Source organism: Ipomoea nil, unplaced genomic scaffold (genome assembly GCF_001879475.1).
Source record: "Ipomoea nil cultivar Tokyo-kokei standard unplaced genomic scaffold, Asagao_1.1 scaffold1562, whole genome shotgun sequence".
Taxonomy (NCBI): domain Eukaryota; kingdom Viridiplantae; phylum Streptophyta; class Magnoliopsida; order Solanales; family Convolvulaceae; genus Ipomoea; species Ipomoea nil.
Genome location: NW_017617990.1, coordinates 1,159,910 through 1,231,998, shown reverse-complemented (window position 1 = coordinate 1,231,998; position 72,089 = coordinate 1,159,910). Strand labels below are relative to the sequence as shown.

At 35.0% G+C, this 72,089-nt stretch overlaps 3 protein-coding genes and 1 non-coding gene across 6 annotated transcripts; 1 reads left to right on the top strand and 3 right to left on the bottom strand.

Annotated features, from left to right (window-relative positions):
• Positions 1 to 24,838: 24,838 nt before the first annotated feature.
• LOC109189628 lies at positions 24,839 to 28,743 on the bottom strand. Of its 3 annotated transcripts, XM_019340242.1 has the most exons (7): positions 28,260 to 28,743; positions 27,290 to 27,382; positions 26,668 to 26,736; positions 26,331 to 26,579; positions 25,740 to 25,765; positions 25,332 to 25,596; positions 24,839 to 25,209 (listed from the first exon to the last, which is right to left on the bottom strand). In XM_019340242.1, exons 1-6 carry the CDS (start codon positions 28,420 to 28,422, stop codon positions 25,564 to 25,566), a joined length of 633 nt encoding a protein of 210 aa, XP_019195787.1. In that variant the 5' UTR covers positions 28,423 to 28,743; the 3' UTR covers positions 24,839 to 25,209; positions 25,332 to 25,563. The 3 variants fall into 3 exon arrangements, 1 of the variants encoding a protein (XP_019195787.1); XR_002055604.1 differs by lacking the exons at positions 25,740 to 25,765; positions 26,331 to 26,579; positions 28,260 to 28,743 and adding an exon at positions 26,912 to 26,965 and having other exon boundaries at positions 27,290 to 27,379; XR_002055605.1 differs by lacking the exons at positions 25,740 to 25,765; positions 26,331 to 26,579; positions 28,260 to 28,743 and adding an exon at positions 26,912 to 26,965 and having other exon boundaries at positions 26,668 to 26,707; positions 27,290 to 27,379.
• A 12,269-nt stretch (positions 28,744 to 41,012) lies between these two features.
• LOC109189627 (probably inactive leucine-rich repeat receptor-like protein kinase At5g48380) lies at positions 41,013 to 43,147 on the top strand. The gene is made up of 2 exons (XM_019340241.1): positions 41,013 to 41,920; positions 42,177 to 43,147. The coding sequence occupies exons 1-2, from the start codon at positions 41,096 to 41,098 to the stop codon at positions 43,074 to 43,076; spliced, it is 1,725 nt and encodes a 574-aa protein (XP_019195786.1). The 5' UTR covers positions 41,013 to 41,095; the 3' UTR covers positions 43,077 to 43,147.
• Positions 43,148 to 43,976: 829 nt separating this feature from the next.
• TRNAD-GUC lies at positions 43,977 to 44,050 on the bottom strand. The gene has a single exon. It is a non-coding gene; the product is annotated as a tRNA-Asp (tRNA).
• A 12,166-nt stretch (positions 44,051 to 56,216) lies between these two features.
• LOC109189668 (probably inactive leucine-rich repeat receptor-like protein kinase At5g48380) lies at positions 56,217 to 58,257 on the bottom strand. The gene is made up of 3 exons (XM_019340281.1): positions 58,218 to 58,257; positions 57,234 to 57,320; positions 56,217 to 57,046 (listed from the first exon to the last, which is right to left on the bottom strand). The coding sequence occupies exons 1-3, from the start codon at positions 58,255 to 58,257 to the stop codon at positions 56,217 to 56,219; spliced, it is 957 nt and encodes a 318-aa protein (XP_019195826.1).
• Between the last annotated feature and the right edge of the window lie 13,832 nt (positions 58,258 to 72,089).

Sequence of the window (72,089 nt, the reverse complement as noted above, 5' to 3'; positions counted from 1 at the left end):
AAGGTTAAAATATATCATTACTTTAAAATAATAAGGGTAAAGATGGAAAAAAAAGTTAGGAAGCTAGGAGCTTATTTTGAAACGCTACCTAAAGTAGCGTTCCAAAATAAGCTCATATTTTAAGCTAGGAGCTTATTTTGGGAACATTACCAAACAGAGCTTATAGCTTATTAGTAGCTTAAAATAAGCTATAAGCTCCTAGCTTAGCGTTGCCAAACAGAGCCTAAAAGTCATGCGGTATTCAATCAAGATTTTTAAAGAGTCTTTAAAAGTTGTGTGGTATTCGATTAAGACTTTTAAAGAGTCTTTAAAAGTCATGTGGTATTCAAAAAGTTATGAACTTTTGTAGACTTTTTAGTTTTAAGACTTTTGTAGACTTTTCCTTCTCAAATATAAATAGTTGAAATCCAACCACCAACCTCAAGATTTCAAAATTTTCTTTCTTACAACTTTGAATGTTTTCTCTCCCTATTAAAACTCTATTTTTTTTTCTCCCTATTTAAACTTTATAAATCTCTCTAAATTCAATAAAATTATTTTTTATTCATTATCCAATATTTTCCTCATACATAAACTCTACTAATTTTTCTCTCTCTCCTAAACTTTACAATTTTCATCTAAAAATTTGAAATAATATTATTTTTATTTTTATTTTTTCTATGAATTTTTTATCCCTAACTTTCTCTAATTCCCTCTAAATACATGAACAAAGCAAAATTTTCATTGTCAAATTTTAGTGCAAGTTTCATTATATTCATATAAATACTTATATATTTTGTTTTTTTTTTATTCTTTTTATGCTTATATTCGTAATATATATTTTTCCTTTTTTAACAACAAGTTACTACGAAAGTACGAAACCATAACAATTTGGGGTTACAAACAGTAGCACATTGTTGTTGTTCGCAGTCTCAAATTGCTATTGCAAATAATAGTACTTTACGTGATAGATACCTAATAATATATCAAGTATAATTTATATATATATATATATATATATATATATATATATATATATATATATATTATTAATAATAGATTTTTATTTCTTTATTTTATGGAACTTGTAAATATATTTTTAAATATTTTATTTGATCAATTCTTTTATTATAAATTTTATTGTTTAATATTGTTATAACATTCTAATGAAATAGTTTTTTTTTTTGTTGATGTTTATTAATATATATATATATATATATATATATATATATATATATATATATATATATATATATATAAAGTAATTAGCATTTTTTTTTGAAGAATAAATAATTAGCATATAAGTCTCAACATACTATGGATAAAAATAATAATCTTCAGAATGTTGATGTGGGTGAAGAACTATATAATAAGAAGAATTTTATGATATATTATAAATGTTTTGTAAGAAAAATATAAATGATAAGAATCAAAATCATTGAAAGTTTGTAAGGATGTATTCAATTTAGAATTTCAATGACTTTTGTAGATTTTTTAAAATAAAAAGTTGATAAAAGTCTATGAATGTTTTTTATATAGACTTTTATAGAGTCTTATAAAGTTTTAAACGACTCTATGAAAGTCAATCAAAGTTTATTAAAATCTATCATTTTAAAAGTCTTTAAAACTCTACAAAAATCATGATTGAATACACTCCCCTAAATGTAATCAATCCTTATTACATGGACCATAAATAAAAAAAATATATTTTTAACAATTATTATTGTGTGGACCATGGTTCATACAAGTTGTGTGGATCATATTTTGTACAGTATAAAATAATGTACATTCAGTATAAAAGTAATGTACATTCAGCACAAAAATAATGTACATTGTATTCAAGAGATGTACATTATTTTTGTACTGAGTGTACATTATATTGTATGTATATTCTGTACAAAAATAATGTACATTTAGTATATTAAAAATGTACTTTTTGTTATGGTCCACATAACACTGTGTGGACCATGGTCCATACAATAATTTACCTATTTTTAATAGGAATAATGGGCAAATAGACCACTCAACTACGCACCAAATTACAATTGGGTCATCGAACTCAAAAAGAATGCAATTGGGTCCCTGAACAACGCAAATACATGCAATTCAATCCAAATTGACTTGTTTACCTGGAAAGGTGGTAATCGAATTTTTAAGAATATTTTTTTAATAATTTTAAATTAATATTAAAATTTAAAAAAAAAAAAAAAAAAAAAAAAAAAAAAACCCTCCGTCTCCGCCTGAGACGAAGCCACTTTCGGCTCAGGCCGTTTCCCCCGTCAAGGAGACAGCCTGAGACGAAGATCCCTTCGTCTCTGGCGGAGACGACGTGATTTTTTTTTTTTTTTTATAGATTTTTTTATTTAAAATTATTTTTAAAAAAATTTAAATTCGGTAACCGTCTCTCTAGGTAAACAGGTCATTTATGGATTGAATTGCATGAGTTTGCATTGTTCAGAGACCCAATTGCATTTTTTTTTAGTTCGATGGCCTAATTGCAATTGAGTGCGCAGTTGATTGGCCTATTTGACCCTTATTCCTTTTTAATATATTAAAGGTACATTATTTATATATGTAAAGGTACATTATTTGAGAGTATCTCTCTCGGTCCGCGTACAGTAACCCTAGGCGAGTTTGGCCGATTTTCTCGCGCCCAGGAGTTCATTCGAGGCGGCACTCCTGGCGGTTCACGGCGGCTTTTGCCGTCCAGCGTGGCGGGTAGTCCCTTCGAGGAGGCAGCGACAAATCCCAGCCGGGTCGTGGCGGCGGCAACGGCAGTAATGGTGGACTGCCAGTCAGTCAGATCTGTGGTCGTACGGGGCACTCCACTTTGGCTTGTTACAATCGTTATGATCCTCCTCCACAGGAAAATTGACATATTAGAATGACCATGCAGATCCTAATGGCTCTCAGACATGGATTCCTGATTCTGGAGCAACCAATCATGTGAATCCAGATATTGCGGCTCTATCTACATCAGAAGAGTACACAGGTAATGACACATTGCATGTGGGTGATGGTAAGACACTTTCTATTAGTCGTGTAGGTCATGCTTCTTTCAATACCCCATCTCGTTCCTTCCAATTATCTAATATCCTTCATGTTCCCAGTGCGTCTACATCTTTATTATCTGTTCAAAAATTTGTAATCGATAACAAGGTGTTTTATGAGTCTCACTCATCTTTTTGTTGTTGTGAAGGATATCAACACCAAGGAAATTATACTTAAAGACAATAGTCATAGAGGCCTCTATAAACTTCCAATTGCCACTCCGTCTCCCTCTGTCTTCCTTACCGGTCGTACATCTCCGCCAGTGTGGCATGATCGTTTAGGACATCAACATCATCGTGTTTTAATTCGTATTCTTCAGTCATGTTCGGTTAGTGGATCTAATAATTCTGTTCGATGTAATTCTAGTTCGTGTAATGCGTGTCAATTGGGCAAATCTTCTCGATTCCCGTTGTCACGTGTTGAGTCCTCTAGTTCTAGTATCCTTGACCTAATATACACAGATATTTGGGGTCCAGCTCCTCTTTTGTCAATTGATAGCTATCGTTATGGTTCTCAGGTATAGATTCCAGACACTGGGGCAACCAATCATGTGACTCTAGATATTGCAGCCCTATCTACATCTGAGTAATACACGGGTAATGATACTTTGTGTGTTAGTGATGGTAAGGCACTCTCTATTAGTCGTGTTGGTCATGATTCCTTTAATACATCATCTAGGTCTTTTCAATTATCTAATATCATTCATGTTCCTAGTTTGTCAACATCTTTTTTATCGGTTCAAAAGTTTGCTTCCGATAATAAAGTGCTCTTTGAGTTTCATCCATCTCTTTTTGTTGTGAAGGATACCAATACCAAGGAAGTGTTGTTATAGGGCAATAGCTCTGGGGTCTATACAGGCTTCCAATCGCCAGTTCATCTCCCTTCGCGTTTCTTTCCGCTCGCACGTCTGTGTCAATGTAGCATGATCGTTTAGGACATCCACATCATCGTGTTTTACTTTGTATTTTTCCATTATGTTCGGTTAGTGGGTCTAGCAATTCTATTCGTTGTAATTCTAGTTTGTGTAATGTGTGTCAATTAGGCAAATATGCTCGATTCACATTGTCACGTGTTGAGTCATCCAGTTCTAGTGTTTTTGACTTAGTATATACAGATATTTGGGGTCCAGCTCCTTTATTATCCATTGATGGATATCGCTATTTTGTCATTTTTGTGGATGATTATACCCGTTACACCTGGTATTTTCTCATGAAATTAAAATCTGATCTGTATGCCATCTTTGATAAATTTCGTACAATGGTTGAACGTTTTTTCACCAAGAAAATTAAGTCTATTCAATCTAATCTAGGAGCTGAATATAAAAAGTTGCATCATTCCTTTGCTTAATTAGGAATTATTCATCACCAATCCTGTGCCTACACTCATGAACAAAATGGTCTTGTCGAACGTAAGCATATGCATATAGTTGAAAAGGGTTTAGCTCTCCTAGACCATGCCTTTGTTCCGTTTAAATTATGAGATTTTGCTTTTGAAACTGCAGTTTATTTAATCAACAAAATGCCATATGTTGTATTAAATAACTCCAGTCTTCATTTAAAATTGCATAACTCCCATCCTCCCTACTATTTTCTTTGTGTCTTTGGGTGTATATGATATCTATATCTCAGACCATATAATCATCACAAAATGTCATACAGTTCCTCTCCATGTGTCTTCTTAGGGTATCATGAGTCATTCCGGGGGTATAGGTGCATGGACTTACAGACTAACAAGATTTATGTGTAAAGGCATGTGAGGTTTGATGAGATAGTCCACCCCTTTGCTACTAAAATTAATTTGCAGTCATCTCCTCCAGTATAAATCAGTCCGTGGGCTGAATCAGTCTTTTACCCTGTTGCAGTACGTTGTCACTACTCCGCCTGAGCAGCCGCCCGACAAAATCGACACTAGTTCCGGCGACGATACTGCCGCGCCACCGTCGCCTCAGCAACCCGCCGCCGAGCCAGCCGGCCTGCCCAAACATCAGCCAACGGACCACACCATCCAGTCGGCTGCTCAGCCTCGTGGACGTCCTCGAGGTAAAGCCGTGAAGTACACCTTTCGAACTCACGTAATGAGTACTCGAAGTCGATCTTAGGATCCCACTTGTTCCATTCAGACAGTTAAATACCCGGAATGGCGTGAAGCTATAGATCAAGAATTTAATCATCTTCTTCAAAATCAAACATGGTCTCTCGTACCATCACATGCAGATCTGAATATTATTGGGTGTAAGTGGGTCTTTCGTACAAAGCGAAAGGAAAATGGCTCCATTGAGAGGCACAAGGCGAGACTTGTAGCAAAAGAGTTCAATCAGGTGCCTGGACAAGATTTCTTTGACACTTTCAGTCCAGTGGTTAAGCTAACTACAGTCAAGTTACTTTTTTCTCTGGCTTTATCATCTAGGTGGACTATAAGGCAACTTGATGTTCATAATGCATTTTTAAATGGAAATCTATCTAAAACTGTGTATATGAAGCAACCACCTGGTTATATTGATGATCAGTATCCAAATCATATTTGCTTACTGAAAAGGTCTCTTTACGAATTAAAATAGGCACTCAAGGCTTGGTTTAATCGTTTGCACACCTTCTTACTATATATTGGTTTTGAGGCATAAAAAATGGGCGTGTCCTTGTTTTACTACTAACAGGGATCTGATTGTGTATATCTGTTAGTTTATGTGGATGATATACTTATGATGGGGAGTGATCACGATCTAGTTTCTCAATTTGAAACCATCGGTTTTTATTTCATCTAATTTGGATCTGCACTTTTTCGATTTCTTGAACCCCTTGTCGTTAAATTGATAGTGTTTGTGCCGGTTGAAGAGATATTGATTTCGTATTCTGGCAAAGTCGTGGGGTACCAGTCGCAATTGCTGATGTGTATATATATATATATATATATATATATATATATATATATATATATATATATATATATATATATATATATAAAAGGATGCACTCAGGTGTAAATAAGTGCCCAGGAAGGAATATGCGAATGAATCAGCGCGCGACACGTGTCCAGATCTAATAGCTTAAAAAAATGCGGTGGTATTTTCGTAAATAATTGAACATCGAAGTGCAAGTAAAATAACTTACAAGTGCACCTACTTTCACCTATAAGTGCATGTAATTTTGCCTTGTTAGCATTCACTTCCCGCAAACATTCATGTACCTAGGTGTGTTTATAACTATAGGTGCAACTATTTATACTATAGGTGCAACTACTTATAACTATAGGTGCACCTACTTTCACCTATAAGTACGTGCATGTAATTTTGCCTTGTTAACATTCATTGATCTGAGATCAGCGAGTAGTAATACCCCTGAAGACCATCCGCAAACATTCATGCACCTAGGTGCAACTACTTATAACTATGTGTGCAACTACTTATAATTAGGCGCTAGGCGCCATTGCGCCGCCGCGAAGAAGGCCGAAATCGGCCATCTCCGCGGAGCCGGCCGGCTAGGCGGTCTAGGCGGCCGCCTAGACCGCCTAGCCGACTGAACCGGCGCTTTTAATTTTTAATTTTTAATTTTTAATTTTTTATTTATTTTTTTTGCGTTTTAAATTGCGAAAACTTCGGGAAGGCATAACTTTTGACTCGGTTGTCCGTTTTGGACAATTTTTTTTCAAATCGCGTATTTTTTCGAGGTCCACTAATTTCTCAAAAAAATACTTCTTTAGCTCTTAATTTTAATTTTTTATGTATTTAGATGGTTTAAACAATCTTTTGAACACTTTTACAACCACTTTCGTAAATAGTTTCTAAGAAATAACTATGGAAACCTTATGTTTTATTACTAAATTTTAAAATTTTAAAATTTTTAATTTTATTTTTAATTAAAAAAATAAAAAAATTAAAAGAAAATTTAAAAAAAAAAACAAAAGCGGCGCCCTAGGCGCCCCCTTGGCGCCTAGGGGGCGCCTAGCGTGTTTTGCAACATTGCTTATAACTATTTGTGCAACTACTTATAACTGTTTGTGCAACTACTTATAATTATAAGTGCACTTAGTATTGATGCTCAGTGTAAATTTTTGCTTGCACCTATAATACATTTTACATGCACTTGTAATACATTTTACTTGCATTTCGATGTTCAATTATTTACGAAAATGCCACCGCGTTTTTAAAAAAAATCAGTTTTTCTCATCCATTAGATCTGGACACGTGGACGGACAGAATCCATTCTTATTTCGCTCCTGGGCGAAGCATTCACATGTGAGTGCGATTCTATATAGGGATGCACTCATGTGCGAATAAGTGCCCAAGAGGGAATATGCGAACGAATCAGCGCGCGACACGTGTCCAGATCTAATAGATTAAAAAAATGCAGTGGCATTTTCGTAAATAATTGAACATCGAAGTGCAAGTAAAATCACTTACAAGTGCACCTACTTTCACCTATAAGTGCATGTAATTTTGCCTTCTTAACATTCACATCCCGCACCCACTCATTCACCTGGGTGCACCTACTTATAACTATAGGTGCAACTACTTATAACAATAGGTGCACCTACTTTCATCTATAAGTGCATGTAATTTTGTCTTGTTAACATTCACTTCCTGCAACCATTCATTCACCTGGGTGCACCTACTTATAACTATAGGTGCAACTACTTATACCTACAGGTGCAACTACTTATAACTATAGATGCAACTACTTATAACTATAGGTGCACTTCGTATTGATGCTCAGTGTAAATTTTACTTGCACATATAATACATTTTACTTGCATTTCGATGTTCAATTATTTACGAAAATGCCACCACATTTTTTTAATCCATTAGATCTGGACACGTGTCGCGCACTGATTGGTTCGCATATTCCTTCCGGGAGCTCCATTCGCACCTGAGTGCAATTATATATATATATATATATATATATATATATATATATATATATATATATATATATATATTTATTTATTTATTTATTTATTGCCCTGTGTGCTTCCATGGACAAAGCTAAATGACAAGTAAAGTATGTGAGGTGTTGAAGTCTTGAAGATGGTTGAAAAACAAAGAAACTAATTTAATAATGACACCTAAGCATCTAGTTGCAATGGTAACCCATTGGAAATGACAAAATCGGCAAATAGGTAGGATTGTGGGAAATTGAGTTGTTTAAGGGGTTAATTGCAGTTTTTTTTAGTTGAGTGGCCCAATTGCATTTTTAGGTGCAGTTCATTGGTTTATTTGACCCTTATTCCTTTTTAATTATTTTTTCTCTTTTTTTTTTTGAAAAGGAAAAAAATCAATACTTTATTAAATCAAAGATGCAATACACGGAGGAATAGAATCCAACCAAATAGAAGGACCAGTACTAGAACGAGTAACCCTAGCCATAGCATGGACGAGCTTACGGGGCGTTTGGTTGGAAGGAATGAATTAGGGGGAAAGGAATTGTAATTCGGTGGTGAAAGAATAAGGTGAGAATAAATTCCTGCAGGGAGAAATAAGTAGGAATTCAAATTACACTGTTTGGTATGCAGGAATAAGGCAGAGAATTAAAAGGGAATAAGTGATACAATGACTGAAATGCCCTTATGTAATAACAACAACAACAACAACAATAATAATATTTTGCCATAGGAATACTCCATAAAATACACAACATACATAAACAAGTTCATCATCATAATAAGTTCAACACCAAACTTAACACAATGTTAAGCTTCTCAAAAGTGAAATTCAAATTATCTTCAAATACTAATTTTACAATATAAGTATATAACACGTTTAATAAAATGTTAAACTTCAACCAAAATATTACAATAACATACACTTAATAAAATGTAAGCTTATTAAAAGCTTACATCCAAAAAATATTATAAAATATTACAAATATTACAATACCACAAGCTTAATAAAATGTTAAGTTTATCAAAAGCTTACATACAAAAACCATCCTAAGATATTAATTAATAGTACAACATCCACATCAACCAACAAAGTCAATGTGCAACAAGAAAATCTCTCACCCATTCCAACTTTTGATCCGGTGGAAGGCTAAAAAACACAAGCATCTGATTTGGACGGTCGGGAAGTTTGACCAAAGCCATCAAATATTTTTCATTTGATAATCCATCAAGCTGAATTAACTCTTTATCTAACTGTTGCATGACATGTCTAGCTTGAATAATATTTGGAGGTGCGGAGTTATAAATATTATTTTAGAGTTAATTCCAACAATGGTCCTTGTACTATTCTGATTTTCCAAAATTGGTCATTGTTTTTAATTTGAACAAAATAGACCATTGACTATTAGATTTGTTCCACCATTAGTCCTTCTGTTAATTATTAGTTAGATAGGCGTTAAGTGAAGGGCTAAAATGGTCATTTCTTTTCTTTCTTCTTCCTGGTGAGTATGTGTATCTATTTCAAGCAGATGGCCAAACTCGAACCCAGCAAAATAGTTAGGTGAGTGATTATTTTACCTGATTGGCAAATCCGATACCCAAACCCAGCAAAATATGGCAGATGATCAACATCCCGACATTCTGAGCAAAGCCGTTGGTCAGAGCTCCGGCGCAGAAGAGAACACCTCCGAACAACATGGACAATCTCCGACCTAGTTTTCTAGTGACCCAAGAGGCAACCAGGGAAGAAAGCAGAGCGGCCAAGTAGAGGGACGAGGTGAACATAGTCAAAGTTTTACTATTAAACTTGCAATACCAATTCACATCTTTATGCGTTCTTCTTTCTATAAACCTTCGGAAAGAACCTTTCCAAGAATGTGTCCATGGAGGTCATCAACAACAAAGAAACAACATTATGAATTGTCAAAAATAGTTTTCCTCTCTCCCGATCCCGGACAATGTGCGGAACTGCAAACAGCGGTGGAGCCGTGCAGTGACGATGCCATCCAAACCGGCGGTGGACTGAGGACGGCTGAGCTGAGATCTGGCAATAATAGCCATGACTACGGAAGAAACATCAAAGAACAATAAACGACCTCAAGTGGTGAAGCTGGACAGAGCATTCAAATTGGCAGAACAATGGGTTAATAATATGGGTAAATCATCATATGATGATAAACCAAATGAAGCCATTCTAGAGAGTGGGCCTCCTAGGGTTTGGAATTGGTGCAATAGTTCCTTGTGAATCTAAACACCAACCTTCATATGATCCCATAGAAAGAAAATTGTGCGCTACATTGAATGCCAAAGAAAGGAAAGCTGAAAGGAGGGCCGACGAGCGTACAATATCTGCCAATGATAAAAAGGGATTATGAAGACAGTAACGACAAGGAATCTGAAAACAAAACCAAAGCATTTTCCAAAAAGAGACATGCAGTTCTCCCCTCTCCTCTCATAGCTGGCCCCTCACCGTCTTCGTCATCATCTTCTTCCGAGAAACCAAACAGTGACGACGCGGTGCTCATTTATTATTCCTTCGGCTAGCTCATCCAGCTGTAACTTCTAAAGAGATAGGGTGAGAGGAAATTATGTTTGTACCCCATTTTTAACGCCTATCTAACTTACGATTAACAGAAGGACTAATAGTGTAACAAATCTGATAGTCAAGTGTTTATTTTGTCCAAATTAAAAGACGATGACCAATTTTGAAAAATCACAATAGTAGAAGGTTCATTACTGGAATTAACTCTATTATTTTAGTTTGGTAGAAAGTTAATTGAAATACATCAGGTGGAGAATGAGTTTGCTGGAAGGGCTTTGACAGAAGGCTTTTTCCATTCTCAAATATTGGAAAATGTTTCAGTTGGAACTTTGTCCATTTTCTAATATTGGAAAACATTTCATTTGGAGATTTGTCCTATCCATTCACCAATATTGAAAATTGTTTCAGTTGGAGAATGAATATACAACTCGTGAGCTTTCAAACTTACCAAACTTACATGCAAAATTGTGCTAGCAATTATAGTATATATAAATATATTATTCTTGCACAGTTATTTGCATGTGGTTCATAACCTTACAAAGGTTCATAGTTACGTATATATTCATTCTGAACATGATTTACGTAATTAATTTTCTCATTTTAAGATATATTTTATGGAAGTTGAGTTTTTAAAAACTGCAAAAACTTCAATGTAACTTCTCCAACAACCATATTTGCATCTATAAATGTTTGGAGAAACATCTGAAAGTACAGGCAATCAACTTGCATTGTAGGACACTGAGATATTTCATTCTTACAATTCTACATGAAATTCTCAAACAAAGCAACTTGAGAATTTCATTCATGTTCTTGTATCCCATAAGATTAAATCTTGAACCTTGTTGCTTTTATAGAGGCAGATTTAAAGCTTATAGGAAAGTGATTACACACCTGAAGATATCAAATGAACCAGTTTTGTTCCCTCATTTAAGTCTGTATTTTGTTGTATCTCAAATGTATTACAGAATACAAGCACTTTTTCCAATAATCTATAAGCTTTAAAGTTTCTAAACCTGTGATCATTGGTTTTGTCTTGAAAGTTTTGAAGACAAGATGTCAGGCATGAAAGAACAAATTCCTATCATGGGAATATTTCACAAAGAGAATTTTGAATTTGGTGGTAAGGATGACAGAAATCACTTTCGTTTATCGTACAAGAATATTTTCATGCAGTTTTTGCATGGTGTTCGTGGCATGTTATGTACATGCTGTACATGTGGTTTTAATACATGCTATGAAGTATAGTTTCCGTCTTCACTCAGAATCATGGGGCATTACTTATGCCAAGATGATTAGTAAGATGTGTAAGACTGGTTTCATAGAAATAAATCATGTTAGTAGCCGTGATTTATTTGTTAGAAGAAGATTTGTATTTTCCTATGGTGGGTGGACTAGATTGATGCATCAAAGGTCGTAAGAGATGAATCAAAGCAGATATAAATTATAGGATATAATATTTCTTCCTTGACAATCATAGTCTTCCACTCCATTGATCAGATCTACCGCCTTCTTGCAGTCCGACTCTACAATCACTCTTCGGTACCCGAGTTCCCAGGCCTTCTCGATCCCAGTATGGATGTTCCGCTTTGAGAATGCTCCCAGGAATTCTCCATGGCCTCTTCAATCTCCTTGAACTGAGTTTGTCTAAACCATCATATCCTTTAAATGAAAAAAATACCTACATCACATGCACATCAAAGATTCTAAATCGAATTGAAGTCCCAACTAAGATTGTTCAAAAAAAAAAAAAAAAACAAACAAACAAACATTGTCATAAAGAAATCAAAGTCTCATATGTTCTTTTGTATTCCAAAGCACTTTTAGTCTTTTCCACTTCTTTCTTCCAAGCATTGAGCTCATTCTCAACAGAAACAGCCTAACAGTTTGAGAGCGGGCAATTGCATTTTCTTTTCCTTCAGTTCTTTCTTAATATGATTTATTTTAGTTAGCAACTATTTCAATTATGTTTCAGCAGTTGTGCAGACTACAACACCATTTCGGGCAATTCCTGAATCAGCAAGGTATCGTATTGAATCAATTGTGTACCCTTTCCTGAGACAGTTTCCCTAATCAAAACTATCTATATTTTTAGGCAGCATTTGTGTAATACTCTTTATTGGCTTCTGTTTCCCAGTCAACCTCGCCAAAAGGAATGCTTTTGATGTGTTCTTCAACATTTTGTTTTGCAGCCAAAGCCTCCAAGTAACAACAAAATTCTTTTGTTGGATCTGCAATTGTTTGATTTTATTGTTACTTAAGCCATATCAGTAATATATTAGCAACATAAATACAGAACTAGAACAATAATTATTCTTACTCAAGTAAGAATCTGAAGGACTTCTAGAAAATGTCTTTGGGATTATCAGATTATAGTCCTAAACGGAGAAAGAAAAATAAAATAGAGTATCATTAGTTAGGCCAAATTAGAATAATATACCACATAATGAAAACAAAGTTGCTACTTACAGGATTTAGTAACGATTTGTACTTAGTATCATCAATGGGGACAGTGTTTAACTCATTGTACCTACTAAACTTCTTCCATACTTCCCTCAAATCTTTATACATTATTTTTTTTATTTGAATTGTTAAAGACACAAGTGTTTGTTATTATGCAATGCTCTTTACCCTGCAAAATATAAAATAAAATGTTACAATAAAAAATGTTATCAAGAGATAGGATTTTTTAGGTTAAAGAAGAACTTACCCATGTAAACTTGAAAGAACAATCAAGTTCATTCACGGCGTTTATTAGCAACTCACATGTACGATCGACATTATGTTAATCTTCGCATTACCAAATTGCAACGTCTAATTTTCTTACACAAAATTACAGAAACTCCTTGTAAAATGGTCAGTAATGTGTTGAAATCCTAGGCCTGTTAGGGGTGGGCCCATTAGGCTATAGCTTTCTCTGCATAAATAATTGTAATTTGTACAACACTAGTATGAGAAATAGGTGAAACCTTTCATTCTTTCGCATGGTATCAGAGCTTAAACCCTAAAATTCCAACCCCTTTTTCAGCGACGGGGCCCATTAGGCTATAGCTTTCTCAGTATAAATAATTGTAATTTGTACAACACTAGTATGAGAAATAGATGAAACCTTTCATTATTTGGCATGGTATCAGAGCCTAAATCCTAAAATTCCAACCCTAAGCCATATCAGTAATATATTAGCAACACAAATACAGAACTAGAACAATAATTATTCTTAATCAAGTAAGAATCTGAACGGACTTCTTGAAAATGTCTTTTGGATTATCAGATTATAGTCTTAAACGGAGAAAGAAATAATAAAAAAGAATATCATTAGTTAGACCAAATTAGAATAATACACCACATAATGAAAACAAAGTTGCTACTTACAGGATTTAGTAACGATTTGTACTTAGTATTATCAATGGGGACAGTGTTTAACTCATTGTACCTACTAAACTTCTTCCATACATCCCTCAAATCTTTATACATTATTTTTTTATTTGAATTGTTAAAGACACAAGTGTTTGTTATTATGCAATGCTCTTTATCCTGCAAAATATAAAATAAAATGTTATAGTAAAAAATGTTATCAAGAGATAGGATTTTTTAGGTTAAAGAAGAACTTACCCATGTAAACTTGAAAGAACAACCAATTTCATTCACGGCGTTTATTAGCAACTCACATGTACGATCGACATTATGTTAATCTTCGCATTACCAAATTGCAACGTCTAATTTTCTTACACAAAATTGCAGAAACTCCTTGTAAAATGGTCAGTAATGTGTTGAAATCCTAGGCCTATTAGGAGTGGGCCCATTAGACTATAGCTTTCTCTGTATAAATAATTGTAATTTGTACAACACTAGTATGAGAAATAGATGAAACCTTTCATTCTTTCGCATGGTATCAGAGCTTAAACCCTAAAATCCCAACCCCTTTTCCAGCGACGGGGCCCATTAGGCTATAGCTTTCTCAGTATAAATAATTGTAATTTGTACAACACTAGTATGAGAAATAGATGAAACCTTTCATTCTTTCGCATGGTATTAGAGCCTAAATCCTAAAATTCCAACCCTAAGCCATATCATTAATATATTAGTAACACAAATACATAACTAAAACAATAATTATTCTTACTCAAGTAAGAATCTGAACGGACTTCTTGAAAATGTCTTTGGGATTATCAGATTATAGTCCTAAACGGAGAAGGAAAAAATAAAAAAGAGTATCATTAGTTGGACCAAATTAGAATAATACACCACATAATGAAAACAAAGTTGCTAGTTACAAGATTTAGTAACGACTAGTAGTTGCACCCGTGCGGTGCACGACATTATGTATACATATTATAATATATAGTATAAGATAAAAAATAACAATTGGGTAGTCAACTATTTGAAATTTATTAGACTTTATTGAATACTTCTTTATATACGACATTTGTAGTCGTATTTTGGGATTGTACATTTTCATCACAAATAAGAATTTTTAGTCTATTAAGATTACTAACTCTTGGCACTGCTACATACATTTGACCAAGATAAAAACCGGCCTCTTAAAAAATAAACCTACGTTGGATAGTGTTTGACCCTGACTTTTATTTATTGTCATGGCATATGACAATATTAGCGAAAATTGCTTTCTTTGGAACTTAAAAGACAATCTTGGATCAGGAGGTGCTAAGGATATCGTTGAAATTAAGACCTTTATACCAACATGTGATAGTGTCTGTCCTTGACTTCCTTTTACTTTTGTTGATTGTCATGGCATATGATAACATAACTGGAAATTATTTTTCTTTAAAATTTAAAAGGAAGTCTTGGATCTGAAGGAATCAAGGCAAACCGTGGTATTAAGACATTAGTACTTGCGTTGTTTTCACATAGAATCTACGCCTCGATAACATGGTTTCCCAACTTTGTAACAATCAAACGGGTCCCACTACAAAGACCCAAAGAGCGGTCTATATTTCTCAGCAGCATAATTGGAGATCCAACCTTTAGTATTAAATAATGATTCAGAACACCTGAACATCTCAAACTGTTTAGAAATTCGATTGTGTGAACCTCAGATTGCATATCAAAAAAAAAAAAAAAAAAAAAAATATATATATATATATATATATATATATATATATATATATATATATATATATATATATATATAATAAACAAATAAATAAAATAAAAGAGGGTTTGAAGGCTCTAGAAGCCGCTTCAGCCCTCTTACGATCCAACTTCATACCTCGCCGTTGTCCGAAGAGAACGGCGATGCTCTCTCTTCTCTCCCTCTATTACCGTCTACACTTAGATCGATTACTACCTGTCCTCACAACCTAATTTGAAGCAATTTCTCAACCTAAGCTACTGTTTAGATCATCCAAAGAAAGGTATGAAGTTCCTTCGCTAGATTTCGCAGATTACGTTTAGGGATTAAGTCTAAGATCAGTGTTCATCATATCCATGTTTTAGATGGTTTTTTTTTTTTTTTTTGGATTATTTAGTATCTTATTCTTTGATTTACAGTGAATTCACTCAAATCTTGTGTTTGTGCTTTTATTTTGGTAGATCTAAGTCCGAACCCGTTTTTATGAACAATTTCTTCACTATTATATTAAAACTATTTAAATATTCTAATTTGTTGTTTGTTAAAATATGTAATTTAATTATTGAACTGAAACTATGTTCAATAATTTTCGATCGGCAGAATCTCTCCTCTAAGCTACTAATTTTTATTTTTATTTTTTTGCTATTTTACCGTGTTTGAACGTGTGTTTCCTCTTTTTTTTATTTTTTTTTTTTATTTTTTTTTTATTTTTACATATTTAATGAATATTTATCATTACCCCACAAAATTCTATCTTACTTATTAAAATGTCAGGCCATCACTATTCTAAAAAAATGATTTTTTTGTCCGTAAAATACTGTAATTTTACTCTTATTTTTTAGCATAAATACTAATCCTTTATATTTTATATTTTTTTTTTGTGTGCAAGGATGAACTTGGTGACATGAAAAGCAAATCAGTGGGTGACTAATAAGGAAGCTTTGGGGAGAATATAGAAGATGCTATGGAAACTAAGAGATTAGTTTGCAATTTTACCTTTATTTCTTGCCGTTTGTTTTCTTTTGTTGCCGATAATGGTAGACTTTGTAATTTTTCTCATATTCCTCCAATGGCAGAAAATTCCTGAGCAGTATAGTTTTGATATGTTAGTTAGTGTTTGTTCCATGATTTAGCAGTTAGAATATATTTAAGTAATTGCTTAGCCCTTTTTTCAAATTTTGTTTCATTTTCATAATTGTGATCTTTGTTTCTGTCAGTGGAAATGAAAAGTTTTCTTGCAGAGTAATGATTACTTTGATAAACACACATGTCATCATAGCATTTTAACAGTATGTTGTATTACTATTAACTTTTTTTGATATATTAAATCAGTTCACTTCACTAATTATGTATGAACACTAACAATTTAGTCTTAACTTCTTTTGACATAATGAATTAGTTGTTTTCACTAATTATGTATGAACACTAACAATTTAGCATATCTCTCTTTTGTGTGTTTTCATTTTATCAAATAGATGGAGACAAAACGCCATTTTTTGTCTACCTTAGTAGGTTCATATCACTTAGACTGTTAAATGTCAGTTAGAAGTAATACTTGAATTCTGTAAATGTAAACTTGAAAGAACAACCAATTTCATTAACGGCGTTTATTAGCAACTCACATGTACAATCGACATTATATTGATCTTCGCATGACCAAATCGCAACGTCTAATTTTCTTACACAAAATTGCAGAAACTCTTTGTAAAATGGTCAGTAATGTGTTGAAATCCTAGGCTTGTTAGGAGTGGGCCCGTTAGGCTATAGCTTTCTCTGCATAAATAATTGTAATTTATACAACACTAGTATGAATAATAAATGAAACCTTTCATTCTTTCGCATGGTATCAGAGCTTAAATCCTAAAATTTCAACCCCTTTTCCAGCGACGGGGCCCATTAGGCTATAGCTTTCTTAGTATAAATAATTGTAATTTGTACAACACTAGTATGAGAAATAGATGAAACCTTTCATTCTTTCGCATGGTATCAGAGCCTAAATCATAAAATTCTAACCCTAAGCCATATCAGTATCAGAGGTCAAACAGAGCAAAATTCAATTCTGAATATCAGAGCCTAAATCCTAAAATTCTAACCCTAAGCCATATCAGTATCAGAGGTCAAACAGGGCAAAATTCAGTTCTGAATATTGTATCATAGTCCTCCAGTACCAAAAGTGTTTTTTCGGAAACCAAACTACTCTAGGTCGTTTTTTCCCGCTTCACAGTCACTCGCTTATTCTTATTTGAGCTTTGAGTGGATGATAATTCATCCAGAAGATTTCTTTTCACTGAACCACTTCCATCACCACTTAATTCCTTCACTAGCTTCAAAGAAGTTACAGGACTTTCAGCCTCGTTATCATCCTCTTTGAAGAAGTGCTGAAAACATTTTCCGAATTAGAGATTGTATTCCATTTAAGAAAATAACAATTAGTTATAGATTAGAATTATATTCAGTTAGGAACTGGTTGTAGGATCTTTGAGCTTAGATCCATGCTTTGGGAATCAGGCAAGTCTGGACAGTGAATTGCCAGTAATGTACTGTCTTTCTCAATTTTTTGCACAGGAAATACAATATCAGAAATGGTAAAATGATCAAATGAACACACATGTAGACCTTCAGAAATTTATACACAGGCATAGATGAATAGACCTTTGTTTTCAGATGATACTTTCCTTTTTCTTCCAATAATAGTTGAAGATGTTATTTTCTTCACAGTTTTGAAGAGTTTTTTAAAAAGACTGCCTAGAAGTAGAGGTGTTTCTTGGATATAGATTCAATGATTATATATTAAGCTGCTCTATGACTAACAGGTTTGCTTCAAGTAGCTTCTATTGGAGGCAAAAAAAAAAGGGAAAACTTTGACATGAAGGTAGCTTCTATATGTATTTTCTGACTTCTCTGTATACTGGTGTGGTAGATTGTTTTCACTGTAAATCCACACTTTGCCCACCAATTTTTACAATGTTGAAATTTTTTTTTCCTTTATTTGATTCACAGTTCATCATATAGTAGTAGACATATGAGCATACTTTTACATATCTATTTCCTATGTGCATTTTTTTAGAGTTTTGCAATTTTTTGATACAACAGTTGCATAATATCGTTTTAACAGTTTGTAAACATAGACTTACAATACAAAAATAAAAAACTAGTACATGCTACTATGTTACATACTCTTTACTTTGCATAATGCTAAGTAAAGATAGCTATGTCATTAGCAATGAATCTTGAGCTCGATGATGGACAGTTGGAGTTACTTTGAGTGTGGGTAGACTGTTTAAAATTGTAGTTTTGTCCATTAAGTTTGCATAATATTACCATTTTAGTTACTGATTAATATGCTATTTAGTTGGGACAAAACAGTTAACTCTTTTTAAGTGTTTTTTTTATTATCTATAATGCAATGTTATTAAAGGATCTCAATACTACCTATGCCTGAATTAGTCTGTGGTATGTGCCTTTTATTTTCCTACTAAACTTTCATTTAGTAAATGTTTATTGACTGACACAATTTGTTTGCTCAAATCTTACTTTTAAGTGTTCATTGCTTGCACTCAGAAACACTCTTTTTCCTTCTTTTTTTTTTCAACAGATCTTATTAATACCAATGCTGCTCTCCAACTCTAAATATGGAGTTTCCACTTCACATTAGATATGTGTGATTTAACATTTAAAGATTCATGTAATAAGTGTTTCTTTTTACAAATTGGTTGCTCAAATGTGATTTTAAGTGTTAATTCTATCACTCATGAAATATTTGTATTTGTATTTGTATTTACCTGTTTGTTGACAAACTTTTATTTGTATTCCACATCAATTTGCTTTCTAATATATAAAATACAGTATATATCTAATCTACACTTGGATTAGATAAGAACTAATCTAGGTAATTTAAAAAAATTCTTATATGGCCACTGTTGGTGTACATTCTGCCTTTTGATCTTGTCCTCGTATTACTCCCACCAGCTTACTTATCTGGGAAGTAAGGATTGACTTCAGAGTTTGTGTGGAACTTGCATTCTATGTATATTTTTCTCCTACAAACAGAAAAATATAATCATTGTCTGACAGTTAGTACAAACCATCTACTTTGTCACTCAATGACAATGTGGCATACTTTCTAAGTTAGTCTTCAAGCCACTGACTTAAATTAAGTCAGCATAGGTCCCTACAAAAAACCATAGAATCAAGATTAAAGTCAGATTTTAGTTTTTAAGTAGCACCTCTTGTTTGTCATATAAATCACTGATAGTAACCACCTCGAATGGTTGACTTGTTGAACCATCATATGCATTCTTCCAAAGGGCTAAACCCCAACCCTAAGAACCATCATATGCATTACTATAGCTGAGACTGGATAGAGAATTAATACTTGGAGTCTGGAATTCTCTATCAGCAAGGCTACTCACATCAAACACAATATTAGAGTCAAATATAAGACAGAAACATGATAGGGTTAGGACTTTAACCTACCTTTCCCTGAATTTGACAAAATCCTCAGAATCTCGATTGAACAATACTTGAGTGAAATTGTAAGAGCTGCAAAGTTTAACTAAACTGTCAGTAGGGCATTTTAATATAAACAGGTATATGGAAAACCATTCATACTTATGAAAATAGTGACTCCTATCTGTACTATACTTTTATTTCTACAGCTAATTTTGATAGTTAATTTTATTCACCATTGTCACTGTACAATGAGACTTTCTGTTCTTTTTTTATTAATTGCATAGTGTTTAATTTCATCTTTGAATGTGTGTTTTATTATTGTACAAACGTCTATTTCTAGAGATGAAATTGTATTCTGATGCTACCTACAGAATGCAACCTAATCGTTGTCCTCAATGCTATAGAATATCCTCAATGCTATATATATGCTATCTACAGAATGCAAATTGTTTTACATCTCTTGCATTCTATTAGTTTTTGAATTTAACTATCATCTCTTTAAAGTTTTGGCTATTGATTAAGTTTTAAAAGTGTGCTATCCCCAAAATACTTTTTCTGTTTTGTTAGATTCAAATCAGAAAATTGAAAAACACTATAGGACTAAAATACAAAAAAAATTGTTGCATCAATGCTCAATATATGCCATCCTTGTCACTATATATTTAATTTTTCACTTTAGATCATATACTATTCAAATATTTTAATATTTTAATTTGTATTTTTTTACACTTTAAATTCATGGATGGGTTTTGGATTGAAATGCAGATTGTGAGAATTATATATTTGTTGGCTGCCTTGTTCATACTTTTTTTTTTTTTTTTTAACAATCATGGAGATTTGAAGGCAGCCCCAAAATCATTAAATCACACCGCATGGATATTACCTGGAACACCAGAAATCACACAGCAGACCTATTAGTAAGGAAATATCCTCATCATTAAGCACTATGGCTTTTGTACGTGTATACATTTCCCAGCTCCTTGTGCATCTGCTCCTTCATCTCCTCAGTATCCTCCTCCACGGAAACCAATAGTCTAATATTGGAAATTAGATAAAGAAATAGAAAAGAAACTAAACATGAATATATAGTAGTAACTGAACCAAAAAAAAAAAAAAAAAAAAAAACTGAATAATTAGTAGATAATATAGGTGAGAATAGAAATGTTTCCAGAAAACTGTGCTACCAATTTTGTCTGTCCACATGCATAATCCAAAAAAAATCTCAATACAATTGTCAAAAAAAAAAAAAAAAAAAACAAATGTGCAGGTGTTCTCACCGTAATCTTCAAGCAACTGTGTGTAATCTTCAAGCAACTATGTTTTATCAATATTGAGATAGCATTGTATCTTTGCCCAGATTTTTGGTTCTTATTTTTGGTTCTTTGTTTGCATATTTGCAAGTTGTTCGAACTGGAGAGATGGTATGAAGGGAGCTTTATATAGAGGCTGAATTTTTTTTTTTTCAATTTTGAATAGTCTTGGAACTATGAAGGCTGCTGGAAACATTTCAAGACCCAAGATTAAATTAGCAACTATGTTTTATCAATACTGAGATAGCATTGTATCTTTACCCAGATTTTTGGTTCTTTGTTTGCATATTTGTAGGTTGTTTGAACTGGAGAGATGGTATGAAGGGAGCTTTATATAGAGGCTGAAATTTGTTTTTTCAATTTTGAATAGTCTTGGAACTATGAATGCTGCTGGAAACGTTTCAAGACCCAAGATTAAATTAGGTTTAGCTTTTCATTAGAAGTCTTTCATTATTAGAAGTCTAATTATTTTACTTGGTAACCAAAAAAAAAAGTAGTCGGAAATAGGCATTGGAAGTCGAAAAGTCATTGTAAACACAATAAATTCTACACAGATATTTACTTACCTAAAGTGACGTCGTTTTAATTGGGCGGGAGAATTGTTTAGGCAAAAACTTAGTGCTTTATTATAATGATAGATTTGTACTTGTATCATCAATGAGGACAGTGTTTAACTCATTGTACCTACTAAACTTCTTCCATACTTCTCTCAAATCTTTATACATTATTTTTTATTTGAATTGTTAAAGACACAAGTGTTTGTTATTATGCAATGCTCTTTACCCTGCAGAATATAAAATAAAATGTTACAATAAAAAATGTTATCAAGAGATAGGATTTTTTAGGTTAAAGAAGAACTTACCCATGTAAACTTGAAAGAACAACCAATTTTATTCACGGCGTTTATTAGCAACTCACATGTACGATTGACATTATGTTGATCTTCGCATAACCAAATCGCAACGTCTAATTTTCTTACACAAAATTGCAGAACTCCTTGTAAAATGGTCAGTAATGTGTTGAAATCCTAGGCCTGTTAGGAGTGGGCCTATTAGGCTATAGCTTTCTCTGTATAAATAATTGTAATTTGTACAACACTAGTATGAGAAATAGATGAAACCTTTCATTCTTTCGCATGGTATCAAAGCTTAAATCCTAAAATTCCAACCCCTTTTTCAGCGACGGGGTCCATTTGGCTATAGCTTTCTCAGTATAAATAATTATAATTTGTACAACACTAGTATGAGAAATAGATGAAACCTTTCATTCTTTCGCATGGTATCAGAGCCTAAATCCTAAAATTCCAACCCTTTTCTGGCGACGCCACAGTCCATCGGAGATCTACCGCCGCTGCCGCTACTGTTCACTGTTCCGGCACCTGCCTTGTGCTTTTTCTCCCTAACCGAGCCCATATGCCTCATCGGAACAGTGTCGCGAGCCTTTGGCTGAAGTTCGGTCGTCGCCTGTCGCCACGCGCCACCGCTGTCGCTTAGACAGACGCGGATCTTTTTCAGTCAGATCTCCCTCATATGATCTCCGATCGAGACACCGTTCCCACCATTGGACTCGTCTCGAGGAGACGCTTTAGGCAGTGTTGTTCGTTTCCCGCCCGCCATCGCCGATCGACGCTGCCGACCACCGTCGTCAACCAGTGTGCTGGTTTTTCGTTGGTAATCATTATGGCTTTATCTTTTACCTCTTATCCCACCATTACTATGGACAAGTTGGTTGAGAGTGAAAATTATGCTTTGTAGTCCGCATCTGTGAAACTTTGGTTCAAAGGCCAAGGTGTGTCTGATCATCTAACCAGAAGAGTTGAGGACATTGAAGAATCGAAGAAAGTAGATTGGGAGAAGGCGAATGCATTATTATGCAACATGTTGTGGCAATCCATTGATCCTAAACTCTATAAAATTTACAATGCCTATGAGACGTGTTATGATGTTTGGAATAAAGCCAGTTCTCTTTATACTAATGATATCCAAATGATGTATTTCCTAATATCTAATGTGCTTAATTTCTATGGGACTACTGATATGAGTATACATAATTTTTTGGGCCGGATTGAAGCTTTACAACAGGAGTATAATAATTTAATGCAATATGAGAAAACACTTGAAGGTCATGTGAAGCAGTGTGATAAGTTATTCATGGTGTTGACCTTGGCTACCCTTCGGCTTGATCTGGTTCACGTTCGAGATCAAATTCTACATGGTGATCTACACGAGGAGGTTTATATGGAGCAACCACCTCGGTTTGTTGCTCAGGGGGAGCCTGTTCTGGTATGTAAACTTCTTTGTTCTTTATACGGTATGAAGCAATCTCCACGGGCTTGGTTTGGAAGATTTAGTTCTGTGGTGTGTGAGTTTGGTATGACTAGAAGTGCAGTTGATCATTCTGTTTTCTATCGTCATTTTAATGGGAAATGCATATACCTTGTAGTATATGTGGATGACATTGTTATTACAGGGAGTGATCAAGAGAGCATATCTCAGTTGAAAGAGTATCTCTTCAGTCGGTTCCAGACCAAGAATTTGGGCAAGCTGAAATGCTTTCTCAGAATTGAAGTGGCTCAATCTAGCACTGGTATTGTCATTTCTCAAAGGAAGTATGCCTTGGATATTTTAGAAGAAATTGGCATGTTGGATTGTAGACCGGTGGATAATTCAATGGATCCGAATGTTAAACTCCTACCATGACAGGAGGAGTCATTGCCTAACCGAGAACGATATAGGAGATTAATTGGAAAATTAAATTATCTCACGATCACATGACCGTATATATCTTTTGCAATTAGTGTGTTGAGTTAGTTTCTCGAGAATCCTTGTGATTCTCATTGGGATGCTGCAGTTCGTGTTCTAAGGTATATCAAGAGAGCACCAAGACAAGGTTAATTATATGAAGATAGAGGACATTCTCAAGTTGTTGGGTATTGTGATGCAGAATGGGCTGGTTGCCCATTTGACAGACGTTCTACTTCGTTATTGTGTTCTCATTAGTGATAATCTTATATCTTGGAAAAGTAAGAAGCAAGATGTTGTTGTTAGGTCCAGTGCTGAAGCGAAATATTGAGCCATGGCCCTAGCCACGTGTGAGCTTATGTGGTTAAAATACTTACTACAAGAGTTGCAATGCGGTAATGTTGCTAAAATGACATTGATATGTGACAACCAAGCAGCTCTAAACATCGCATCAAATCCCGTTTATCATGAGAGGGCTAAACACATTGAGGTTGACTGTCACTTCATCAAAGAGAAGATTGTGTCAGAGTGCATCAAAACCAACTTTGTCAATTCTGCAGATCAATTAGCTGATATCTTGACAAAATTTCTGCAGATCAATTAGCTGATATCTTGACAAAATTTCTTAAAACTCCTAGAATTGAGTATATTTACAACAAGCTTGGAGCATATGATCTATACTCTCCAGCTTGAGAGGAGTGTTGAAACCCTAAACCAGTTAAGAGTGGGCCCATTAAGCTATAACTTTCTCTATATAAATAATTGTAATCAATTGTAATATGTACAGCACTAGTATGAGAAATAGATGAAACCTTTCATTCATTCGCATAATGTCCTAATTGTTCAACATACAAAAGTAATCTAGTCAGTTTGCTTGCCTGTCAAATATATACAGTATAAATTAATTAGATTAGTGTACAGGCACTTTGTTCAAATCAAAATCCAGAAGCTTCTTGGAAGCAGCCATTGGGATCACTTGATCCTCAATCAGCCCATCATCCATAGCAGGCCCATCCTCATCCATCTCGGCAGCAGCCCCATCCACTGGGGTCTCATCTACATCCATATCCATCACTTTTGGCAGCCAAGGTTGTTCGTCTGTCAACTGTGCAAATGACACATCCATGCCTAATTTAACTTTCCATTGTTGCCAATAATCTTTGATCCATTTTCCTAATACATAAAATATTGCAATCACATTATCGTATCAAATAATAATGATAACAAAATAATAATAATAATAATAATAATAATAATAATAATAATAATAATAATATGAATCTAAAATCATGTACCTCTTAATCCTTTGCATTGAAAATTTTTATATTGTCTATAATTTTTTTCTGCAATTGAGTAATGGTTCTTCATCCAGTTTTTCATTTCCTCCTTGCGATCTGTGGTAATTTCAACTTGAGGATTTGAATATTTATATGGCTCATTAAAAATGCCACGATCTACTCTGAATATTGGCAGTATTGACAACTCCATCCTCTTTTCTTTTTGATAATGTTGTGGCATGAGACGAAATCATTGGTTGTATGGATTAGCACAAATGTCCTCCTGCATACACCACGGATATGCATTAGAATATGAATTGTTAAGTAGATAAAGAAAATAAACTTACAAGCCCCAATTCATGGAAGCACGAAAATATATCCTCATCTAATTTTGGATTATGTGTATCTTTTAAAGTGTGACATAACCTTTCTCCCCATCCAACAACCAATGGGAATGTATTGGGGTCATTTTCGCATCTAAACAGCTCTTGCAGAGGTTTAATATGTTGAAATGCAAAAGCCTGCAAAATAAAAAATGGAAAAATAAAATAAAAATTCCAGTTAAACATTATCGGTTAAAGGGAACAGGAAAATACAGTAAAATCCTACTACTTACCATAAGGGCAGACATACATCCTCCCAGACAACCATTTTCCCGAAAAGATACTAAAGTATCCACGATTTCAACTAATGCAGCTTGCCCTCATGCATAGTCTCCAATCTCATGATCGTCCTCTACGAAATTCACCCATATCGGGTTCATATGATTTGGTGAAGAACCAGGAAAAATCACAGTTCCTAATAAATATAAAACTGTTGCCTTGACTCTTAATTGCAATTCATGAGTATAATAACCTTCGTTGTTCTTGGCAACTGCTACATTTTTTAGACCCTCCAAGCTTAGGCCTTTATTTTTATAATAAAGGCCTTCACAGTCAGGAAATACGCGTCGTATCGTGTCTACACTATCTCCTTTTATTACGACCAGTGGTCTACCGCTGATAGGCAAGCCAATGGTGCATAATATGTCAGACAAACCAAAGTAGAGTTCTACTTCGCCCTTATATCCTAACTTAAAAACTTTCTTCTCAGAATCATAACTATTTGCTAAACACCAAAGTAGTGGCCTATGAAGTCGATGGTCAGTTTTACAAAATGCTATTAGGTTCTCAAATCCAGTATTACTTAATTCCATAAGAACATCATCGCACACGACAAAATCTTTTCCAACTCTAGTGTGTTCATAAACGTTTTCTAACTTTATATCTGCAAAAATAAAAGATTTCGAATTTAGCATAAATGGTTTCAAATAAAAGATTTTCATTAAGAAATTTCAACAAAACACTTCACTTACAGTCAGTTACGCAATGATAACATTCACACACCATTTTACCCTGCAAAAAAAGAGTTGCAATATTGAATCCTGTATACAAGAATGATGCCAGTTAGTTTGCCATTAATATTTCAATTTTCAGTCTTTCAATACCAACTAAATGGTGAAATTAATAACTATGATGCTAGGCAAATACTTAACAGGCACATTCATTATCAAGCACCACTATATTAAAGATGAGCATGTTTAGTTGAATATCACATACTACTGAATCCCCTGTCTTATCCCCAATGTCTTTCCATTGGTTTCTCTATAATACCTGCATTTTTAGTTTATCTAAACCATCATATCCTTGAAAAAAAAAAAAAAAAAAAAAAAAAAAAAGATTCACGTACTTAGTTACTTATATGCCAAGGATTAACTCAGATACACATATCTGGTGTGATGAAGAAAAACCAAGACAACTTTACATTGTCCTGATCAGGTAACTAAAATACCATTCTCTAAATGTTATCTTTCAAGGAACACAGTGAAGAATAAATGAGAATTAAAATGAAGTAATAAAAGTGGCAACTTGGACGCGGGTTGAAGTAATGAAGTAATGAGAATTCAATCAGTGAAGAAAGTTTCATGTGATGTTTACTGTTTCTGCAGTATTCATGGGTTAGTCCGCGGAGAAAACATGGAACTTGGACGTGAATCTGATACAGGTGGTCAGGTAGTGATGTTACATCTCCCGTTTGTTTAAAAAGAAATACTCCATAGAAATACACAACTTAAAAGGAAACCAGAATTCAAATGGATAAAGAAATATATATATATATATATATATATATATATATATATATATATATATATATATATATATATATCTTGAAATCAGATCTCCTTGTTCTAACCTCACTCCTTTTCAGACTCTTACAAGCCACTATTTGTGATGGATAATTCAGTGAATGGAAAGACATTGCCATGATCATATATATAATTCACAACTAAATCTAATTAGAGTGTGATTTCGAAGGTATGTAGTGACTCATTTTAAAAGAACACAAGAAAGTCTGTGTGTGTGAGTGTGAGCAAGAGAGTGAGAAGGACCATTACTACACACTCCATAAAAATCAAATATTAGTCTGTATTCATTTCCAGGTGTCTCTTTCCCTTTCTAATTTCATTATCAAATTAAACAGAATGCCATCATATCCAAATCCTTACTAGAAGCTAATTATGGATGCAAACAGATTGGAACATTAAAACACCACTGACAAGATGTATTTATCAGAGTCCAGCATATCAATTGCAACACTATCTCTTCAAACTTGTGCCCAAAGAACACTACACCAAAAACAGTTAAAGACCTCTAAATATGCCACTAAGGCACTAAGCTGCAGCTAATAACAATAAACAAAACAAAACAAAAAAAAAAAAAAGATTACCACAGTACAAGTTCTGCAAAAGTCAGAGAGTGATTATAGCAAACAGGATCCAATACTTAACAGGCATATTCATTATCAGGCAAATATTAAAGATGAACATGTTTATAACACATATTTCATTTGTTCATTCATAATATCATCTAGATATTCGGAAGTCTAGGGTTTTTGGCCGAATCTTACGGTTGTATGGTCGAATCTGCAAGGAGTGAACAAGAGGAAGGTGGATTTTTGGGCGGGAAGTATAACTTGAAGCTATTGTCTTCTTTGATGACTTTCCGTCTTTTAACCTAAACCTGGAAGGCTCCTTACCGATCGTCCGATCCGTTTTGAGCATATGCAGCATGTGTTAGCAGCGGTGTGGAGACCAGTGATGGGCATGTTCGCCTGTTCGTTGGCCGATGATCTATTCCCTCTTCCAATTTCCACACCCGAGAGATTTTCAACGTATAATTGACGAAGGACCTTGGTCCTTCGAGAACCACCACCTGGTGTGTGAGCCAGTGCCTATTGGGAGCCGGCCAGAAGAAGTCCTGCTGGATACGATTCCTTTTTGGGTCCAGGTACATGGCCTGCCTGCTATGTATGCCTCCCCGGATTTCATAACTCAGATTGGCGATTACATCGGGTCATACGTTGCATCAGATCCGTATAATTTTGGGGGAGCCTGGAAAAGTTTCTATAGAATCAGGGTACGTATGAAGATATCGTCTCCTTTGAAAAGGCGTATGCGACTGATTCGGCGGGATGGTACAATTCAATGGATCACATTCAAATATGAGAGGCTTAGCACATTTTGTTACTGTTGTGGGCTTCTCGGGCATTCTGATAAATATTGCAGAACTGCTTACGAGAAGGGCATTCTTCCAGAGGAATTCCCGTTCGGTGCGTGGCTACGGGCGGGACCCAGGCGACAGGTGAAACCGATCGGGGCGAAATGGTTGTTATCGGCCACAAATCCCCAGGAGAGAGTGCTGAACGATTGCTTGATTGGGCCTTCCCCAGCAGCACTCGTGACGATGGAGGAGTTAGGAAGGATGCACGGTGATCTGAAACGTCGGAGGGAGGATCACGAAGAGACAGAGGAGGCGACCAGGGCTGATGTTCGGATGGCAGACAGTGATCATCACAATGATTTGGCGGGTCTGGTGGACCAGGCTCGCCGGGTCCAATGAGTTGTCTAAGTTGGAACTGCCGGGGATTGGGGGGCACCCGGACAGTTCGTGAGTTGTTGGGCATCGTGTCCAAACAACGGCCCCAATTCGTCTTCTTAATGGAGACAAAAGCAACGGAGTCTAAAGTGGAGGAGGTACGAGTGAGTTTAGGTTTTGAGGGTAAAGTATGTGTAGAGCGGGTTGGCATAGGAGGAGGTTTAGCTTTCCTCTGGAGGGATAAGGATGCGGCGGTCCTAAGGAGCTTTTCAAACAACCATATTGACATGGAAATAGCTTTCCCAGGGCAGCCGGCATGGCGTTTAACGGGTTTTTATGGGGAATCAGACAGAAGCAGACGTTATATCACTTGGGATCTCTTAAAACAGCTCAAGGACAATTCTCAGCTCCCTTGGGTTGTTGTCGGTGATTTCAACGATATAACCTGCCTCTCAGAGAAACGTGGTACGCATTCTCATCCTTCGACTCTTATAGAGGGATTCAACGATGCTTTGAATGAATGTGAGTTGATTGATCTGGGTATGACGGGAGGACGTTACACATGGGTCAAAGGCCGAGGCACTGATGATTGGGTGGAGGAACGGCTAGATAGGGCTGTGGCAACTTTGCCGTGGATGGAGTTACATGAAGAGGCCATAGTCAGAAATATTTATACTCAACAATCTGACCATTGCGCGATTTTAATTGATGTTCATGCTGCTTCTACACGGGTGGCTATTCAGAGGTTTAGATTCGAATCCGCATGGCTGTTGGAGGAAGGGTGTACGCGTGTGGTTGACACAGCTTGGCGCATGTCAATGGGATTAAGCTTCCCGGAACGCCTAGCGGTATGCAGTGAACGACTCGGAAGATGGGGTGGCGACCACCACCGTAATTTTGGTGTTCGAAGTAATAAACTGCGTAGGACTCTCGACCAATTGAAAGAAGTTCGAACGCCTGCAGCAGTGAACCTATTTTTCAAGGCCGAGAGAGAGCTGGAGGCTATTATGAAGGCTGAAGAACTTTTTTAGAAGCAGAGATCTAAGCAGCTCTGGCTAAAGCACGGAGACGCAAACACAAAGTTTTTTCACAAATCAGCTACGGCTCGTCGGAAACAGAATTTTTTATCCCACCTTAAAGATCAGAATGGCGTATGGGCGGAGGGTTTGGCGATGAAGGCCGAGATTATCAGGTATTTCGAGCAAATTTTTTGTTCAGGCACTTGCCGTGCCAATATTTTTAATCGAGTTACCGGGCGTGTGACGGCGGAGATGCAAATCTCACTGTCTCGGCCGTTCACAGTGGATGATGTGAAAACGGCCTTGTTTGACATGACCGGAAAAGGCCCCTGGCCCGGACAGTTTGTCACCGGTGTTCTTTCAGCACTTCTGGCCGATTCTCGGACACGACTTATCAGTGTTCATCATTAATTGTGTGGAGCATAAACAGTTCCCACAGGGATTGAATGATTCTAATATCGTTCTAATCCCCAAGAAATCGGTCCCGGAAAAGGTCTCGGATCTCAGGCCGATAGCTCTATGTAAAGTGGTGTACAAGGTACTCGCTAAAATGCTGGCCAATAGGCTTAAAGGGTGTTTGGATAATGTGGTGTCTCAGTCTCAAAGTGCGTTCGTTCCTAACCGGCTCCTCACGGATAATATTATTCTTGCCGGTGAGGTTGGACACTACCTACGCAGGAAAACAGGGGGTTGTCAGGGGTGGGTGGCGCTTAAGCTTGATATGGCTAAAGCGTACGATAGGATGGAGTGGCCTTTTTTAAAAGGAATGTTGGAGGCGTTGGGCTTTCAGAGAGACTGGGTAGATTTACTCATGCTATGCGTTACTACTGTAAACTATTCAATACTGGTGAATGGGGAGATTGCGGGGCAGGTTCGGCCTACGCGGGGTATCCGACAGGGAGACCCGTTATCGCCCTATTTGTTCATTTTATGTGCCGAGGGATTGTCTATCCTTCTGCAGCAAGCAGAGACCCGGGGGGACATTCACGGGGTGAGAGTGGCGCGGGGTGCATCGGCCATCATCCACCTGTTTTTTGCTGACGACAGCCTTTTATTTTTCAGGGCCAAAGAAGAGGAGGCGATAAAAATTAAGGAATGTTTAGATGTTTACAGCTTGGCCTCGGGACAATTAATAAATTATGAGAAGTCTATTGCGGTGTTTAGCCACAACACGAGTACTCCGATCAGGACCTTGGTGTCAGGGATTATTGGAGTTCCCGAAGCTCTGGATTTGGGACGGTATCTGGGTCTTCCTTCGGCACTGGGACGAAGCAAAATTGCGATTTTTAAATACATTGAAGGGAATGTTCGTACCGGAATGGGGACTTGGCATAATAAGTTACTATCTCGCGCAGGTAAAGAAGTTTTACTCAAAAGTATTGCGCAATCCCTTCCCATTTTTACCATGTCGGTCTATTTATTACCGTTGCGAGTTTGTGATACACTGGAAAAATTGTTCAACCGATTCTGGTGGGGTGGTGGGAATACAGGAAATCGCGGGATACACTAGTTAATTTGGGAGAAGATGTGTACGCCGAAAGTGAAAGGTGGACTTGGATTCAAAAAATTACACCAATTCAATATTGCATTACTAGCCAAACAGGGTTGGAGATTATTAATCCAACCCGAGTTATTGGTGAGCAGAACCATGAAAGCTAAATATTTTCCTACTACTGGTTTTATGGAGGCACAGCTAGGTGGGAATCCCAGTTTCATTTGGCGTAGCATACTTGCTGGACGAAATGTTTTACATTTGGGTATTGCCCGGCGAGTGGGGGACGGTAGAGATACGAAGGTATGGGGTTGGAATTGGGTAGCCGGTTCATCCAACTTGCAGCTAGCTACTCCGTACGTTGATTACCTTCGCGATGCAAGAGTGCAGAATTTAATGACAGAGGACGGCAATTGGGATACAGACATTATCTATGATATTTTTCTCCCGGAAGATGTTCCTAAAATCCTTGCCACTCCCGTAAATAGCCAGCTTCAGGATTGTTGGCGTTGGGTTGGTGACATACACGGCTGCTATACCGTAAAACATGGGTACAGATTATTAATGGAAAATCAGCTTCCGAATAGCTGCAACGATGGTTTCCAAGCGTGGAAGGCGTTAAGGGCATTATCCATTCCCCCCAAAGTCAAGAATTTTTTATGGCGTTGTGCTCGCGGCATACTACCAGTACGTGAAAATCTTCATAAGAGGAGGGCTTGGATTGGTGGAGGATGCCCGCTATGCGGTTTTAACGCGGAGACAATAAACCATTTATTTTGTGATTGTGGCTTCGCACAACAACTTTGGAGCCATGCAGACATACATCAAGGGCGTGATTTTTTGCAGTTTATGGTCGAGTCAATAGGCGACTCTTCTACTCATTCAGGTATTCGTTTGGCAGCCACCTTATGGACTATTTGGCTCATACGAAATGAAGTTGTTTGGCAGGACATCAACAAGCGCTGTGGCAATTGAGCGTATGCGGTATATGCAACGTACGTGGGAAGAAGTTTTGGTGAGGAGCGGCACAGTACAAGTGTCGGCTAGGTCATTGGTTGATTGGACTCCCCCGCCGAGAGGTACGTTAAAATGCAACACTGACGCAGCTATTTCAGGGGATGGTGCTGGCTTCGCCAGTGTGATCCGGGATCACGAGGGGCATTTTGTGGCGGCAATGAGTGGGCGTCTAATAGGTGAAGCGGATCCGTTTATGGCCGAGGTTCTGGGTGCCAAAGAAGCATTGACATGGCTAAAATCCCAATCTCATAATAATTTCATTTTAGAATCTGATTGTTTAAATTTTTGTAATGCTTTCAATTCTTGTTTGTCTGATTTTTCGTACGTCGGTTTAGTTGTTAAGCAATGTCAGTCGATTGCTAGGGATATTGGGAATGTAACTGTATCCCATGTCAAGAGATCAGCGAACCGTGTGGCTCATGAGCTTGCTCGGGCAACCGTTTCTATGTCTGTCTCGGGAATTTGGTCTGGTGTTCCACCAGATTGTATCGCTCATTTGTTTTGATCAGTAATACAACTTTCGTTCTTGTGTTCAAAAAAAAAATAAATAAATAAAACATAACAAATGTTATTAACTTTTCAATTTTGTTCCTCAAAAGTATGTGTTATTTGTACAAAGTACAATTATACTTACCTCTAAAAATTTGAAAAGTCAAAATGGTAAATTGAGAAATGTAGAATGATAGGTATGTTCAATTTTGGAAAGATGACACTATTTTGGGACAAACCAAAAAGAAAAGTAAGACAGGTAAAATGGGACGGAGAGAGTATTAGGGAAAGGCGGAAAGCAAACTGTTTTCATGCACTTCACAAGTTTAAGTGGAGTTATGTATATCCCCTTCTATCATTTACTTCTCCCACAGGTTGAGTTCCCAACTCCAAGAGCCCCTTACACTCCGATTCGATAGAACATTGTGGGAAGGTGTAAATCACGATGACTCAATAATTTAGCAGATGGGACAAAATGCCGGTGCGCACAAGGAATCTGTCTACTTTAGACATTTACTTATAGCATTGATGGTGTATTAAAATTTAAGTAGAGTTATATGCAACACCTTAAATATAATGCCACATGCAATCCGAAGTTAAGCACCCTCTTGCTTATATTATAAAGAAAAGAGGGTGGGCCGTGGGTAACCTTAATTGAATTTATCTGATAATTAGTTTGGTAATCACAAGATTCAAATTCAACTTATTGTAAGTAACTTATGTTGATTTATGTAATTATAGTCATTTACCAGCTAAGGTCATAGCGGACTTCATTCATAGCGTATTTCAAATAGTAATTATGGACTTACTGTAAATCAAAAAAAGATTAGGGTGCAATTTCGATAACATAATAAATTTTTTATAAAATCAATATCGATTTAACTCGTAGAAAGAAATTTGTCCAAAATTTCAATCTCCAATAGTCAAATTGGGCTTTGGAATCTATTGGTGTATTAAAATTCTCTTTATATATATCTTGAGTTTGAATTTTAAAGTTTAAACTCTCCATTAAAATAATCATTTGTTTCTCTTAGACGTTCTAAGCAACATGAACAAATTAGTCATACTAAAAATAAAACAATTTTATGCACTCAATTTATAAATTGCACAAATAAATTAAATTAATTTTATGAACTAACTCTATATTCATCCAACACTCCATTAACGGAAACACGAATAATGCCAATGGTATAAGCCTTATTCGAATATGTTTGACATATTCGCCCAATTCGAATAATGCCAATGCCATTGGCGTTATTCGAAATTCGAATTTGTCAGGTTTAACATATTCCAATAACGCCGCCGACGGCATTGGCATTATTCGTACTCAAATAACGCAGGCTTCTTTGGATAATAACACAAGCAAAAAAAATGAATACGTAAAGAATTTATTAGATTAAAAAAGCCAATGATATGTTCAATTATTCCGTTACATTTGATATGTATGGTTCAATTATAAATATTTGATTAACATTATTTACAATTTAATTTGTCATAAGATTCATTAGTTTTGCTAAATAAATAATTATATTCTCATGAAATCTTGGGTGCAAAGTGCACATGAAATAGGTATATTTAGAGCTAATTAATTGAGTTGTAACTACTAGTACTTGATAGTGTCGAAACAAAATGGGAAAAATATATTCATAAAAACATTTGTACACGGGATGTCGATTGGCAGTGCTTTTATGGGTACCAAAATGAAATGTGCAACGACTTTCGCGGTAGCTCAGCCCTTGCTTGTTGGAGGTAAAGCCCTTTACCATTGTTTGTTTAGTAAAGTCAAGCTTTTTGATAGGAGTAGGTGCTTGCTAGGGCACTATTCATTCTTCATTTGAAACTAACGAGTGTCGGGTCGGGGATTTCTACCTTGTTATCAAAAAGGGAGTTGGGTGCAACCGGGCGTGCGATGTATAGTATATACTAGCTTGTTTTATGATAAAGTCGTGATTACAAGACTGACTTCACCCATAACGTACAAATCAAAGCTTGTTGTATTGCGGAATGTGTAATACTGGTCGCTTTAATTTAGATTAGAAGCCGTCTTCAATCTTCGTGCATTTAGCTGTTGTGCCCCCAACACCCAAAATCATTATTTCTTGTGTGAACGTTGGCATCTATTTTCTCTAGTTTAACTGATTGAGTTGGTTGACTGACACCTAGATTCTACGAGGGTGTTCCCAACTGAAAGTCAAAGGTGGTTTGTCGTATTGTCTTGTTCTTTTTATAAGACATACTTTCACTTTTTACTTTATTTTTAATTCGGTACTAACATGATATTCTTTGATTCATCCATAACCAAAAGTTGGTCAGAGTTTTAATTCATTTGTTTTATATTTTACCAATAAAATCCAAATAAGTTGTGGAAGTTTTACTTCCATTTACACTTATCATTTGACTTTTTATTTCTACGTTAAGAAAAAATCAAACATAATTATTAAATCCAGCCTAACATCAGCGCATCCAGCCTCCAAAACTATCTTCTAAGCGATTCTCGGGTGAGATTCCTGTCAGCATGGCAAACTGTGTTTACCTTAATGTCCTCAAGCTAGACAATAATCAGCTAACAACTCAAATTCCGATCCGGCTACCTTGATCAGTTTGTTTTGTTGCATTGGATCCCATGAAGATTGAAATTGATCCGTGAGTCTTGAATGCAAGTGGATCCTACAAGTTATACTTAATTTTAATTAGCAATTAACATATCCTTTAATTAAATTTGATTTAATATATACATTAAATAAAATTAAAAGACAAGTAAGAAAAGAAGAACCGAGGACACGACAATTGTTTACCCAATTCAGAGCTAAACTCCTACGTTTGCGGGGCAACTCACGTAAGCCCAATCCACTAGATGTTCACCAAGATTACAGGGGTTTGAATACAAAAAGCCTTGTTATGAAAAATTTGATATGTGGACTGACTGATAATAGGGAAGTGAGGAAACGAGATCTTCAGATGTGTAATCACTTTTCTATAAACTTTAAATCTCCCTCATATAAAGCAACAAGGTTCAAGATTTAATCTTATGGGATACAAGAAGATGAATGAAATTCTTAAGTTATTTATTTAAGAACTTAAGAATTTCTCAAGTTTAATGCAAGTTTATTGCATGTCATGCCTTTCCCTTCAGATGTTTCTTCAACATATTTATAAAAGTAAATATGTAGTACTGTGAAATGTCTCAGTTTAATTCAAGTTTATTGCATGTCATGTCATTCCCTTCAGATGTTTCTCCAACATATTTATAAAAGTAAATATGACTGTTGGAGAAGTTACATGGAAGTTTCTGCAGTTTTAAAAACTCAACTTTCATAAAAATTAATTACGTAAATTATGTTCAACATGAATATATACGTAATTATGAACCTTTGTAAGGTTATGAAGCGCATGCAAATAACTGTGTAAAAATAATATATCTCTATATATAATATAGCAGAATCAAGGTAAAAAAATTTTCCCTCCATTTTGTGCATTTAAGAGTTATGAAATATCAAAGGTTTAGGAACTTAATAATCATCATAAGTCTTTATATATATATATATATATATATATATATATATATATATATATATATATATATATATATATATATATATATATATATATATATATATGAAAGAGATTGTTGAGTTTATACAACACAAAGATGCAAGATAAAAAAAAATACGTACAAATTTATAAATTCATGTAATCATGAATTAATTTCTACGAGTATTATATATCAATTTTGATTATATAATATGTACTAACTTTTTAATAGTTTGTAATTTTGATTAGTTTTTTAATAATTTATTTACAAAGAAAGTTAGGTAAAGTAAAATTAAGTAGGGAAAATTTTTTTCCGCCTAACTGTGAATGCATATTAATAGATTTGTAAGATTATTATTATTTTTTTTTTGTGTAAACCACGAGGTAGTCCGGGTCTTTCTTTGTCCGTTTAACTTTGTAAGATCATTATTGCAAATGAGGTTAGCAATATGAATGCACTTTTTGTCATATATTGTCTTTAACATTTAAATATTACAATGTATAACTAAACTTACATTTTTAATAAAATTAATTCTACTATGTATCATAACATTACAACAATACTTATAAATTTTTATACGTGCATCGCACGGGGCAAATACTAGTTTATATATATACTATAATTGCTAGCACAATTTTGCATGGAAGTTTGGGAAGTTTGAAAGCTCATGAGTTGTATATTCATTCTCCAACTGAAACTATTCCCCAATATTATATTGGGGAATAGACAAAGTTCCAACTGAAACTATTCCCCAATATTGGGAAATATACAAAGTTCCAACTGAAACAATTCCCCAATATTGGTGAATGGACAAAGCCTTCCGACAAACTTATTTTCCAACTGCTGTGCTCCATCTCAACTAAAAGTCTAAGCTGATAGTTGGATACATGTTTATATATATGTTCAACATACACAAGACTGGACAAATGCCAACGACAATGCTTCCAAATTAAAGATGTGTACTGCTTTGGAATTGTGCTTCTTTAGCTCATTACCAGAAAGGAAGCCTATGAATTGAGCTGCTCTACTGATATCATCTTTGGTAGCACTAGCTACACAACTAATCCACTCCAGATAGATCAAGTGATCACACACACAAGATTTGATGATACCATCTCACAATTTCTTGAAATAGCCATCTCAGACTTGTCTGCAGACTAGCGTATGCAATGGTTGTCTAAAGACCATGGCCCCTCCTCCAATACCCGCATCATATCCGTTTCATGATAGAAAGCAAAAAGGAACAAGTTGGAGTGCAACTCCGTTACCCTCATCCCCATGACTGGCTGCCAAACGGATGCCATAACCTGCCGCATATACTCCATCTTGATCAATTTCTTCGTAAAAAACCGGCCTACCACCGAGTAGACCACCCCTGCATCGCCCGGCACCGATGGATAATCACCGCCGGCTTCTACACCCTCATCATCATCCTCGAGCTCCATGTCACCCCACCGCTGGGCCAACTCCTCCACCCCTTCGTCATACTGCTGCATCATCCGTGCCGCCATAATCGTCGCTGCGTCGTCCTCGCGTTGCATGCACCGGAAAAATGGTCGGAACCCTAGAAGGGAGAAAGCGAGAAAGAAAACCCTAATTTAGGGAGAGAGTTTATAAATTACACTATTTACAATTTAATTTTTGTATTATTTAATTTAATATGAATAAAAACGATTTAAACATTTTGAAATATATTAAAATTTCTATTAAACATAAAATGTGAAATTATAAGAAAATATTAAAAAACAAAACAAAAGAAAAGAAAAGTTAGTTTTGCCATTGAAATGGACAACAGAAGGTGTACTATTTCAAATAAGTGGCCAAGAACCCCAAATAATTTAGTCACATTAAATTTGAACCTTTAAATAAGAGATTGTACGGTCAACCACATTCTATTCAATGTAAAAAGACCACAAGGTTACAAGTTCATTAACTCTTAGCGGGAACGGCCTATTGACTTTCTTGGTTTGAGTCGGTAAGCGGGCTATGGGTAATGTAGGCTGGTTACCTCTTTTGGGTCCTTTGCCGGTTAGGGTCACAAGGCGGGATTTCCTATTGCACACCCTCAAGTAGTGGCTGTGGCCTGCGGGTTTCCCTTGTCACTCAAAAATACTTGGATTTAAAAACAATGCTTTAAAATGGAGATAATTGGCTAAGGAGGCAGTTGATGAAGGAGGTACCACTGACAAAAACATTGATGAATTCATCTCCCAACTTCAAAAGAAATTGCTATAAATCTTAGCATTCAACTTAGTGTAATAATATATTGCTTTTGGTATTTTTTTTTTTTTTTTTTTTTGAAAACTGTTGCTTTTGGTCTTATGTACGTGTTCAGTGTTATCTTGTAACCATTCATATGTTAGTACTTAAGTATGAGCATTATGATAATGTAAATGTTGAATTTCACTCCACTAGTTCAAAGTGTAGAATTTAATAAGTTATCCTTATCCTGCAATACTGCCTTACTTATCCCGCAATATTAGAATCGAATCCACCATAAATTGGATATAGAGGTACAAAATGGATGGGAGGTAAAAAAAATAATATTATCATTATACGGGGTGCTAGGTTCAAAAGAATAGATAACGATCCATATAATCTAATCTAAGAATCTAATAAGTGTGAATGAAGGTTGGTACCCTTTATTTATGTCCGTTTTTTCTGTTATCTTTTTTGATACATTAAGCTATAAATGTTGTACTATATAATTTTTTGGGCAATAATGCCCCTACTGTTATAACTTCTGTTATCTATTTCCATTGTTGTTACCATGCGCTTGCATTCACCATATATTTTCTTACATTCTTTAAATTTTTTTTTGAAAAGGACATTCTTTAATTGTTTTAATCTAAAAACATAATAAGTGTGGATGAATGTTATACCCTTCATTTATGTCCGATTTTTTCGTTAAGTTTTATGATACATTATGCTATAAATGTTGTACTATACAATATTTTAGACAAACATACCTCTACCGTTATAATTAAGTTATCTTTTCCACTATTGCTACCATGCACAATTGCACATGCATCCACCATATATTTTCTTATTTTCAACAACAACAACAACAACAACAACAACAACAACAACAACAACAACAACAACAACAACAACAATAATAATAATAATAATAATAATAATAATAATATACATATTATATATTGGGGTTATATGTTAGTTATTTCTTAAAATATAAATACACATTATATATGGTGATATGTTAGTTATTTTTTAAAATATAAATATTAAATTTATAGAAATGTTTTACATTATTATTATTATTATTATTATTATTATTATTATTATTATTATTATTATTATTATTTACAATAATTTAAATTTTTAAAATCTAAATAAATTTAAAATTTTAGTATAAAATATTAATATTAGGCACCTATTTTTGCTCATCGCGCATAAGAATACTAGTAAATAAATAATATAAGCTATAACTAAAATAATGAAATAAAAATAACAATGTTACTGGGGTTTGGTGAACTAATGAATGATTTTTAATGGGAGGGAAGACACTCTATATAGGCACCCTATATATATATATATATATATATATATATATATATATATATATTGTTAAAAGGACTCACACATGTCCTCTCACTATTTTGCTTCCAGTACTACCATGCATAAATGAAGCTTCTTATCCCATGGTAGTATATCTTATATTATTTTGCTCTATGCCTCTTCACCCTATTAGGCCAAGACTTATCCAATAAAATGGGCCCTGGGTCCCATGTCCTTATCAATTATTATTATTATATTTTAAATTTTAAATCATGTTAAATAAAGCTATCAGTTATAAAACGGGACAAAATGGATAATGTAATAAATAAATAATTATTAAAAAACCCAAACAAATTTCAGGCAAAATACTAGTAATTTTCTATAATCAGGTGGACAATATTTTTCTTAAAGACGATAATCTATGAACTAAACTTTCATAATGAATGAACAACATAATGTTGTTGTTAGGAATCGAACCTGGTTTTTTTTTTAAAGGAGAGACGCGCGTGTTTAATAAAACGACGTCGTTTTTGCATCCGTATGCACCATGCATGGTGCATACAGATGCACAGCATAACTATTCTAAGTAAGTTGGTCAAGGCCGGTGATATATACTTCCGTGGTAATTTCTTTGTTGTGCTTGACTTGCAGATAGTCTCCAAGGATGTTGCTAAGAAAGAATGGTGGCAAAATACTAGTACTTGACTTGAAGCTCAGTTTGGGTCACGCTAACATTAAATACTCCGCATATTTTATGATCAACCTTATTAGCTTCAAATTATTTAGTAACAATAATAATAATGTATCCCTATCCCTGTGGTGTCAAATGTCTTATTCTTCTTCTTCTTCTTCTTTATCAGTGTTGCTGTGGAATCCATGCGTTGCAGAGTGACATTGATTGCTTGAAATCGGTTAAAGAGTCGTTGGAAGATCCTCTGGGTTACCTTCATAGCTGGAACTTTAGCAGCAAGACTGAAGGATTTATCTGCAAGTTCAAGGGAGTTGATTGCTGGCATCCAGATGAGAATAAAGTGGTAAATATCCGACTCTCTAACATGGAGCTTGGAGGTCAGTTCCCTCTAGGCATTTATAAATGTTCCAGCTTAGTGCAGTTGGATCTTTCAAGAAACAACCTAAACGGAACAATACCTTCCAATATATCAAACAACATCAGCTATCTTACGAAACTCGATCTATCTTCAAACCAGTTCTCGGGTGAGATTCCTGATGATTTGGCAAACTGCACCTACTTAAATGTGGTGAAGTTAGACAACAATAAGCTGACAGGCCAAATTCCACCTCAATTTGGTTTGTTGACACGCATTAAGGTTTTCAGTGTTGCCAACAACAGATTGATAGGAGCAGTCCCACATTTTGGAAACCATTCCATTCCGGCACGAAATTTTGCAAATAATGAAGGACTTTGCGGAGCTCCATTGCCGGATTGCCCAGTACATGCCATGAAAGATCATTTGTTCCTCACTGGGTTTGTCACAGGTTGGGCCATCTTTGTGTTGCTCACTTTATTTATTCGCCACTTTGGATTTCCCTATGCACCAGCAGCTATAGGAAGGAAAAATATAATATGTCCTGAGCAAAAGGATATTGGGAACCAAGACGACATGGTAAGAATTTGTTGCGTAACTTTAATTTATTTCTGTATACCAGCATGACCACATTTTCAAAAGACAGGCAGGGCACTGGACTTAACCTTAGCCTTCAGGTTTTGACTCAATAATTCCTTAACCACCTGGTGGTGCTGGATTTGGCCCTTATCGGCCCTGGCCAACAATAATATTGGTTTTTGCATATGCATATAAAATTGTGTAATTAATTAAGAAACCCCATTTTACATACAGTAATTTATCATCAATTAAGCAGATTCTGAAGCTGGAGAAGTTTGTGAGCAGAATGAGTTTTATGGAAATGGCAAATGCAACATCCAATTTTAGCCAGGACAATGTGGTTGGGTGTGGAAGTCTAGGGAAAGTGTACAAGGCAACCCCTCCAAACGGCTGGCTTCTTGCCATCAAAAGGCTCCACGAGACAGAGAATTTGGACGACGAGTTCGCCTCAGAGATCATGACTTTGGGCAGACTACGCCATCAAAATCTGGTGCCCCTTATAGGCTTTTGCTCCCTAGGGAAAGCCAAACTTCTGGTTTACAAGTACATGCCCAATGGCAGCCTGCATGAGTGGCTACACTCTACACAAGACAGGGCAAAAGCCTTGGAATGGCCTCTGAGGATGAAGATTGCAGTTGGGGTAGCTAAGGTCCTCTCCTGGCTTCATTACACTTGTGGCTTAAATGTGGTGCATAATGGCCTCTCCTCAAAATGCATATTGTTGGATCATAATTTCGAGCCAAGAATATCGAAATTCTGGGAAGCAACAATCACGAATCCCAACAACACCGCTTCTACACGGAATCATCCTGTTGAATATGGAGACAATTTCAGCTTTTTCACCAAAGATGTTTACTGCTTTGGAATTGTGCTTCTTGAGCTCATTACCAGAAAGGAAGCCTATGAATTGAGCTGCTCTACAGATATCATTTTTGGTAGCTACACAACTAATCCACTCCAGATAGATCAAGTGATCACACACACAGGATTTGATGATACCATCTCACAATTTCTTGAAATAGCCAAGAATTGTGTGAAGTTCATGCCTAATCAAAGGCCAACAATGCTTCAAGTCTATAAATCACTCTCATCCATTTCACAGCCATGGGTGACTGACAATAATGCTTCTGCAATTTCAATGGATTATTGCACTTAAGATTGTGTTACAATTGAGTTACATAATTTTTTTTTTTTTTTAATGAGATTATATTATAGGTGGTATATATGTTAGCTTTGTATTTGCTAAACAGTCTGCGAATAGAGCTGCCCATTTACTTGCTAGGGACGCTTTATTCATCATATGAAATGGAGGTCTTTCCCTCATTCTTTCCTTTCAAATGTACAGGGTTCTAAAGTTCTAGTTGTAAAAAATTATTAATAGTGAATCAAACATTTTCTAATAATAAATATAGTTTCTTTTGTTTGTTGTGCTTGGCTATAATTGTTTTCTTTTATATAACCCGGGATTCCTGACTTCGCCGGAAGTAAATCTAGCTAATTTAACTCGAGACTCGCACCAAACTGCACTACACTTTAATAAACAAGTCAATTTAAAACAAGTACATTTTATATGATGGTTTTTTTTTTTTTTTATTTATCTACTAAACCAATGTCCTGGGGTGTTTAGAGTACAAATTAAGGGTGTCTTTTGTTCGTACATGAGAATCAAATACTTTGTAATGGTAATGAACTTTGGTGAAAGTATTTTGCATGTTTGGTAGTAGGGTGGAATTGGAATGGTTACCAATATTGATGTTTGATTATGTATGACTCTATAATGAAAATAAAAGTTTTAAAAATACAAAAAAAAAAAAAAAAAACAACGGGCAATTGATCATGATATAATAACATAAAAATATCAATATGAACAAAAAATCAAAACACTAATCCAAACTTAAAAATAACTTTAAAATCATATTACTAATATAGGATGGAATGATACCCCTTTTTAATTAGGGAATGTAGTTTTTAATTAAAGGGATAATCAAATGGCATACTTGTGTTTTAAAAAGTTACCAACCAAACAATAAGTATGATTTTGATTTTGATTCCTCTTCGGGACTGACAGGAATCGAACCTGCAGCTTCCGCCTTGACAGGGCGGTGCTCTGACCAATTGAACTACAATCCCAGGGAAATAAGGGATCTAGCAGAAATCTTGATTCTTTTTATCTACGTATCAGGTCTTTCTGAAGGACAATGGGTTCTATCATCTTATGGTGGATTGGCGAATTATTGGGCCGAGCTGGATTTGAACGAGTGTGTAAATCCATGAACCAAACAAACCATAAATAAGTGGCAATTATGATGTGTATACGGATGCAAAAACGACGTCGTTTTAATAAAACGCGCGTCTCCCCTTAAAAAAAAAATCAGGTTCGATTCCCAGCAACAACATATGAACTAAAATTTCAGAATCGATGAACTATAATTCCATAATCGATGAACTATAATTCCATAATCTAATCTATGAACTAAAAATTTCAGAATGAATGAACTAAAATTCCAAAATCTATGAACTAAAATTTCAGAATCGATGAACTACAATTCCAGAATCAATGAACTATAATTCCATAATCTATGAACTAAACTTTCATAATGAATGAACAACATAATGTTGTTGTTAGGAATCGAACCTGGATTTTTTTTTAAAGGAGAGACGCGCGTGTTTAATAAAACGACGTCGTTTTTGCATCCGTATGCACCATGCATGGTGCATACAGATGCACAGCATAACTATTCTAAGTAAGTTGGTCAAGGCCGGTGATATATACTTCCGTGGTAATTTCTTTGTTGTGCTTGACTTGCAGATAGTCTCCAAGGATGTTGCTAAGAAAGAATGGTGACATAAATGAAAGAAAAAGATAGGCTTTCAATTCCTAGACTCTGTTGTATCTTTTATAAAAAGTTTCATTCTATCACACGTTTTCTAACCGTGTATTTGCATTGCCTTGATAAATCAAGTGTTAACGTTAAGTCTTGTAGCATTTTGTACAAATAGGGTATGGACATTGATGAGTATGTATTAATTTTTACAATTTTAACATACATATTTTGACATCAAACTCATATGATTTAATTTATGTTAATTTGAAGCTAAGTATGTGCTTATTTGATTCCTTTGTGTAACTTAGGTGATTTGAGACATTGATCGTAAAATCATATAAATTAAAATTCAATTGGAAGTCATATCTTGTTCTAGAAAGAGTGAGAAGCTAATAGGGGTGTATTCAACCATGACTTTCATAGAATTTTAAAGACTTTTATGAACTTTAAAAGTTTGGAGGTATTCAATTCAAACTTTTAGAGAGTTTTTAAAAGTCAAGCGGTATTCAATCAAGATTTTTAAAGAGTCTTTAAAAGTCGTGTGGTATTCGATTAAGACTTTTAAAGAGTCTTTAAAAGTCATGTGGTATTCAAAAAGTAATGAACTTTTGTAGAATTTGTAATTTTAGGACTTTTGTAGACTTTTCCTTCTCAAATATAAATAGTTGAAATCCAACCACCAACCCCAAGATTTTAAAATTTTCTTTCTAACAACTTTGAATATTTTCTCTCTCTATTTAAACTCTATTTTTTCTCCCTATTTAAACTTTATAAACCTATATAAATTTAATAAAATTATTTTTTCTTCATTATCCTATATTTTCATCATACCTAACCTCTACCAATTTTTCTCTCTCCTAAACTTTACAATCTTCCTCTAAAAATTAGAAATAATATTACTTTTACTTCATTATTGCTTGTTTATATTGATTTTTATTTTTTTTCTATGAATTTTGTATCCCTAACTTTCTCTAGATCTCCCTAAATACATGAACAAAGTAAAATTTTCATCGTCAAATTTTAGTATATGTTTCATAATATTCATATAAATACTTATATATTTTGATTTTTATTCTTTTAATGTTTATATTCGTAATATCTAAAAACATAATAAGCTTCAATTCAGGTTATACCCCTGGTTTATGTCCATGTTTTCCGTTAATTTTTTTTGTACCTTATGCTATAAAAGTTGTACTACATAATTTTTTGGACAAAAATATCCCTGCCGTTATAACTTCTGTTATCTTTCCACATTATTATTACCATGTACATGCATACACAATATTTTTTCTTACATCCTTCAATGGTAAGTTTGAATTCATTTAGGTTTTAATTAAAACGTTACCATAGTTATATTTAGTAAATTATCATTTTTATAATTCTTACCTCAATAATATTAATATGAATTATACAATTATATATATATATATATATATATATATATATATATATATATATATATATACACACTAGTATTTTATATATGCGCGATGTGCAAAAAATATATGCCCAATATTAAAATTAAATATTAAAATCTTAGTTATATTAATTTTTTAAAAATAATTGTGTGTGTGTGTGTGTGTGTATATATATATATATATATTGTTGGTGATAATGAACCACAATCGATTTAATATCCGTAAAATAATATTTATATATATATATATATATATATATATATATATATATATATATATATATATACATATATATACACACGAAATATATATAAAATATTATTGGATATATATCCGAAATATATATATACACACAAATATATATAAAACGGACCCAACGGTTATATATATACATGTATATCTATGAAAAAGATATACCAATATATATCAACCAAAAAGAAAATATAATCCTTAGATTATAATTTCAAAACAACAAGAAAGAACGGATTTTTGCTTAGAGCATAATCCAAAACAAGAAAGAAGAAGAAAGAAAGAAATGTACGAGTTAGGCAAAGTGCCTGTCTTTCCTTAAAACCTTATTTGCCACCTCCCAAAAGTGCTAGGAGCGTTGTGGCCTAGGTTTCCCAGGATAAAACGTACAACGGTTCGACGTTTGAGCACCCAAACGAACGAACCCGGCGAACAAGAGCATGTGCAAAACACAGCTTCAAGAATGGAGTAGGAGCAGAATTTTTGAGAAGAAAAAGTACTTATCTTTGTGTGTTGTGTACTCTCGTGTTCTTCCCTCACTAGTTGTCTCTCACTATGCATGTGAAAAGCCTCTACTCCCACTACACTCTTATATAGGATGTTGGTACTTAATAGCATTATTATGACACATTAACCAACATAAATTCAATTTAAAAATTGAATTATAACGTTTGAAACGGTCGTACTTATTATCGAAATAATATCAACGGTCACGAACTTAATATCCGATTAATTCGTACCGACCATAACGTCCCGTTTCAAATATCTGAGTGACCGAGTAGTCCGTACAAACCCGAAAGGTTAACGAATTGGGACCGAAAACCACACCCGAGTGGTCCGCAAGCACCGAAACGGTGCAGCACGAATCAATGCATATAGCATTGACTCGTGCTCAGCACGAAAGTAGCTCACACGAAAGGAGCTCAAAAGGAGCACGAAAGGATAGCTCATATTCAATTCACTAATTACACTTTCAATGCTTAATTATATGTAGCAACTTTCGTCCATGCATTAAAAGATTTATTTTAAACCTTTCAATGCTATCATTGCTAAATTACATTTTCATGCAACTTTCGTCCATGCAAAAGTCATTGCATAACTTTCGTCCCAATTCCAAAGCTAAATCATATTAAGCTTATTCCTTGTACATTTCGGGTACAACAAATCACAATAATTACTAATTTAATTAGCAACTATCTTAAGATTTTGACTTCTCTCAAAATAGGTTCACTTTGAGAATCAATTTCTCATTCACCTATTACCCATTTTGAGCGTACATTATATCAAATTCTTCGTCTCACTACGAAGAACCCGAATCCACCTTGACCCGACCCAAATCGGAAGTGGATCCCACATATATTTGTACCACAAAATAATCACTCAAAATATCATTTTAATGCTATTTTTCCAACAATCCCCCACATGAATGAAAAATTGATTTTCGGGGTATTTTGAAATCGGAAACAACTGTGTTTAACGGTTGATCCCTGCATAGGATAGGTAGGGATCACTATACCCTTTGAACCTTCCCTTGTGAAGACATGTTTACTCTACTGGCTGTACGGTAGAACGCGATGTCTTTGAACCGACTGCCGTTTGTGTAGACGATGACATATCTCACACAGGAACCTCCCAACCATGCTCTGTTCTCATGAGTGTGCCCATTTTGGTCGTGGGTCACCGTCCTGGTTCTGCAAGAGTTTGTGAAGAATTGTGCCCATCAATTCTCCTTTGAAGCGACCCTCACTTCTCTCTCACATAGGTGATTCTTTTCCGAGTATCCCACATACTCACACATGTCAACCGACATTCGAATCATTAAAGCATCAACATGCTAACCTTGCGCGGGAGTCACTGTTTCTAACGAGGAGTGGTAGGGAGTCTGAGACCCCCACAGTGACACGCTCCGTTCCATAATTTAGTTGTCCCATTGAACCTAGGTACTAGCTAGGTTGGGTATCCACTATAGAACTTTTAGTCCAAAGGCTTTAGACCAATTCCTCGTTCCAACTTCTCCACAACTATTTGCTTACCCTCGGGTTAGCGAGTTAGCGGCCGCTACGTTATCTTTTGACATCACGTAGTCAATCGAGATAACCCCGTTGTGAGAAATTGTTTAATGGTATTATGTCTACGACTTATAAGTCTAGACTTACCATTCGACATCTAACTCTGTACTTAACCAATTTTGGCTTGACTATCGCAATGCACACAAATTGGAGGTACGAGTTTACCACTAGGAACATTCCCGAAAAAATGGCATAGCCATTCGGCCTACTCGTTCGCGACACGAGTGTAAGGCTCTCAGCTTAGATCCCGTCGGATCTTAGCTATCACAAATCATTTCGAGAATTTCCATCCAACCGACTGCACTGGCCTACGTAAAGACGTAGCCTTTAATGGACTTAGTGTCCTTTGATATCCGTGCTATACTTTCCAAGTACGGCTAGATATCCCACGTTGTGCAGTCCAAAGTCACAAGCGTACATAAGTATCTCATAACTTCCACTATTGCCTTCTAGTGCGTAACACTAGGGTTACTCGTATGTCTACCGAGTTCGTTAACCACAAAGGCAATATCCGGCCTAGTAAAACCCATTAGATACAATTAAACTACCAATAATCTGAATGTACTTTCCACGAGAAGTACAATCTCTGTGATTATTAGCTAGTTGTACGTTAGTATCTAACGGTGTTCAAGCCACTTGATTATCATCCCTTTACAAGGATTCAATCAACTCAATGAGATTGACCTACCACGAGACCATACAGCCTTCACACGATTTTAACCTCGAAGATTAAATCTGTCAATCCCATGCATTCATGTCAAATTTGAATTTAACATGTTTAAGGTAGAATTGATCCTGTGATCGTTACTACCCACGTTGAGTTTATCGTGTATAAATAATCAGTGATTACCTCGTCTATCGTACGCATTACGTAGACATTTAGTCACTTTATTTATACTAAATTCGTTGGTCATCATTGCATGATCAAAACCTCACATGCCAAACACTAAGGCAATTGTTTCGAACAATACAATGATCTCACCAATTACACACTTTCTTTCCATAGCGCGGAACCACAAAACCCTCGGGTTGTTCCATGTCTATTAAGAAAGCGATACATCTATTTCGATGAACTTCCAAGTCTCGCTAAACAGCTCTTGGGAAGTATCATCCTAATGGATTTCATTCTCATCACAAGAGAATATATATTGAAGTAACTGTGGCACTCGCGTTGCATGTAATTTAAACATTACAAGCTCGGCCATTTTACTTCGATATAACCAACCGGTTTTATCTTCCGACTAGTGATCCACTTAGGATCCCGAGGTTTTACAACCCGGAGGAAGAACAACCAGTTCCAAGTGTGATTCCTTAAGATAGAATCTACTTCACTCTCGGTAGCCTCTCTCGGGTTAGTCCATCAGTAGAAGTCACAACTTCTACATACGTTCGAGGCTTGTTTTCTAACAACCTTGTCAGAAAATCCGATTTATTTTCTAGTGAACAAGTTAGAATATGCGCGTCACATTCTAGCATGTACGTCAGAAAATCTGGACCAAAGGATTTTTCAATCCTAGCTCTCTTGCTACGTCTAGCGTTGAGCTCGGGTTCTCTTTCATACCCTTCAACCATAGCTACGCCGAAAGTTCCTTTCAACGTGCTAGGTCCTTTATTGAACCTTCACAAAAATACATTTTCCAAAGAATGATGAATTTCTTGATTCAATTTATTGTGTTCTTACGTACATCCACACTATAGGACTCGTGTACTAAGAACCAAAACGCCTTTGGCAAGACACCCCCACATTTCAGGCATTAGTAGGAAAATTTCCTACGTACCCACAATTCGTAAGAATTTCATGCGGGTAACCTTATTTAAAAGGTACTTACTGGTCCAAAGTATTGTCTCACCTCACATACTTTGAGGTAGACCCGAACTTATCAACGTCTTGATATTCATGTTCGGCAACAACGTTCGATTGAGGTGAATACTGTACCGTACTCTCGAGTACAATACCAATGCTTGCGCCGAAATCACCAATAGGTGTTTCACGTTCACCACATCGATCGTTCATAACCGCATTAATCCACAATTAATTTGGTTATCCTTTTATTCTTATAAAGAATAGACATGTGCTACACGTTAGCACATCTCGTAGGTGCGAACAGATCAGCACTTACGAATCCATTCAGTTTTTGACCGAAAGGCCACAAACCCGAAACGGTGCTTAGTAGTGAAGCACGAGACATGCTACACAAAGCACGAATCATTGCTACCAAACTAACACACCGATTCCAACGCAATCTCTGTTGCTTTAAATTATAAACTTGCAGCAACATTCGGTTGCTTAATTTATAATTACAGTGCTACTTAGCACAAGGATCATTAGTTAATCACATAATTAACCAAACCTCCTTTCGTGCTAATCACATAGCACTTTTACACCGCTAAATTTAATTAGCCACATACGAAAGGTTTAAGCTAAGTAGATTAGCAATAAGACCAATCGTAATCTAGCACCTTTATTGCTATTACTAAAGCACCAAATGCTTAAGTTTTCAACACCTAAAGGTGCAGCCACCAAGTGGCCGAAAGTACCTAATTAGGCACTCTACCTAGTGCTTAATAGTACTCTTATAGTGGTTTAATTTGCACTTCAAAGTGCCAAATTAAATTGCACTTTCCATTAGTGCCACAAAAGCACTATTCACTAAAACACAATTTGTCTCAAATTTAAATATACTAGTATAACTTGGAATTTTTGATCAAGTTAATTATAACACAATTAGCAAAACCAAATCATCCAAATTTCCAAAACTAGTTGAACCAAACTCATATAATCGTTCTTAGAATATTATATAAAATATTCAACACTTGAGCTGTGACGCTCACGATTATATAGTTGTCCCAATTTTTGACAAATTGATCCTTGAAATCCGTATCGTTCTAAATGAACCTGAACCGAAGTTCGTTACAGGATTTCAACATGTAACACGCTTGTTACATTTCATTTTGGCCGGTAAGCCATTTTAGCATTTTTCACATAATGCCCCGTGATGCACTACGCACCCATATTGAATCATTTCATACATTTGACATTATTCTAGTTAATAATTCGTATGTACCAAGATTCAACTCAATGGAACAATTATATTTTTTTTTTTCAAATAAAAATATTCCAAGGATACTACAATATTTATTTAATTAATAAATAAATAGGAAAATTACATTGGAAACCAATTTCTATTATTCCTATGTAGTAGTCCTTCGAACCCGTGTGCCTTGTTCCATTCTCAACCGTCCACTCCACGAAGGGTGGTCCATAGCGCACATCGGGGGTACCTATGGTTGTGACCTCACTCGTCCAACCATCCACATGTTTTGAACATAGCGAAGTTGTCCTCAACCTTTTCACTAGGATGACGGTTCGCTTCGTAGTGGCATTTCTCCTTCTTTTCGTAATTTTCTTGAAATCTAAGCTTTCGCTTGAGTTTCCTTCGATTACGGTTGAAGTCATTTGTAACACTACCATAGTCCTCAGACCATGTAGTCATTACACCATCATAGGATCCTTCATGGCTTTTAGCCGATCCACTAGGCAACACAATAGGTACCAATTGTGTGCCTTTTGCCACAGGTCTACCGGATCGTGAACCAAAGTTCTCCGGAGCACCATCGTGTGTTTTTGCAACTCCCATGGAAACAACATTTCCAACATTGCTGCCGTCAACCGGCATCACGGAATGTGCAACATCGTTGCCTTTCCGACCATTTGAATGTGCACCTCCTGCAGCATTCACGGATCCAATACTCTTGGAATCCAACGATTTGTTCATTATCAAAATAAATAAGGTTTTAAGATTGTTGGTGATAATGAACCACAATCGATTTAATATCCGTAAAATAATATTTATGTATATATATATACACACGAAATATATATAAAATATTATTGGATATATATCCGAAATATATATATACACACAAATATATATAAAACGGACCCAACGGTTATATATATACATGTATATCTATGAAAAAGATATACCAATATATATCAACCAAAAAGAAAATATAATCCTTAGATTATAATTCCAAAACAACAAGAAAGAACGGATTTTTGCTTAGAGCATAATCCAAAACAAGAAAGAAGAAGAAAGAAAGAAATGTACGAGTTAGGCAAAGTAACTGTCTTTCCTTAAAACCTTATTTGCCACCTCCCAAAAGTGCTAGGAGCGTTGTGGCCTAGGTTTCCCAGGATAAAACGTACAACGGTTCGACGTTTGAGCACCCAAACGAACGAACCCGGCGAACAAGAGCACGGGCAAAACACAGCTTCAAGAATGGAGTAGGAGCAGAATTTTTGAGAAGAAAAAGTGCTTATCTTTGTGTGTTGTGTACTCTCGTGTTCTTCCCTCACTAGTTGTCTCTCACTATGCATGTGAAAAGCCTCTACTCCCACTACACTCTTATATAGGATGTTGGTACTTAATAGCATTATTATGACACATTAACCAACATAAATTCAATTTAAAAATTGAATTATAACGTTTGAAACGGTCGTACTTATTATCGAAATAATATCAACGGTCACGAACTTAATATCCGATTAATTCGTACCGACCATAACGTCCCGTTTCAAATATCTGAGTGACCGAGTAGTCCGTACAAACCCGAAAGGTTAACGAATTGGGACCGAAAACCACACCCGAGTGGTCCGCAAGCACCGAAACGGTGCAGCACGAATCAATGCATATAACATTGACTCGTGCTCAGCACGAAAGTAGCTCACACGAAAGGAGCTCAAAAGGAGCACGAAAGGATAGCTCATATTCAATTCACTAATTACACTTTCAATGCTTAATTATATGTAGCAACTTTCGTCCATGCATTAAAAGATTTATTTTAAACCTTTCAATGCTATCATTGCTAAATTACATTTTCATGCAACTTTCGTCCATGCAAAAGTCATTGCATAACTTTCGTCCCAATTCCAAAGCTAAATCATATTAAGCTTATTCCTTGTACATTTCGGGTACAACAAATCACAATAATTACTAATTTAATTAGCAACTATCTTAAGATTTTGACTTCTCTCAAAATAGGTTCACTTTGAGAATCAATTTCTCATTCACCTATTACCCATTTTGAGCGTACATTATATCAAATTCTTCGTCTCACTACGAAGAACCCGAATCCACCTTGACCCGACCCAAATCGGAAGTGGATCCCACATATATTTGTACCACAAAATAATCAATCAAAATATCATTTTAATGCTATTTTTCCAACATATATATATATATATATATATATATATATATATATATATATATATATATATATATATATATATTAACAATAGGTTACTACGAATGACGAACTACTGTTTGTAACAACAATTTGGGGTTGAAAATAGTAGCACCTTGTTGTTGTTCGCAGTCTCAAATTGCTATTGCAAATAATAGTTTTTTGCGTGATGCCTAACAATATATCAAGTATAATTTTTTTAATATATGTTATTAATATTATATTTTTAATTTATTTTTATGCAACTTGTAATTATATTTTTAAATATTTTATTTGATAAATTCTTTTATTATAAATTTTATTGTTCAATATTGTTATGAATTTAAAATGAAATGTTTTTTTTTGTTGATGTTTATTAATAATATATATATAAGTAATTAGCATATAAGTCTCAGCATACTATGGATAAAAATAATAATGTTGAGAATGTTGATGTGGGTGAAGAACTATATAATAAAAATAATTTTATGATATATTATAAATGTTTTGTAAGAAAATTATAAATGATAAGAATCAAAATTATTGAAAGTTTGTAAGGATGTATTCAATTTAGAATTTCAATGACTTTTGTAGACTTTTTAAAATAAAAAGTTGATAAAAGTCTATGAATGTTTTTTATATAGACTTTTATCGAGTCTTATAAAGTTTTAAAAAGTTTTGAACGACTCTATGAAAGTCAATCAAAATTTATTAAAATTTATCATTTTAAAAGTCTTTAAAACTCTACAAAAGTCATGATTGAATACACACTCCTAAGGAAGTGAAAAAGAATGAATTTGAAATACCATAGCATGATCCAAAGACCCAAATGAGCAACATAAATAAGAAAAGTGAATATTATTGGAGTGACGACCCAGAGTCAAGTTAATGGTAATGCCCATGATCGTCAGCGTGACATTCTTTGCTATGTCAAGATGCGTTGGTATCTTGATTATACCTCAGTCTAGGAATGTCCAACGTGACTTGAGTTTCTCAACCCTTTTGTCACTCGGCAAAATGGTCATGTTGCATGAAAGAGAAACTCGATCAAGTCACACTTGAGTTTCTCTTGTCGCAGGGAATTGAGACACGCGAATATAATGTAAGTTATACTTGAGTTTCTTATTCGTATTTCTACGAACTAGAAACGCAAGTACAACCTGCATGTTTAATATAGTAATATATATATATATATATATATATATATATATATATATATATATATATATATATATTTACAAACACAAGTCATACTTAATTGCGTTTGTATGTATTTGCAAAAAATAAAAAATAAAAAAAAATAAGAAATTAAAGAAACTCAAGTTCCAAATAAGTTTTGTCTTTTTTGTTCAAGTTTAAAAAGTTACTTATTTTTGTCTCTGGAGTAATATACTCATTTCAGTCAATTTCCCTTAGAGTTAGTGTGCAAGTGCAAGGAAGATGTAAGGTAAGGTGGCCCCAATATGGTGAGTCTTGCACCCTTGGAGAATTGAAGCATGGGGTTGATGTGGCCCTGTACTGGTATATATAGGGATTACTATAACATGCTGTGTTTCCGCAAATTATTTTGTGGACCTGGGTCCATTATATAAGGAATGCTCACGTTCAAATGTTCACAATTTACCTACTAAATGTTTACAATTTACTTTTTAAAAATTCACAATTTGTATATTACGAAAATACAATGTTCACAATTTACACAGAATCTATCATTCCAATTTCAAATTAATTCCAAGTATATATAATCTCACAGAAAGGCCGGAAGCCGCATATATATATATATATATATATATATATATATATATATATATATATATATATATATATATATATATATATATATATATATATATATATATATGCCCGCTGTTGGAATTAATTAACCTGGGGTCCGGACCAATTAACCTGAATAAATGTGTTACGTATAGGATTAAACGATAATAGGGGGTCAAAATAATGATACGAATATAGTACGTCACGGGGACTAATGTTGTATTAATTGTATGCGAAATGCTATTACAAGGACTGTGGTAATGTAATAACAAGACAAGTGTAAAATTAGGACACAAGATGTATGAACAAGACACAAGTGAGGGTTTTTATACCTAATGTCGCCCCGACAACCTCGGAGAGTAAGGTGGGAGGTCATCTCAACCGCCTTGGACCGCAACCGATGCTGCAAAACTCGGACAACACGAGGACCCCGTCCCTTGGCCGAGCCCGGAGCTCGGCCAAGCGAGGACCATGAGGTGGCCAACCCCGGAGGCGGCCGACCTCACGCTAGCCAACCCTGGGATAGCCGACCCCAAGGTGGCCGACCCCGAGGTAGTCGAGTACTCAGGGGTGGCAGTGGTCGAGGACCCCGGGGTGGCAGACCCCTCCATGGTCTGCCCGGTTGCGTACATAGTCATATCCGATGCCGGATTTGATTCGCTCCATATTATTTCGCTTCGGATATGCTTCGTAATTATATTATTCGCATATAACTCAATTGTAACATATAATCTCAAGTGTAATCTATTGAAATCTCAGAAGCATCGTTGGTCACCCATGCTTGTGCAATTGATGTGAGCGATTCATAGACCTGAAGCATTGTTGGCCTTTGGTTAGGCATGAATTTCACACAATTCTTGGCTATTTGTAGGAATCGTGAGATGCTATCATCAAATCCTGTGTTTGTTATCACTTCATCTATTTGAGGTGGACTAGTTGTGCAGCTATCAAATATGATATCAGTAAAAGAGCAGCTCAAGAATTTATAGGCTTCCTTTTTGGTTATAAGCTGAAGAAGCACAATCCCAAAGCAGTACACATCTTTGGTGTAAGGGCTGAAATTGTCTCCATATTCTGCAGCTTTAATGGGTAAAAGACTGCAACTTGAAGCAGCAGTGCCATTGGGGTTCATGATTGTTGCCTCCCAGAATTTCGATATTCTTGGCTCGAAATTCTGATCCAGAAGTATGCATTTGGAGGACAGGCCATTATGCACCACATTCAAGCCGCAACTGTAATGAAGCCATGACAGGGCTTTAGCTACACCAAGGGCAATCTTCATCCTCACACCCCAATCTAAGGCTTTTGCCATGTCTTGTGTAGAGTGTAGCCACTCATGCAGGCTGCCGTTCGGCATGTACTTGTAAACCAAAAGCTTTTCTTCCCCTTGGCAGCAAAACCCTAAAATGGGTACCAAGTTTTGATGTTTTAGTCTACTTAAAGTCAGGATCTCAGAAGCAAAGCCACTGATTAAGAAATCTTCACTGCTGTGGTCTTTCTGGGCAACAGGTTTGCAGGGCTTCAAGGGACTTCCACAGAGTCCTTCATTATTTGCATAACTATCTGCAGGAATAGAAACATCATTATTATTATTATTATTATCATTATTATCATTATTATCATTATTATTATTATTATTATTATTATTATTATTATTATTATTATTATTTCGAAATGCTGGAATTGGGCCTTGTTGAAAATCTCTGGTTCGTATATCAGCAATATCGAACGGATGGCTGGAGAAACCTACTGGCAGACGTGCCATTGTGGGGGTGTCCAGCACCAGCTGTTCCTATACATTGTGATTCACAAACTGCCATCTGTGTTGCACAAAACACTATTTATAATGGAAAGAGAAGACACATCAGAGTCAGACATGAGTCTGTACGGCAGTTAATACTAAATGGGGTGATCACAATGGAGTTTGTGAGATCTGAAAAGAATATTGCCATCCTTTCACAAAAGGCCTAAATCGAAAGGCCGTCCTTGATACATCAAGGGAGATGGGTTTGAGACCTAGTGAGGTAAGAAATTCGTGATGGAAATCACTGGGGTGGTCTAAGCCGTCACGGAAAGACTTACATTAAAAGGCTGTGAAACACAGCACCTAATCTGTAACCCAATATGGGTGGTCTATGTTGAGATAGATTTGACAGAATAAAATGTCTATGCTGAGATAGACTGAACAGGGATTTTACAGAGTTAATGAGTGCTTTTAAGTTCAAAACTCGATTAACCGATGAGTTCAAGATCTAATTCACTCTCGGGAAACAGTTACTTAAATGCCACTACATGTCAGTTCTCAAGTATCATACACTGATATGGAAATTAGCTCTGGTGCAGACTCAGGCATTATCGGGTATGGTCTAGCCTCCTCAAATGTGTGGGGGATTGTTGGGTACATTTAATGAGGCACCCCTATTTTTGTGGTCCTTTGACCTCATTGTCCGAAATGTGATATCAGCCACATGGAATGTGTGGACAGCCTTTGTCATCTCCTTCCTTGTCGCGCCTTTTGCATGGACATCATGGGGTGAACGTGGGAGGCTTTAGCTATATAAAGCCTCACCACTTCCACTCCAGAAACACACCAATTTTGCCTGAGTTCATATTGAACAAATTCTGTTCTACGAGTCTGTGAGTCCTGTCGAAAACATGCGATACCCTGGTCGCAAATGTTTTTAAGGGAGTGTTTTATAAACACGACACAGATAAAATTCTACTTCTACTATACAGTTTCCCACGCCTAAATTCTCCAGCCATTCGTTCGACATTGCTGATATACAAACCAGAGATTTTCAACAGTTAAAAACATTTGCTATATATCAACATGTCGCAGTCGTTCAATCCTCCCTTTGATGTAATTCCTATTGAACCTCTTACGGGTGGTTTGAACTACAAGCGATGGGCTGGCAAAGTCATGATGTTATTAGAATCCAAAGATGTGGATTATGTCATATTTGAGGATCCTGAGAAATTTGCTGAGTCTGCTGTGCAGTCACCTGCACATACTGCTACAAAAGACGCACGGGCTACCTCCGATGGTTCAACAGCTTCAAAGTCGACAGCTACTCCAACGGCTCCAACGTCGACTTCAACGCAGGCTGCTTTGACTTCCCAGACATCTCGTACCAAGTACGAGAAGGACAACAAGACAGCTCGCGCAATAATACTGCAACGGGTTAGTAATCCTCTATTCGATATGTTTTCGCCACATAGGTCAGCGAAACTAATTTGGGAATTAATGAAAGAGAAATACGGGGTTGACGACGTTGGAAGGCGAAAATATGCCGTTAATCGCTGGCTTACTCGTGTTTCTTGAACTCAAGATCTCGGTTTTTGTTCTTGATTCTTCTTTTCTGGTCAATCTTTTTTAGCTTACTGTGCATTTAGTTTTGCAGAATAGAACGACATAGAGCACCTCCTGAATTAACAGGTGACAACTATGCGTACTGGAAGGCTCGTACCAAAATGCACCTACGAGCTCATGGGGAGATGATCTGGAGGGCAGTTCTCACTGGGTGGACTCATCCTACCAAAGATGGAGCCACTATAGGAGCCCCTCCAGTTCTCAAACTAAAAACAGAATGGACAATTGCTGAGATGACTACTGCAAACTACACCAATAAAGCCTTAAATATTATTTATTCCTTAATGCATGAGAGTCAGTTTACCCTTATTACAGGCTGTGACTCTGCCAAAGACGCTTGGGAGATTTTGGAAACTACCTATGAAGGAACTAACTCCGTCAAGCAGTCCAAACTCCAAATGGTCCAATCTAACTTTGAAGATCTAAAAATGGCAGAAGACGAATCAGTAGTTGTTTTCCATGCCCGTGTTCAGGAACTAGCAAATCGTGCAACCGTTCTAGGCGAACCTTTCTCCCAACCTAAACTAGTCAAGAAGATTCTTCGTTCACTCCCTCAACGTTTCAGGATGAAGGTAACGGTGATTCAAGAACATGACGGGTGGGAGAACAAAATCGTAGCTCAATTAATGTGAAACTTGCAAACCTATGAGATGGAAATACTCTCTAACCACACTAAAAAGAAAAAAAACATTGCCTTTATAGCTGAAGAACATGAGTCAGTAACTGATCCAGTTGAATTTTTAACTAAACAATTTTTGAAGCTTTTGAAACAGGTGAAATAGATGATCAACTCTCAAAATGGAAGGTTTCAAAACCAGAAGGGATCAACATCACACGCATCATGTAACAACCAAAAAACTAGATCATCTAATATTCGTCCATCACGAAACAATCAGTCTAGGGAGAAATCAAGTGGAAAAGGCATTAGGTGTTATGAATGTGAAGGTTTCGGCCATGTTCGAGCAGAATGCGCAACATACCTAAGGCGTAAGAAGTCGATGAAGGCAGCTCTAACCTAGAGTGATGATGACGAACATGAACCTAATCCTGATCCAGGATCTGATCCAGAAGAGATCTCCGGTAACTTTGTGGCATTCACTACAATAGCCAACATGGAGTCTGACCCAGAAGCTGAAGTAAACTCAGAAGCTGGAGAATATGTGTCGGCTGAAGACCATGATTTACCAGCTCCCTCATTCGAATTAGAATATAAAAAGTTGTATGCCAAATGGAAAATTCTTGTAAAAGTCAATAGATCTATGTCTAGTCAAGTTAGCAATTTAGAGAATGCTAGAAAAGTGTATCAAAATCAAATTGCTGACAAGGACAACATCATCAAAGACGGACTCAAACGCGAATAAGAACTCAAACAAGAGTTGGACATGCTCAAAAGGAGAATTAAAATGATGAACAACACTTCCACCCTCGAGCAAATCTTGGATTCTGGAAGGACAATATCTACCAAGTATGGTTTAGGTTTTTCTGGCGGAAAAGGAAAGGCTGTGACAGTTCTTGTAAAAGCTTATGACTCTGACTTAGCACCTGGACCAGATTCGGATACTCCAGAAACTAGTACAGCGCGGGAAAGGTTTGGTAATGTAAGGCGTGACAATCCAAACTTTAAATTCTATAACCCTGTTTGTCATTATTGCATGGTTTATGGGCCATACTAGACCTGAGTGTTTTTACTTTTATAAAGATCAAAGGCATGAGAAGTACACCCACAAACACATTGCACCGTTTGTAAAACAAGTGTGGGTTAGGAAAACAAATTTTATGTCCTAGTTAACTCCAATTGCATCTCAAGGAAAACTAGCAGAAGACAGAGGAATCGGATTAGAGAATCTGCAAATACAAGATTGAAGGGTCATCATCGAAATAAAACCAGGTATTTTATAATTCAATAATTTATTTTAAAAAAAAAATTTGCTCACTGTTTCAGATCCAGAAGAATTGCTGGCCTAGTCCAGACAATATTAATCCTAATTCTCCAATTGCTGACTTGGAGAGTTCAAAAGTCTGGAATTGTGGTACTATTATCTACTCTCTCCTCTACTAGGGGTATTTCCTCAATACCACTTTCAATTCCTATCTTTTTGTCTTTCTTGTTGCCTATTGCACTGCGTAGATATTTTTTGCCTGGTTTAATTATCTTGTTTCGTCTTCTTTGACTGTATCTATCTGTTCATTAAATGTCCATATATGGTTTGGTCAATTTTGTGTGATTGTACCTTCTAATTTATTTGCTCCAGTTTCTTGTTGCTAATCCTGTCCAGTCAGGTTCTATGTCAGTTTTTGCTCCAGAATTCTCTGTTTCTATCTTTGCTTCTGTCTCTATCTTTGCTCCAGTTTTTATATCTTTGAGTACCTCTGTCTTGATGTCTAAATTTGAAAATGTCTTTTTTAATGTGATCTGTAATTGTTTCTGTGTGTTATGTATTTAGTCCGGTCATGACCGTGTCTGATTGTGGTTGTGTGTTTTCTGTGCCTGAATATGCTTTATATGAATCTGTGCCTGGATATGCTTTATATGAATCTGTACCTGAATATGCTTTATATGAATCTGTGCCTAGATCTGCTTTATATGAATCTAACTGCTGGTTTATTTGCTAATCTGTCTGTTTTGTTTGACCAAATTTGAAAATTCTTGATTTTTGTTAAGCTGAGTTGTTTGCACGTTGATGTGCCTTATTCTGGGTCTCTTGTCTCTATTTAGCGTGTGCAGGTTCATATGGCAAATTCTTTCAGACAAAGCAAACGGAATCTTGCTCTTAGCTATGATGTTTCCTTTTGACGAACAGTCAATGTACTAATTGAGGGGGAGCATACTTATTTGGATTATCTTTATTCGGATTATCCTATTATTCAGATTATCTCATCTGGATTATCATATTATTTGGATCATCATATTATTCACATTATTTCCTTGGATTATCTTGTTGATGGGATTGATTTTTTACCATCTTCGTGGTGGGTTGAATATATGATAAGTGATTCATGGATGAGATATGGATATTAATCATACTAACGGATGATGAATTGGAATCTACCCCCCTGCTTCGGATAAGTTGGGCACTCCGTCAACTCATAGTCTTACCCACTGATGATCATCTTTAGCACTTAGTGTGACAAAAAGGGGGAGTACTTAGAAAGGGGGAGTATTTTGATGGCTACTAGGTTTTCTGTTCTTCAACGCTACTCCTGACTCTGATCCAGACCGTCTAGCTCTCCAAAATGTAAGCAAATATACTCAGGCTGTTTATCAATAAAGATTTATACGAAGTATGTTCTAGCCTTCAAGTATATTTGTGTAAGTGGTGTTTTGTCAACTAATTGCCAAAGCGGGAGATTGTAAGTGTAAAAATATTACACATTGGACCCTACTATGTTGGCTTAAATTAGTTGTCAAAATAAAGTAGTTAATTGGCTAAAATTTAGTTGTCAAAATAATTTTTTTTTCTAGCTCTAGATCAGCGCCAGAAGGTAATACAGCAAAGGGGAAACTCAGTCAAAGTCTTTTAGTCAAGACCCTATCTACAAGGATCTTTAAATCTAAAGGAGCAGCTTAAAATGAGGAGTTAGAAGATGCACAATTTTTGGATCAAGGAAGCACTTCAATACTACTATAAAATGCTACCTTGTTTAGCATTTCTTTTTGTGCTTTTAAAAGAAGAATTTCTTTCATCGAAAATCTGATATATTATATTCTCGGATCTGGTTGGTTCTTACTGGTCAAGGAGGTTTCACAATGAGTTCATGAAGAAATGAAGATAGCCTGCACGTCAAGTCCATGGTGATGCTAGAGTAGGCGCATGAGTAGTGTAGTTTATGCTTTAGTGTGTAATGTACTCCCTCTTGTACTCCTTGTTGATCATCTAGTGGATTGACCTTACGTGAGTTGCCTCGCAGACGTAGGATTGAGGCTCCGAACTGCGTGAATATTTCCTGGTGCACGGTTCCATTTATTGCTTTTATAATTAATTAATTTATTATGTCTGGAGTAGATCCTGAAGCTAGTCCAACTTAATAATTGAGTTAAATTTTTGTAGGAATCTTTAGGTTATCTCTTGCATTCAAGATCCACGAGCTTTTTCATATATATATATATATATATATATATATATATATATATATATATATATATATATATATATATATATATATATATATATATATATATATATATGTTATGTATGAAACCCATTTTGAAAAGAAAGATTTTCAAATGCTTATACCACTCATATTTTCAAAGTTTGAGGAAAATGTATATTTTGGAGGACCTGATTGGACTGCAGTCCCTTTGGAAGAAATGATGAAAAGAAATCTTGTAGAAAACATCCTGGATTATTGTATCAAAGTAGCCTGATAGAAAACATCCTGATTTACTTTAGTTCTTGAGCTATTACTCACTGGACTTGGAATCCCATTTAGGGGGTGTGCACACTATATAAGATTTTCCCTAATAATATATATTATATATATATTATATTAGGGCCTTAATTAAGTGGTGCAAGTTGACTATGTTTATTAAATGTTCTGGTTAGACTGAATAACTAGAAGTTGTTAGTCAACCAGACTTTGTGCGTAATATAAACCTGGATTGATGGGATACGTGTGTATGGATTAGATAGCACATTCAGTTACGGTACTCAGACTGCTCAGTAAACACCGATACACCATCTAGGATTCTGAGTCTAGTCTGAGGCAAAACATGGCTAACGGTCTACCATTTAGAGGCAACACAACAGGAACATCAACTGTGACTGGAGATCAACACGGCTACCGCTTCCGCTCATACGAGGTCAGATCTCTCGTATAAACATATTCAGTATAGTTAAATTATTTACCTCTAACATTTGGTATTATAGCCCTTATAATCTTTGTCTGGTTGATTGAGTTGCCTACGATCAACATTAATTTCATATACATCAAGTTTTTGTATATGCTTTAGTTTTCAATTACATTCATCCAAATATACATATAAGAATATATCTTTTGATATAATTGAGTAAAATATTATGTATATTTTGAATGAATTATTTGTAATTGCTTTTGTTTGGGTGGAATTAATTTCAGTTAATTTTGAACAAATAAAAATTAATTTCAATATTAAGAACGTTTTTAATTTTGTTTTTGATCGCGAAATTATGCGTTCTTTTTCCTGAAAATTACCCACTGCCTACATCGAGAATCGCCGGTGTTCCAGATTTTTCGGCGATTTTTTCCGGCGATGATAACGGCAGCTGCATCAAGAAGAAAAAAAAAACAGATTTTTTTCGGCTTCATTTTTTGTCGTTTATTCCTTCGACCGTTGTTGACTCGACACCATTGAGCCAAGAGTGCGTGGACGACAGTGGCCGGCAGGGTGGTGGTGTTCGCGATTTGGAGACGACGGCGGCAGCGATGCTGGCGTTGCGACCAGGAGAGACGGCGACGATAAAGCTGGGTTTCCCGGCGACGTCCTGCTTCCTCCGCCTTCAGGCGACGTTGGCGACGGCTTGTCGCTGCTCCTCAAGCTCCAGTCGACGACAAGAGTGATCTGGAGGCTTCGCGGTGAGAACGGGCACTGGACGTTGGCGCTGCGAAGAGGAGAAACAGTGGTGGTGAAGCTGGGTTTCTGGCGACATCATTGCTCTCTCTCCTCCCCCAGGCGGCGCCGGCTCCTAAAATCTGCTATTCTCCCTCGTAGTTCCGGATGTCTCTCACGGACGACAGCTAAATGTTTTGGCTTTGGTTGTTCAATGGCTACTAGGGTTAATTAGAAAGAAGGTGATGGTGATGGATTATGATGGTTTGGGCCAGGTCTGGCCCAATACGGCCAGACCTGGATCATTAAAAAAAAAAACCTGAGGCCTACTTAAGTTATTGGGCTTACTTTAGTTCCCCATAATCATATTTGGACTTCTTCTAGATAATTGATCAAATTAATTTCTCTTTCAGTTATTATTAAATGGGAAAATGACACTTTTTCCCCACGAGTTATATACTTATAGCACTTTTTCCCCCTGAATTATTCATGTAAGCACATTAGCCCCCTCAATTATTCTTAAAGTGACAGTCCCCCCCCCCCCCCCCCCCCCCCCCCCGATATATTAAATTGACATTTCTACCCTTAAAATAAACATTTTATTTATTTTTCTTCTCCAACAAATTATTGCGTATACGTAGGGATGACCACGGTTCGATTCAAATTGAACCGGACACTATAGTAATCGAATAAAAAGTTTCTGGTTATGATTCAGATCCAGAACCTAATATTTTGATTTCAGTTTATTAAAATTATGAATAAAAAAAAAAAAAAAAACTGGATCCTGAACTGTGAACCGGCGGTTCCGGATCCGGTTCGCGATTTTGAACCGTCTTTATTTTAAAATTTTATTTTTTATTTTAAAATAGTCAAAATTCAACAATAAATGTATTTTATTTTTTTCAGTTCGGAACATGAACCGTCTGTCCCGGTTCGCGATTTTAATAAATTCTAAGTATCGGGTTTCGATTCTAAATTTTAATTAGAATATTTCGGTTTGGTTGCTAGTGTCTATTTGGTTTGAATCAAATTGTGGTCATAATTTGCTGGAGAAGAAAAATAAATGAAATATTTATTTTAAGGGTAAATATGTCCATTTAACATTTCAGGGGGAAAACAGTCACTTGAATAATTCAGAGAGGAAAAGTGCTATAAGTATATAACTCAAGGGGAAAAGGTGTCATTTTTCCTTATTAAATTATCATTTAATTTAGGGCAAATATTGAGTTTTAATTTGCTGTTTGAATTTTAATTTAATATTAAGATGTATATTAAATTGCCTCAAGTATTGCAATTTATTTAGGATTTATGAGTTAATAATCTATTAATATGCAAACTCCGAGCATGTTTTGTATATTCATTAATTATTATTTTTTAATTATAATTATACATTCATAATAACATGCATTAAGGTTGAATTTAGCATATTATTAACTCATAAAGTCATTATTAAATATCATTCAATTTTGGATCCTTAAGTCAATTTTAAGTATTATGACCTACTAAAACAGCTTGTTTGGTTTCCTCTTAATTTTGAGCACATTTTAGTTCTCTGTGTCTCAAGGACTTTAGAACCTATTTTGAACAAGCTATTTAGGACCTATCTTGTGTCATTAAAGTATGGATTCCACCATTTTGATTGATATTTGAATAATAATTGTAGCTTCTTTATTTGATTATAACATGTTTATTAAGTTTTAATTATTACTAACTACCATATTTTGGTATTCATCGTTGGTAATAATATTAAGTTTTGAGTCTACTTCAGTATTAGACCATTTTTCATCCATGTTATAATTCACTTGGGCCATTGAGGTTTATGAGCCTAATTTGAGTGATTAAGTGCTATAACTATTGTCTTGGCCTATTTTGAGACATTAAAGATTTAAGGATTTAATTGTTATTTTGGCCATTAAGAATTACAAACTATTGTTTAAGTTGATTATGTTTTTAATCTATCAATAGTTTTCAGGGCCTTAATAATAATATTAAGTCTTTAATTTTATGGTAAAAGCAATATAGTTGGTATATTTTTAGTATAATGGTAATTTGGTTATTACCTAACTTTAGTCTCCCTAAGTATCATAATAGTCATGATTAATTATTATGTGGTAAAATTGAGATTAGTATTTGGCATCCCTTAATTATAGTTTTGCCATTTATTAAGTTAAATTCGGCATTATTAATTACGGTTATTAAGTTTAGGGGCTAATCTCATTTATTACTGTACATAATAATAATTATTTCATGGTAATCTGATGTATTTCGTACATTGGCATGATTACCACTTCATTTTTCATGACTATTAATGTTGGTAATTAAGTCTTACTAATAAATATTTAACGTACCATTGGACGCTGCATCGAGTTTATTGACACCGATAGTGTAGATTGGGAGAATTCTAGAGTTTTTCTTCTCTTATAGATCGTCATCGTTGTTCGCACAATGGGTGGATGCGGTTTGCATCATTAATGTTAGCTATTAATTATCTTTTATGGTTCTTATTGATAATTAGTGCTATAGTTACGGTTAACCACTAATTTGGACTAGTCACATATTTTATCTTTAGAAAAATGGAAACATTAAAAGATGCATTACCATACTTTAGTTTGTTGTTATTATTAATGTTAATAGTGATTATAATGTTACTTATTGCTATTAATAATTAATTAGTGATAACATTAATATTGTTATGGTATTCAGATATGTACCTTGAACTGTTTCCAAATAAATTTATGTGATAATATTCCAGTACATGAAATAATTTTCTTCACATTATCATTTTTCGGACTTCAAATTTTATTAAGTTTTCAAAATTTTATCCGAAAACATTTATAAATGTTAGTGGTTTTAACACCGTTGTTTTTCCATATTTAGTCTCATACTTAATGTGATAACATTATTATGACTATTTATTGCTATTTTGATTGTTTGCAATTTTTCCATTAATAATAATAATAATAATAATAGTAATAATAATAATAATAATAATAATAATAATAATAATAATAATAATAATAATAATAATAATAACTGGGTTATGGAGAGTGATTTTGAATCAATTTAGTAATTCTGGAAAAACATGTTTGCTAGGCAATTGACTATTGCGATTAATTCCATAATTCATTTAGTTCTTGGAATTATGATTTTAGTTTTGATTGCCCATATTTGGTTAAGTATGAATAAATGAATATTTGGTGTCAATTCATATTCTTTAGTTGGTTCATGCTCTTTAGATTGTTTTATGCATTCGATCACATTAAGAGCATAATATTAAGTTTAATTATGCAATTATGGTTTGTGAGATTTTGATTTACAAATGATAGCATATCCTTTTGGTTTGATATTGTTTGAATTTTGTAAATTCAGTTATTTCTCATAAATTTGATCTTTATGCATCAAAACATTTTGCCATGGGCTTACAGTTTAAAAATTTTAAAGTATATATTCAGTACATTATTATTCAAAATGTTAGGTCTCTTTTGGTTTGGACTCATTGGTGTTTGAATATTAAGTTTATACTTTGAAACCTCATATTGTAAATTGCTTTAAGTTATGCAATTTATTAGGAATATATGAGTTTAATGTTTAATTTTATGCATATTTGTCCAAAGCATAATATTCTATTTTAAATTATGCAATTTTATTATGCCTTTAGCAAGGCATACTTTGGGATGAAATTATATTAGTTCCTGTTTAAGTTGGACTTATGCATAAACTTCAGTTGCGGTAGTGCCTGAAGTTAAGCACGTTTAAAGCTGCTAATTTAGTTCACCATTTAAGCATTAATTATAGGCAAGGTTTTGCAAAAAATGTTGGGCGCCGATTTATTTTTATTTATTTTTATTTTTTTATTATTGTTTTTATTTTTTAAAAAAAAAATTAAAAATTAAAAATTATAAAATTCACTAATAAAACATAAGGTTCCTCTAGTTTTTTCTTACAAATTATTTACGTAAGTGGTTGTAAAATCGTTTTGAATATTGTTGAAACCATCTAAATACATAAAAAATTTAAAATTAAGAGCAAAAGAAGCATTTTTTGGAGAAATTAGAGGGCCAAACCGCCTTTGGCCGTTTGCGGTGTATAGATCTCGAAAAAATACACGATTTGAAAAAAAAATTTGTCCAAAACGAACAACCGAGTCAAAAGTTATGCCTTCTCGAACTTTTAACACTTTACAATGCAAAAAAAATAATTAATTAATTAATTAAATCGCCGAACCGGTCGGCTAGGCAGCCGCCTAGACCGCCTAGCCTGCCGGCCGCGGAGGAGGCCGATTCCGGCCTTCCTCTCGGCGGCCGGCGGCCGCCTAGGCGCGATTTTTGCAACCATGATCATAGGTGAACCATACAGTTTACTAGTGTATACCCTACAGTTTTAGGTTCATACCCCCAAACAGTCGTTATACATTAAGTATATATGAATCAGGCAGACATATTAGTTTTAATGGCCATGACTTAAGAACATCTTGTGCCACTAGTCTCCTTAAATTGATACTCTATCTAGGGAATTGGTTTTCAGTGAGACTTGGTCTCTAACCACCTTTCCTTGGAGTATATTTAGATTTTCCCATCACAATCTGGTATAATCTGTTTTTCAAAATTTTAAGTATTCCTTACCAATGTGATTTTATTTCAGTTCATTAAAGAATAGCCAAAGTATCTTTAATTTACTGAAATATCTTGAGTTTTCAATCTTGGTTAATTAAGGAAATGCTACAGCATATTCAGCTACCTAAGATTGTTAAGTTTCAATCACATAAAGTTTAGGCAATGAATTGATAATTGTCTAGTGATCTTATAATTTTAATTTGGTTTGGGGTAGTCACAGCATCCTTAATCACTTAAAATTATATATTAAGCGGTTTATTTTGATCACATAAAGTTTTGGACATATCATTTGTGATTAATTGTATGTAATATGATGGAATTTAGTCCACAGGCAATTTCATTATATTTGTATGATTAACCGTGATGAAATACTGGACTACGGTCATCATTTAGCCCACATGCAATTATGTATCGGAATGTAGTCTAGTAGTTTTATCAGTGATGATAGAAATAAATCAATTTATTTACTTTATGGTTATTTGTAAATAATTTCCAATTCTATCATGAAGTTTAATTTTATGATGTAAATTTTAGATCATATTTCTTAATTTACCCACGGGGATTAAGAAAAGGAACATGATCTCTTAAGTTTTTTTTTTTTTTTTTTTTTTTTTTTTTTTTTTTTTTTTTCATAATGGTTGTAATGAATCTTATTGAGTAAAACTTTAGCCTACAGGCAAGTTTTATGTCATTTGATTCTTCAACTCATTTGATAATAGTTTTATCATAAATAAAATATTTCAGTTGGATTTACTTGAGTAAAACTCTAGCCCACAGGCAAGTTTTATGTCACTAGATTCTTCTGACTATTTAGTAATTGAGATAGAATATTATCATAAGGGTTTAATTGGATTTAATAGAATTAAAACTTTAGCCCACAAGCAAGTTTTATGTCAATAAATCCCTCAACCCATTAGATAATAATTTTATCGCAATTTCTTAGAATTTATAAATTTAGCTCAATTATAATTCTAAGTTTCATGGTTTGCATTGGCAAAACATGTATTCAGTCACTTCCCAAAATTTAGTCACTTTTATTAATTGATCCACGAATCTTGCTCGGTTCTTCGGACTAACTGTAGTAAGTTACGTGATTTGACATACCTATTTTGGTTCCAATAATAATAATAAAATGTATCTTTTGAGCCAAATTCTAACTTGGTTTTGGAAGGTGTATTTTGTTTTTTTTAGTATGTCCAACTATGGTGGGGAATTATATCTTCATTATTTAGTTGGACTATAATTGGAACCGAAAATTGATTATTTAGTATTTCCAACTAATGGTGGGGAATTATGTCTTCATTTGTTAGTTGGTCAAATCAATTATGAGTATGCATATTATTAAGTTCACTTTATTAATTTCGTTGAAGAATATTTTAATAAGTGGGAGTGATCATTTAGAAAAAGATCATTAAGATACTCCACTAAAGTTTATGGATTTAATTGTCTTCATACATCTCAAATTGGATTGTATGCCGAACAATAAGTCCAAAAGATTCCACAATTATTAATCTTGTATTTGTTCATATAAATTCATAAGTTCAAATTATTGAACATTTGGTCGTGCAATATATTTATGAAAATTTTGCAACAATATTAAGGAATTTATTAGAACAAAAGCATTTAACTTGTGGTGCACTGTCATTTAATAAATTCTTCAGTGATTAATAGAGTCTTTAGTTTCTTCAAAATTGATCCTGGGTCATTTTGGTTTGTAAGACTCAAAACATTTTTGTGAGACATATAAATAAGACTCGTTATGTTCAGTTCATTTAAAATGGACATTAAAGTTATTTGGGAAGTTATGGCGTATGTTTAAGATTCCAAATTTATGGACTTAGATCTTTGGTTTATTGTCTAAGTTATTGGAATTCTTCTGTGACTTGACTATCTTTTGGCTATTTTTGATGAGTGGGAGTGACAGATGTGTCAACTCCAAGCTCTTAGCCGTTAGAGGTAGTGTTTATGTTAACTTATAAAGAAGTCATAGATTATAGTTAGCATTATGCTAACATTAAGAGATCTCTACTTAAGGCCTGCTTCTAAGGTTTTAGAGATCATACAGTGTACTCTTTGTACAATTTGGATGGTTTCTCTTTTCAGTTGTGCAGATATATTATTTTGAGAAACATCCCTTAAGGTACCGAGAATAAACATTGGGTTTGTTCATAAAGCACCTAAGTTGGAGAATTAAAATGCATGTGACCATAATGGATACTATTCTGATTAAATAGGGGACATATCACTATGATTCGTGTGTTTTGTTCTTTGATGATGGTTGTGCTAGTACTTGCACCAAGTGGGAGAATGTAAGATTTTCCCTAATAATATATATTATATATTATATATTAGGGCCTTAATTAAGTGGTGCAAGTTGACTAGGCTTATTAAGTGGCCTGGTTAGGCTGAATAACTAGAAGTTGTTAGTCAACCAGACTGTGTGCCTAATATAAACCTGGATTGATGGGATACATGTTTTTGGATTAGATAGCACATTCACTTATGGTACTCAGACTGCTCAGTAGACACCGATACACCATCAACACAGCAACACAACAGGAACATCAACTGGCTGGAGATCAACACGGCTATCGCTTCCGCTCATACGAGGTCAGATCTCTCGTATACAAATATTCAGTATAGTTAGATTATTTACATCTAACACACTAAAGATAGCGGTGCTGATTCCAAATGAGATTTGAGTAGGAGAAGAATTAGGTTCAGCAATGAGTTGTTATTCCTAGATTAGCGTCATTCACACATGGTGAAGGCCCTACCTCCTCTTTGGGAAATGTCTTCGGGACCGAGTACCCTACAGAGTCTTCCACACATTATTGATGATCTCTTCCTCCCTAGTATGATTGAGATTGATGATGATTCCTCCTGTATTACTATAACAGGGCGTTTGGTTGAAGGGAATTTAAATTCCATACGCACTTAATTCTCACCTAATTCCAAAGGCCACAAAATTCTCTTGTTTGGTTGAAAGGAATTGTTATTCCATGGAATTGCAATTCCCCCATTTTCATGGAATTAAAATCCCATGTCCCCCCCCCCCCCCCTCCCCCCCCCATTTTCCTGGGATTTTAGGAAGAA

Bases quoted from the DNA above. Each gene is read 5' to 3' on its own strand.
- LOC109189668 (XM_019340281.1), bottom strand. From the start codon at position 58,257: ATGTCGAACGAATGGCTGGAGAATTTAGGCGTGGGAAACT. The intron at 57,321-58,217 runs GTATAGTAGAAG...CATTATAAATAG, and splicing joins GAATTTAGGCGTGGGAAACT to TGTTTTGTGCAACACAGATG. The intron at 57,047-57,233 runs GTAGGTTTCTCC...CTATTCCTGCAG, and splicing joins CCACAATGGCACGTCTGCCA to ATAGTTATGCAAATAATGAA.
- LOC109189628 (XM_019340242.1), bottom strand. From the start codon at position 28,422: ATGCTGCATATGCTCAAAACGGATCGGACGATCGGTAAGGAGCCTTCC. The intron at 27,383-28,259 runs GTAAGATTCGGC...TTAAACAAACGG, and splicing joins GCAGATTCGACCATACAACC to GAGATGTAACATCACTACCT. The intron at 25,766-26,330 runs CCATTGGCTTGC...CCCAATACATTC, and splicing joins TTTGTCTGACATATTATGCA to CCATTGGTTGTTGGATGGGG.
- LOC109189627 (XM_019340241.1), top strand. From the start codon at position 41,096: ATGTATCCCTATCCCTGTGGTGTCAAATGTCTTATTCTTCTTCTTCTT. The intron at 41,921-42,176 runs GTAAGAATTTGT...TCAATTAAGCAG, and splicing joins TTGGGAACCAAGACGACATG to ATTCTGAAGCTGGAGAAGTT.